Genomic DNA, 72,089 nt, shown 5'->3' on the forward strand with positions numbered 1-72,089 from the left:
GATCTACACAATGAGTTCCAAGATAGCCAAGGCTGCACAGAGAAACCATGTCTTGAAACAAATAAACAACATTAAAAGAGTATAAGGCATATTCCTTCCTTAGAAACCCACCCTCTCTTCTGTGAATTTCTCCAGTCTACTTTCAATCTAAAAAAGATTAAAAGAGGTTATTGGAACAACTAATGAAATCTGAGTATGGACTACAGATGTAGAATGTGATTAATATTTTTTGACTTAAAGGAGCTTTTAGGAACTCCACAGGTAAAAGCACTGGCTGCAGCTGGGAATGGTGGTGCACCCCTGTAATCTGAGTGCTCAGGGAGAGGCAGGTAGATCTCTGTGAGTTCGAGACCAGCCTGGTCTACTTAGCTAGTCTAGGACAGCCAAGGCTATACAAGAGAAATCCTGTCTTGAGGAAAAAAAAAAAAAGGCACTAGCTGCTCTTCCGGGGGACCCTGGATAATTCACACCACCTACATGGCTCGAACTCTAACTCCAGTTCCAGGGGCTCCAATGATCTCTTCTGGCATCCAGGGGCACCAGCCACACATGTGGTACATAGACATACACGCAGACAAATTGACACCCATACACAGAAGATAAAAATACGTCTAAAAAAATTATAAAACAGCTTTCATTCCAAGAATCTACCCACAATCCTATTTCCAAGGAAATGTACTGATAACATACACCTGAAAAGAAAAACCAGAAGAACTAAAGGACCTTAAAAAACAGATTCCCAATGGTGTAAACATTCAAAGAAATAATCACTACTAACCTTCAAGGAAAAGCAAGAAGATTTGGGCTATCACCAATTTTCCAGAAAGGCTCCAAGTGTCTAACTACTGAACTTAAAACTTTTTCAATACCAAAGGATAGAATTACTTAATAAAATAAAATAGACTTAAGATAGAAAGCCCTGTCAAGAATAGTGGCCCAAGTATATATAAATCACTTGAGAGGCAGAGAGAAACAGGAGGATAACTCCGTGACCAAGGCCAGCTGGTCTATATAATAATGCCAAGCTACATAGGGCTACATAGAAAGAAAAACAAAAACCAAAAACAAAAATCCACATACTGTTTATTGAGTTTTAATGATACTAATAGCTTTATTTAACAAACACTGAGTGACTACTATATGCAAAGCATGATGCTAGGTGCCATGAAAGATACAAAGGTGAAAAAAAGACAAAGACCCTGCCCCCAAGGAGCATATAATCTAATGAGGAAGACAGACATATAAACACATAATTACAATACAAGGCAGTAAACAAGAGTAGGCAAGTGCTGAGTATGGCCTGAGTGTAATATTCGCCTCAAAGCTCCAACTTAAAACACTAGTGAAGTGTTGGCTGCTTTCAAAATCCCATCTCAGGATTAACATAGTAGCTGTTTCAATGGTCCTACCCAAGCAGCCGCAGTCAAAAGAGTAGGAGGGGCTGCTTGAAAGCACTGTCATACCCACATACATTGGCAGACACAAGTATGTAGGAACAGTTAAAAAGAACTGTGTGTGTGTGTGTGTGTGTATACACATATATATATATTCACATAAATGTGTACACACACGTGTATGTATATATATATATATATACACACACACACACACACACATCTGTCCTTTGGTTAATGGCTATAGCTACTGTTTTAAACAATATACTTTTATATAAAAAGGAATTTGTATAATCCCAAAAAATCAATTTAAGGATTAGGATTAATTTAAGAAAAAGTCCTGCCATAGGCAATTTTATTTACTAATTAAGTCTTTAAATATCTATAAAGCTCTGGAGCAATTAAACAGTTAGACATCTAAGTATTGCTGAGTAAAATCCTCTTATGTAAGTTCAGCCTTCGAAGGAAATGGTCACATACCTGATACAACACTATTCTAACAGCAATAAGAAGGCCTTGAAGAGATTTAAGGAAAATAATCTTTAATGCTTCAATGCAAATGGAATACACGCTGATTAAACACAATTCAGTGTTCTTTGAAAATATCTCGGTGACAGCGTTTGATACCAGTTAAGGTCAGAAAAACAGAAGTGAGGAAATTTTTGTATCATCTTTCATTGGTTTCATGTCCCATTGCCTATAACTATACAACCCAATCTTTTATTTTAAACTGTTATTTGTTAGTTTGATGAGATGCAACTTATAAATTCTGATTTGCTTTAGCTCAGAGGCAGGCTAGGAACAGCTGCTGACCACTTCCTCTTGATAATACTGTCTGAAATAACTGGCAAAACAGAAGCACATTTCCTGGCTGCTTTCCTACTTCCTGAATTAAATAATCCACTGCTTAGCCTGTTTCCTTCAGTGTGTCACTGTGGTCCTGGATTCTTTGCTGCTTTCTCTCAAGGAAACGAGCCCGTGCATCTGATATGGATTTGTCATCATTTCTTCTTTGCATTTTCTTTAGAACTTCTTTTGCTATTCCATCTGAAAATAGTACAAAAATATACTTTATTTTCTTTTCTTTTTGTTTTTTGTTGTTGTTGGTTTTTTTGAGACAGGGTTGTCTATGTAGCCTTGGCCATCCTAGACTCACTTTGTAGACCAGGCTGACCTCGAACTCACAGCAATTCACCTGCCTCTACCACTCTCAGTGCTAGGATTACAGGCGTGCACCACCGCGTCCAGCTCATACACCTTATTTTCAACATTAAGAAAAAAGGGCTGAGGAGATGGCTCAGTAGCATGCACTTGTAAGATCAGAGGTGGAGACAGAAAAATACCTAGGTGCCCCAGAGCCAGCTAGCCTGAAACTCATAACAGCAGAGATCCTGTCTCAGCACGTACCAATAACTGAGGTTGTCCTCTGACTTGCACATGCATGTGCTTACACATGAACACACACATCACATACATACAAATATTTTTTTAAAGAACAAAAGATCAACAGGGAAATTAAATGTCTAGTCAAAGTCTAGTTGAAAGAGCACACAGGTAGTAGGGATGATGAACTCAGTGGTACAATGTATATACTTTACTACAATACAAAAAATACCGGCACTTGCTGACAACCTGAATTTGATCACCAGGACCCATGTAAAAGGAGAAAGCTAACTCCCACAAGTTGTCTCCTGCCCAAACTTATACACAACACACACACATAAAAAAATGTAATTGAACAACAGTAACAAAAAGGTCCATGAAGGCTAACCAGTCAGAAAAACTAGCCCTAATTCAAGCATACAAGGCAGTGTTATAACATTGCACTAAAACACCTAGTAGTTACCATTTTTGAAAACCTTTTGATGGGCCAGGCATGGTAGTACCAATGCTTGGAGTCAGCAGTAGGTACACCTCTGAGCTCAGGGCCACCGGGTCTGCACAGCAACTGTCCAGTCAGACAGAATGACATGGTGAAACTGTCTCAACAACAAACCCTTCTGTGACATCTTGGGCAACGTTTTCCACCCCTTTTTTCCCTGGGATGTTAAATAAATATAATATGATTCATCATTCTGCCTCAAGAAGTTTTATTGACAAGCTTTTAGTGTATGTGAGCTAATTTTGTTTTATGTTGTGTTCATTACCCTAACTATTTATATCTTCCATCTATAGTCCTAACAGTTCAGAAAACCTGCTAGAAAAATGCAATTTCTAAGATAATAAGTTACAAAATTTGGTAAAACAAAGATAATAAGTAAAACCTGGAAAAACAAAAAAAACAAAACAGTGAGCTGGGCAGTGATGGCTCACTTCTTTTGTCCCAGTACTTCAAAGACAGAGGTAGGCAAATCTCTGAGTTCAAGGCCAGTCTGGGTTAGAGAATGAGTTCTAGGACAGCCAGGCTACACAGAGTATGAACAAGTAGAACAATGATTTTCTCACCTTTTAGCTGTTTCACATTTTCCTTATTTGTCCATGTTTTTCTTGCATCTTCTCTCATTTCACGTCTAGCCACACTGCTCAAATCATGTGCATTGAGTTCATGCAACTTGGGTAGTAAGTCTCTCACCCATTCATAACGGATTGGGCACACAATTCTTGCATAGACTTTGGTGGTAACTAATACTTCATGAAAAATAATCCATTCAAGTTTGGTTTCCTGTTCATGAAGCTATATAAAAAAATATGGATGATAACTATTAATAATTAGCCCCATTCTACATTAGAGCAAGAAAATAATGATAGCCAAAGCCTACACAGAAAGACCTTATCTCCAATAACAAGAAAATGATCCAAAACCCTCTGAATTCCTACTTTCTTCCATAAAACAGGAGTTTTTATATGCCTGCCAATATCCTTAAGCTCTACATATATAAATAGGTAGATATTTCAAAGTGAAAACTAGAAGACACTAGTATGTTAGTACTATATTCTTTTAAATGCCTACCTTTTATTAAAAATAAGATCTATTAAGGCTGTCAAGATGGCTCAATTGTCCAGAGTTCAGTCCCAGGACCCACATGGTAGAAGGAGAAAAGTGACTCTTGCAAGTTATTCTCTGGCCTCTACATTTGTACGCCTCACCGCACTTCCTCAAAATGTAACTTTTTTTTTTTTTTTTTTTTTTTGAAAAAAAAAGGCTGAGGATGTAAAGTGCCTGCCTCACATGTGTAAGGTCTCATGACTGCAAGGGAAAACAAAACAAAAATCAAACCCACAAAGGCATTTGTTACAAGGCAAGGTGGTGTAAGTCTTTAATCTCACCACTTGGGAATGAGGTTAAGAGGCACTTGAGTATAGCCTGAGCAACACAGAGAGACCCTATAAAAAAAAAAAAAAAAAAAAACAGACAAACCAACAAAAGTACTTACTGCTGAAGAAGGGTGAATATGAACTGGACTTCCCCGCCCATCCATTGTGCAAAACGTTCTGCCAACAGATCTATAAACAACAATAACAAAAAAGACAAATGATAAAGATCAAAAGAGTAAAATTGATTCCTTTTTTAATACTAAAATAAAAGTTTACCTGGGGAAGAGGAATCACTGTAAATAACAATAATGTCACAAGAGCTGGTTTAAAGGAGCCATATAAACACTTGCCATCCTCAAATTCTACTTCTCCTAATGAATATAGAATAAAAACATCTTTTTCATTACTATTCTTTTGTTTTGTTTTTTTCATTTTCAAGACAGGGTTTTTTTCTCTGTGTAGTCCTGGCTGTCCTGGACTTGCTTTGTAGACCAGGCTGGCCTTGAACTCACAGTGATCCACCTGCCTGCGACTCCCTGAGTTCTGGGATTAAAGGCGTGTGCCACTGCGCCCCATCTTTTCATTACTATTAAAAAAAAAAAAAAAAAAAAGCTGTTATTACAGAAGAGATTTAACCAACCAACCGATGGGTTTACACTTTATACATTTATATATAGATAATGGTGAGGGTGCATGCATGCCTTGCCATATGTGGAGGCCAGAGGACAGCTCTGGAGTCAAGTCTATCTTTACTTCAGTTCTAGCGTTCAGACTGAAATCATAAGGTTTTCAGAGCCAACACCTTTACCCATGGAGCCATTTTACCAACCCTGTAATTTTATTTTTATGCTTAAGTAACTTAAGCCCATCTCCCATTTCTTCAGTTATTTTTTATGTGTGTGCATGCAAATAGGGAGGACAGAGGTCACTGTAGGGTATCTTCCTCAATAGCTGTCCACTTTATTTTTTAAGACAAGGGCCTACGTTCTGAGCCTGAATCTCATTCTAAAATAAACTAAATTTACAGGAAATTCTAAAGTAAAGGACAAAAACAAAGTAACAGAAACAATTTTTAGTAGAAGCACTGGCAACTGAAAATAAGTTGCCAACCTGATAATCCACCCATTATTACAAAATACTGGCCATGCTCCTTCCTAGCTATTATATAACCACCAAACCAGAAAATTAACACTGATGCATTATTAACGTCAAATCCTGAGACCCCACTGAAGTATCAGCAATGTCCTAATAATATCTTTTAAAGCAAAAAGACCCAGTTTAGAATCAGAACCACCTTTACTTTCTATGTCCTTCATGCTGGAACACTTGCTCAGCCTCTTTTGACTTTCATAGCAGTGTTACTGTTCCCAGTCTCTCTCAGATGACAGAGCAAGAATACCAGGCATAAGCCCCATGCTTGCCTACCAACCTTGAGTATTTCCAACTCCCTTCATCATTATCCTTACAGTATTTACTCAGGTAATCTATTCTTCAGTTAAATAACAAATTCCCCATTACCAATGTTGCTATTTTCCTTATGATATTCTTACCTCTCCCCATCTTAACTGAGTCCTGATACTCCATAACCAAACTAACCTTTCCCAGGGATGCCATTCTATCTTGTTTGGCTCTTACACTCTACCTGAGGCTACCAAAAAACAAACAAAAAAACAACACAGCTTTAAATGCTGATATATCTGCCTAGCATGTACTCTCTTCCTACTCTACCTGGTCCCCAGTACCCCAATTTGAACCACAATAGTTCTCTATACAGATGACATTATGAAAAGATTTCTTAAAATCACCATCATAGAATGTATAGCATATCTTCACTCTTTAAATAGTTTAGCTCTGTAGTTAGATGCAGTAGTGTCTATGTACTCTCTCAAGCGTGTTATGCTTACCTTCGAGCAACATTTTTGAAGTAGCCCGCACAAAGACATCTTCGTAGTACTTCATGTTTAGGGCCTTCAAAAGTCTCTCTTGGAAAGTCACTTTGCTATAGAAAGAGTACATTTAGTGATAACACTCACACGAAAATTTGATCTCATCTTTTTTCAAAGTTCTTGTTTCTAAAAACTTATGGATAATATAAGAACTATTAGATTTAGTACTGTACCCAAAATAGTTAAAAGACACACAGAATATATAAAATAATTTACAGAATGATATGTATCAAGCAACAGAGGACAATGACTCAAGAGACAGGAAATTATTACCAATAAAAGCTCCACTCTAGTCTTGAGAAAGTTATACTATGGCATAAGAAAAAATAAAAATAAAAAAATCCAAATGGAACCCAGAGAACTCACTAAGGAAACAGAGCCAAGAGTGAAAAGATCAAGGTAGCAGGATATGCAGAAAAGAGTAAGTTCAAGAAAGATGTTCAAAACAACACGAGATCTGCAAAAAATAAGTATCTGCCCAAATAAATAACCTTACAGAAAAATACCACTGCTTGGTGCTATAAATACCTTCTAAATACTGGTTTTACATAGTGTACCTAGAAGGGGCTTACCTTTAACCCCAGCACATGGGAGCCAGAGGCAGGCAGATCTCTGAGTTTGGAATGGTCCTGAGGTATATACTGAGTTCCAGGCCAGCCAGTGCTACGTAGTCAGACCCTGACACCACCCATTCAAAAAAAAAAAAAAAAAAAAAAAGCACATAGAAGAGCATGAAACTTTGGGAAGTGTATATTATCATTTTAAAATATTTATTTTAAGTTAGGTAAAGTTTTTGTTTGTTTTTCGAGACAGGATTTCTCTGTGTAACAAGAGCCCTGGCTGTCCTGGAGTAACTTTGTAGACCAGGCTGGCCTTGAACCCACCAAGATCCACCTGCCTCTGCCTCCTGAGTGCTGCTACTTACGGCTTGTGCCACCACACCTGGTGACATTATTTTAAGTTATGTAAATGTGAATGTATATGAGCCTATTCAGGTGAGTACTGGAGGGAGGCCAGAGGCATCAAATTCCTGGAAGTTGGAATTACAGGAAGTTTTGAATCACCTGACTGGGAACTGAACTCATCCTCTGCAAGAGCAGTATGTGATCTGACCACTGTGCAATATTATCCTTTCTTCTTTCTTTTCTTTGAGGACAGGGTCTCCTCATTGAACTCCGGGTAGCCTGCAAACTGCTCATATAGCCTAGGCTCTCCTCAGCTAACAGAGAAGCACCCACCTATCTCTGCCTCAAGGGTGCTGAGATTAAAGGTATGCACCAGCCCAGCCCTACTGTCTTGATTGTAGTAATGATTTAACAGATATATGCAGATATCAAAACTCAGCCAACTGTACACTTTTTGTTAAGTGTTTTTAAATATATTTTACATTTACTTGGTGAATGGGCAGGTGAACAGCTCATGGCAAAGCCTATGTGCGGAAGTCAGAGGGAAACTCTGGGGAGTTGGTTCTTTCCCTCCCAACAGGTGAGTTCCTGAGATCAGACTTGGGTCATTAGATTCGGTGGCTTGCACCCTTACCTGCTGACATGTGACATCTCTTTATTGCTATGAGGATTCACATCAGAGAGACGATTATAAAGTGTAGCATGCAGAGGGAACATGGCAGAACACAAAGAGTGGTACAAATGTAAAAGTGCTTCACTGAGAATTCAATACAACACAGGCAGGCCTAAAATGCTAGCCACGAAAACAAACAAAAACTTCAGCAATCACCTGCTTAAGTTTCCTGATCAGCTCCCGAAGTTGAGCCTCCACTCGAAATGCAGACAATAAGCACCGCCAGTGGATCCAGTGCTTTTGGCACCATGAAGCTGGAGCTCCACTACAACACAAAAAACAATGCTATTCTGAACATACCTTCTATACATGAAAGACAAAAAAAAAAAAAAAAAAACAACCTTATTTCCTTCACAAACAATGGGAAAAAGTCACGTGTGGAGACTCGGCATTAGAGTGCTTGCAACCTCAACACTTGGGAGATAAAAGGCAGAATTCAAGGTCATCTTCTACTATACAGCAAATCTGCTGCTGGAGAGACCATCTCAAAAGAGCAACCAATTAACCAATCAACCAGCTAGCCAACCAAACAACAAAAAAGAAAACCAGGAAGCAAAACAAGAGATCTGGACAAGTACTAAAAAAGCATTTTAGAAAATTTGATAAAAAAATTAACATCGGGGGCTAGTGATAACTCATCACTTAACACTTAAGAGTATTTGTTGTTCTTCAGAGAACCTGGGTTCAGTACCCAGCATCCACGTGGAGCCTCACAATCATTAGTAACTCCAGTACCAGGGGAGCCAATGCTTTCTTTTGATTCCGTGGGCACCACACATGCTGGTGGGACACATACATACATGCTGGCAAAACACTCATATGCTCAAAATAAATCTTTTTAAAAAAATAAAATTTGACAAAAACTTATTATCAGGTACTCTGATTAAATTAAAAAATTGTAAATAGGTTTCTTTTTACAAATATGAATTAACAAATAGCTAACCATCATTTAATCTAAGTATCTACACAAAAACGAAATTCTGAAAAAATCATTTTCAGGAAAGATTTGAGGAGAGAGAAGAACCAGTACTGAACCTTAATGTCTAAGGTCAGACGAAATAAGTATGTAATAGAGCTGCACAGCAAAGTGACATTTTCCAGTACAAAGGACCAACTCACTTACCTTGATTTGCACTGTTCAAAAATGACAGCTAAAGTTGCAAAGTCATTAAATCCTCCAGCTTTTGCTGCCAATTCTCGATGTCTCTGTTCTGCCTCCTTCTGGTATTCTGGATCAACTAAAAGGCAAATCAGGAGACAGTTTAGTTCCACAATAAATCAAGTCCCTACATTCACTTTGCTTTCTCTTTCACCATGTTCAACAAAATCTGCCTCACTCTTTGGGGTAGACTAAATTAGCTCTAGGAATTCAGTTTCTCCCTAGGCTCATCAACCGCTGTTCCCGCCACTACCCGCACCTTGTTGTCTGCAAGATAGAATATTTCTCTAGCTCAGGCTAACCTGGAATTTGGAATGTAGCCCAACGTGGCCTTACAATTCTCTTGCCTCACCTTCCAAGTGCTGAGATCACAGAACTGTGCCACCACACACAGCTATTTTTCTTCTTTTAAAGAAATACTAGAAATTTACTTCTCAACATTACTTCTCTCAATTCAATGGTTTAAACTGAATCTTTAAAATAGTATCTGGAATTTACTTTTTTCTTTGGAATTTACTCTTCTGAAAAACAATCATTATATATTGTCAGAGCAGATCATAATTAAAACAGATATAAGGTAAAAGTTCCATGTCCACAGTTTGTCACATGAACACAGTCTTCAAGGCTAATCACTATTTCAGATGGTCCCCAACTTAGAACTTTCTAATGGTGTAAAAATAATAAGACTTTGCATTCAGTTGAGGCTGAAGCTCCAGTGTCCTATTTTCGTCTTTTCCCAACATTCAGCACAACAGTTCCTCCCGATGCTAGAAGCATAAGGAGCCTCTGCTCCCAGTCAGCCATGTAATCATGAGGATAAATAAGGTAAAAAACCAGATACTTTCATAGTACCCCATGCAGCTTTGTGCAGTAGGTTAGTGACTTATGATGTTTGCAGTTATGGATTAATGTAATCAGGATATACCCCATCATAAGTCAAGGAACATCTGTATCAAGTTTGTGCTCTTCCAAGTATTTTCGTTTTCTCCTTCCACCACGTGGGTCCCAGGGATCAAAACAGCTGTTAAAGGTCAGCAGGAAGGCTCAACAGAAAAAGTGCTTGCCTCACAAGCCTGATGACCTGAGTTCAATCCCCACAATCCATGTAAAGGTAGAAGGAATCTTCTGACTTCCACATGCAATGTCATGGCAAACTTTCTGCATATATACACATAGGCAAAAAGTGATCAACCACTGCCTAAATGCATAAAGAACATACACAACTAGCCATTATACAAGGAACTCATAATGGGTAATTAAACAATACCTCCAACATTAAGCTTCCCTATTACAAATGTTCCCTAATTTTATAATAATGCATAACAAATATACAGAAAAAAAAAACATAAGCTGTAAGTACATGGTGTAACAATGTACTCAAACAGATCAATAATTACCATCACTAGAGAAGCCTCATCACCTTCTAATACTATCCACTTCCCACAGCAGGGTAACTATATCCTGACTTCTAACTCCAAAGAGAGATCTTTCCTGTTTTGAACCCTTAAAGACACATTTTTGCCAGGTGGTGGTGGCACACACCTTTAATCCCAGCACCCGATAGGCAGAAGCAAGCAGATCTCTGAGTTTGTGGACAGCCTGGTCTACAGAGTAAGTTCCAGGACAGCTAGGGCTGCACAGAGAAACCCTGTCTTGGGGGAAAAAAACAAAACAAGTTTTAACATTTATTTATTTTGTTTGTGTGAGCATGCCACAGTCTGCAATATGGAGGTTACAAGACAACTTGCAAGAATCAATTTTCTCTTTCCACAATATGGGTTCCAATAATGAAATTCAAGTTGCCCATCTTAGTGGTAGGCACCATTACCTATTGGCCCATCTCAATAGCCTTGTTTCTAACCTTTATATGAATGGAATCACACAGTATGTACTTGATACTTTTAGTTACTTTTGTTCAATATTGTTTTTTGTTTTGTTTTATTTTGAGACAGGGTTTCTCTGTGTAGCCTTGGCTGTCCTGGACTGGCTTTGCAGACCAGGCTGGCCTCGAACCCACAATGATCTGCCTGCCTCTTCCCTACTGAATGCTGGAATTACAGGAATGTGGCAGTGTGCCCAGCTTTTCAACATTATGTTTGTGAGATCTATCTTTTATTTACTTTGATCCTATTTCTTCTGAATTCATTTCAATAATGAAATGCTCTCTGCCCAAATTCCATATCCAACACTTTATCAGATTAATCTTTATTCTATCTGGATCCCCTAGTGTATGAAGACATAGAGAACCTTAAAAGTATGGCCTAATTTTTCTGTTCACTGTAGGCAAACCTACAAATCCTTCAACTAGCCTCCTATAATCATTAACACATGGCTCATCCTCTCCCAGAGATATCACCTTTATTGTCCAAGTTCAAAGCGCTAGTCTTGTCTATATAGTAAGTTTTAGAGCAACATCAACCATGTCTCAAAAAACAAGCTAACAAGAAGTGCTGAGAAGAAAGACAGCTCAGTGGTAAAGTGCTTGCCATGCATGATTACCTAAGTTTGATCCCTAAGACACATATAATAAAAATAATAAATAAATAGATAGATAGATAGATAGATAGATAGATAGATAGATAGATAGATAGATAGATAAATAAAAGAAAAGAAAGCAAGCTAAAGAAAAAGAAAAGCCAAATGTGGTAGAGTCTACCTGCAGTGGCAGCACCAGGGAGGCAGAGACAGGTGGAGCTTTGAGGTGAACTCTAGTCAGCCTCCTTTACTTGGCAACTGTAGGCCAGTGAGATTTTATTTTATTTTATTTTATTTTATTTTTGAGACAAAGTCTTTCTACACAGCCCCATCCTATAACTCACAGAGATCTACCTGCCTCTGCCTCCCTCAGTGCTGGGATTAAAAGCATGCACTACCATACCCCACCCAGGGAGAAATCTTATCTCAAAAAGAAAGATAATGCTTGAAGAATGTTGAAAAATGGCACCTGAAGCTGTCCTTTGGCTTCCACACCCAAACACACCTGCACATATGCAAACATACAGATACAAAATCAGAGTCAAAGGAAGAGCAAAAGCAAAGGCCAGGTGTGCTGACACATACCTGTAATTCCAGACTTGGGAGGAAAAGGCAGGTAAATCTTTGTGAGTGCAAGGACAGCCTGGTCTACATAGCAAGTTTCAGGCCAGCAAGGGATATACAGAGACCCTGTAGATTAATCTCTTGATTAAGCTTCTAAATAAACACATTTTAAAAATCCATTATTTTCCAGGCATAAGAGTTCATGCCTTTAATCCCAGCACTGGAGAGGCAAGTCCCAGGCCAGTGGGGACCACTCAATGAGAGACCTGGTTCAAAAACAAAAACCTCATATTGCTCTGCAATAGCAAATGTGGAGGTAGGCATGTACAAGCTAGTTCAAGCTGCTCTCTCAAACAGTGTTTACTCTGAGGTAAAACTTAGCTGTTTTGTTTTTGAGATCACTATGCAGAGCAGGCTAACCTCAAACTCAGAGATGGCCCTGCCTCTGCGTCCTTACAGCTGGGATTAAAGACACTACACCCATCTTGTTTCTTAATCAGAAAGTTGTTCAATAGCACAATTTTTCTCCAGGTATTTTCTTTTTTTATCTAAGCTAAATAAAAATATAGAAAAGGATCAAATAAGAATTTATTCATTAGAGTACCTCAAAAATTTTACTTCTAAACATCACTAACCAAGGATAACACACATGTTCATGGACAAATAATACATAATTGATTGCATGTGCTTGTAATGGAAACTGTTCAACAGAAGACCAAAATACAGATACATAAACAATACAGATGAATTTCACATGGAATATGTTCATCAAAAGCCAAATACATGCCCAAAACTGTATAGTGAATATTTCTATTTAAAATTTCAGAAGTGGCAAAACTAACATTAAAAAAAAAAACAACAAAAAAAACTTCAGAAAAGGAACCAACTTGTAGTAGAGAGGACAACTAACATATGATTGAAAACAATGGCCAGGCAACTTTCTTCCCTCCCCACTGTTTATTTGAGACTGGGTTTCTCTGTGTGGCCCTGGCTGTCCTGGAACTTACTCTGCAGACCAGGCTGTCCACTCAGAGATCTGATGGCAGTGCTGGAATTAAAGGTGAGCATCACCACCCTCTGACTTGACCAGGCAACTTTCCAGAGCAGCAGTTCTCAACCTCCCTAACGCTGTGACCCCTTAATACAGTTCCTCATGTTAGAGTGACCCCAATCATAAAATTATTTTCATTACTACTTCATAACTAATTTTGCTGTTAAGAATCATAATGTAAATATCTGATATGCAGGATATCTGATGTTTGACCCCTGTGAAAGGATCCTTTGAACTCCAGAGGGGCTGTGTCCCACAGGTTGAAAAGCAATGTTCTATTAGTGATTAAAAAAAAAAAAACACTCTTTATCACCAAACATGGTGGCACACACTTAATTCCAGTGCTTGAGAGGCAAAAAGCATGAGTACCTCTGAGTTCAAGGCCAGCCTGGTCTACACAGTAAGAGCTCCAAGGACAACAAGGACTATGCAGAGACACACCATCAAAAAAGAAATTCTATATATTTTTAAAACTTTTTACCACCCCACCCAGCAAAATGCCAGGTGCTGGTGGCATAGGCCTTTAATCCCAGGACTCAGGAGGGAGAAGCTGGTAGATCTTGAGATCTGGATTTAGAGGACAGCCTACACTACTTGAGTTCTAAGACAGCCTGAGCTACAAGAGAAAACCTGTCTGGGGGAGGTGTTTTTTACATGTTGGGGAGTGGGGCACAAATATGCCACCCTGAATATGGAAGTCAGTGGATAATGTGTTGGTAGAGATTCTCTCCTTCTACCCTGTAGGTCACAGAAATCAACTCAGATGGTCAGTTGTGGTGACAAGTGCTCATGACAGGACTAAGTCACATCACCAGCCCAAAACATTCTATATCTTGATAGAGGTGCATGTTATATGGTGTATCCATTTCACAAAATTTGCTGAATTATACTAATATGTATGTATTTCACGATATTCAAATTACACCTTTAAAATGTAAATGAAGGGTTTCAAGATCACCTGATCATGTCACCCCACATGATTCTTTTTCTAGCCTTAACTACTGGAGTTAGGTTAGAGTTAGACCCAATTCCTTGGGTTTTTGTTGTTGTAATTGCTTTTGTTTTGTTTTGGTTTTATGGGTGTTGTTTTGTTTTTCCCTTTTGTTTTTTTGAGACAAGGTAACAAGGTTTCATCTCTCTCTCCCCCCCCCCTCTCTCTCTCACACACACAGCTGGTCATAAATTGATTATATAACCCAGGATGGCCACAAACTCCCAGAGCTGCTCTTGTGTTACATTATAAAATGCTGGGCCTACAGGCATACATCACTACAACTGGCTCTCTGGTTTTATAAATGAAAATATGGGAGTCTGAGAAAGGTAGAGTCACAGTCAGATACATGGGAAAAGGACAGTCAGAACACTCAACTCCTGACTTCCATTTCATACTCTCCAGTAATTTTTGAAGTATCTTTAGCTTTGATACTCCCTAATGAAAACCAACCAACATTACTTATTGTACATACTATTTTGGAAAAAAAAAAAAAAAAGACTGCAACTGGGCACATTATGAGAATCTAAATTTTGTTAACATTTTTTATTACATTTTATTTATCTTGTGTTTGTACATGCTCATTTGACAAGGCATGTATGTGATAGTCAAAGAACAACTTATGTTAATTCTCTCCTTCCATTATGTTCTGAATTCTGAGGAACTCAGGACATCAGAACTAAAGAGATGGAGCAACAGATAAGAGAACTACCTTTTCTTCTCATCAGCCACTTGGCAGTTCACAGCTGTCTGTAACTCCTGTCCCAGGGGATCCAACCCCTTTTCCGGTCTCAGTAGGTACCAGGTAAGTACATGGTACACAGATATATATGCAGGCAAAACATCCATACACATTAAAAAAAAAAAATCTAAAAAAACAAAATGTGAAAACCTAAGGACACCAGACTTTGCAGCAAGTGCATCTACTCACTGAGTCGACTTTCAGGCCCAAGAATCAAAATTTTGATGGTTAAAATTGAGGTCTATTTAAGTTAGACAACAATCTGACTCAATAACACAGGACATTTTTTTGTTTTGGTTTTTGGTTTTTGGTTTCTTGAGACAGGGTTTCCCTGTGTAGCCTTGGCTGTCCTGGACTCACTTTGTAACCCAAGCTGGCCTCAAACTCACAGCCATCCACCTGCCTCTGCTTCCCTGAGTGCTGAGATTATAGGCATGTGCCACCACACCCAGCTACAACAACAGAGTGCTTTTGTAGAAAAATATGTCCATTATTATAATCATGGCAGCGACAAAGTAGTCTGGACCCAGCACTCATAACCCATGAAGGAAGACCAGTGAGGTACACAGTCTGTTACTGCTCCAGCTGTTGCCAAGGCATGGTGACTACTCTGAGGCTCCCTGTGGAAAAAGTTATTTCTCTAGATGAAAACAGAGCCAACAAGTCTTAAACTGTCTCATATTGACACATCAAGAAAACAAGAAAAGGAAAATAGATAAGGACACGGAAATCTTAAAAAAATCAAGGGCTGAAGTGTTCTTTTCATTCTAAGAAAACAAGTTAATATATTACTACTTTACCACAAAAGAACAAAGGTTCACCTTATTATCTAGCTTTATCCTAAAGGGGAATTAACTTTCAACTAGGAATGTTATATCCCCCCCATGCCAAACAACCAAGTTAAAGGATAACAAACTATAAAACTACTTCTCCTTTGTTTCCTGTGCCACAACTATGATAAGCCCCCAAAAGGACTCTGGAAATTACTGGACACCAAAGTACTCAGCCAGACTTCATGTACGCGGTTAGAATCTCCACACTGCGAGACAGCAATTCTTCCTAACTCGCTTTACTAGATCACACATTCCCACCAAGTCATTTTATAGGTTTCAACTGACTCTGCAGTTCATGTAAGAGGAAAAGACCAAAAAAAGCCAGGACAATGCTAAAGGGGAAGAACAAAGCCAGAGATTACCTTATCTAACTTCTTAAGAAGGCTCATACAAGGATAGTCAACTGATCTATGACAAAGGGAACAAAGGCATTTCAATAAAGAAACTACAATACTTTGAACAAATGATGTTGAATGTACACCCAACTACTATATAATATTAAAAGAAAATCTAGATGATGATGACTTCATTGATATAACACCAAAAGCAAGATCCACGAAAGAAAACAGTAATATTGGGCTTCATTAAAATCAAAACCTTCTCATGACAATCTCAGTTTGATTTCTAGGACCCACATGGTAGAACAAGAGAACCAACTCCTCCAAGTTGCTTTGACTTCTACACATGCACTGTAGTGTGTGTGTCAAGAACACATATGCATGTGGGTGCACGTGCGCGCGCGCACACACACACACACACACACACACACACAAATAAATAAAGTAATACAAAGAAAACCTTTAAAAATAAATAAGATAAAGCTCTTACCAGGTCTGATGAAGACATTTTCCACAGATAACATTGCTGCTATTGGAAGCAACAGATCTTCACAATCAAGAGAGGCAGCCCTGATCACTGCACATGTCAGATGTGGGGGCAGTGGGAACTCCACCATGGATAAACCCAATCTTGTCACATGACCACTCCTTAACAGAAAGAGAAAGTGTTATGCCTTTCTACTGTGGGACAATACAAATCTAACATTCACCATTCAGAATAAAGAAGATATAATTTAATTACTTCAGCTCATCTCTAAAATTCAATTCAAAAAATAAAACATTGTCCCTGGAAAGAACAACAAAAAGGCCAGGCAGTGGTGTCACATGCCTTTGAGCCCAGCACTCAGGAGGCAGAGGCAGGCAGATCTCGGAGTTGGAGGCCAGCCTGGTCTACAGAGCAAGTTCCAGGACACCCAGGGCTACACAGAAAAACCCTGCCTTTAAAAGAAGAAAACAAAAAAATAAATAAAATTTTAAAACTTAAAAAAATTAAAAAACCCAAAAAGGTAAATCCTCTATTGTCAGAAGTCTTACTCCCCCCTTTCTTGTTGCATTTTTATTTATTTAATTAGTGAATGTTCACACACAGGAAACAGCACATGGGCAGGCTGGATCAGACAACAACTTAAAGGGAAATGGTTCTCCTCTTCTACCCAGTGGGTCCCAGTATCAAACTCAGGTTGTCAGATTTGGCAGCAGGCAGCTTTTGCCAGTTGAGCCATCTCACCAGCCCAGAATAACATCCAAAACAACTACTCAATGAGATAGAAGAATGTAGTATAAAAGCTATAAACATTCAACAGAGCACAAAGATGTCCTTGAAAAATGAAGGAGTAACAATTATCAAACCTTCCCTAACACAATCATGATAACAAAGCTCTGGTATTCTTAGCATTTTTATATAGTAGAATAATGCTTGGCATTGAAATCTAATTCAAAATCACTTGTTAACTAAAATCGCATTAAACAAAAGTAAGGAGACAGCTTTAGTTTTTCTTAAGAAAAAAAAAAGTTTCATTCTCCTTGTTTACTGAACTTTTTGGTTGTGTGGGTTTTTGTTTTGTTTTGTTTTGTTTTGTTTGGCAGAGCCTCTCAGACTGACTTCAAACTTCATACTTGCAGCTTCAGCCACCCAAGTCCTGAGATTACAAATTACAGGCATGCACTGCCATAGCTAGGGTCAAAAACATGTCTTGATAATAAGATGTTTAAGAACTGCGGTAAATGAAGACCAAGAACAGATTTTACTTTTATGTAAAAAAAATTCATTCACATTGAAATAAATTGCTTTCTACTGCTAAAGAAAGATTTAGTCTTTCTTAAAAAATAAATCGACAAGCCAGGAGCAAAAGCTCACACCTATAATTATAATACTTGAGAAGCCGAGGCAGGAGGATTATAAATTCAAGGCAGCATGGACTGCATAGTGACTTCCAGGCCAGCCAGAGCTACATAGCTACAAACAAACCAAAAGACTAGCAATATATTTGAATTATATTTTTTACCTGTCAATAGCATCACACTGATAAAGCTGTTTAAGTGCTTCCAAAATAAGTCTCTCATTAGGTGGATCCAAATATGGAAACCTAGGTATTTAAATGAAATAAGAGAAAGTCAGAATTATTCAGAGCAGGATTTTATTTTATTTTTGTTTTTTTTTGAAACAGGGTTTCTCTGTGTGGCCTTGGCTGGCCTAGAACTCACTCTGTAGACTAGGCTGGCCTTGAATTCACAGATCCACCTGCCTCTACATCCCTAAGTGCTGGGATTACAGGTGTTCGCCACCATGACCAGCTCATAACACAATTTTAAATACCTTTGATAGAAACTTCCTTAAAGAGTTTCATTTCTCTCTCTCTCTCTTGTTCATTTTTGTTTTGTTTTTTGAGACAGGGTCTCTTTCTACATAGCCCTGGCTGTCTTGGAACTCAATATGTACACCAGTCTGGCCTCAAACTCTCAGTCTGCCTCTGCCTCCCAAGTGCTGGATTAAAGTTGTACACCACCAAACCCAGCCCCAACTCCATTTTAAAAGTTTTCCTCTCCTTGAAAACATTCTATTACTATGCAGCATTCAAAACGAGAAAATTTTGCTTTTTCTGAATCACATTCCTCTCATTCAAAACATACTTCGTTTTAGTCTCCAGGAACATGCCCATCTATTCTCTTTATCTTAATCCTGACTCATACTTTGTAGCCAACTACACTCTCTTCTCTTCTGAAGGCTAAACTCTTTTTACTTAATTTTTACAAAACAGAGAGGTCAGTGAGTAAGGGTGTTTGCTCTCAAGCCTGGCAATATGATCTACTGTCATTCTGCAAATTCCTTCTCCAAGACTGCATGGTGGAAGAAGAGAACTGACTGTTGTCTTCTGACATCCACAGGTGCACAAACAATCTAAATAAAGAGAAAAAGCAACTGAAAGTAGATACAAATTTCAAATGACTTAGTAGTAACTGAGGGCTGGCCTTGGCGTCACAGAGACCGGCCTGCTATGCCTCTCAAGAGAAATCAGGTATGCAGCCACCATGCCTGGCTCCCCAATCACCTTATTCTTACTTACAAGGGAAACGGCTCAGAGGATAAAGGGCTAACACACCAGGCTTACTCCTGATTTGTTTCTTCTTTTTCTCTTTCTCCTCCCAGCAGTCTTTATACCTCAGCTCTCCTAGTGCTAGGATTACAGGCATGTGCTGGGACAGTGTAAACCTGTGACCCTACAACTTGGGAGACGGAGGCATAAGGAGCATGCATGAGTTCAAGGCTAGCCTCAGTTACATAGCAAGTTCAAGGTCATCCTGGAAAAGACATGAGACCCTATCTCAATAAACAGCAATAGGCTCTGGAGAGATGGAATAGGCATTAAGAGCACTTGCTGTTCTTGCAGGTGACCTAGGTTTGGTTCCCAGTAGCTACACTGTAGCTCACAACCATCTGTAACTTCAATTGCAGAGGATCTAACATCTCTTCCTAACCTCCATCGACAACAACACGCAAGTGGTGCACGGATTTATATGCAGACAAAATTCCATATACATAAAATAAAAATTAATTACAAAATTAAGGCAAAAGAATAACAACAGTGCAGCCAAGTAATTTAAAATGAACTAATGCCTATTCACTCCTGTTTTCTAATGTATCTTAATTCTTGCTTATTTGTTCCCTGTGGTTCTTTGAGAATAATGCTAAGAATTAATCCAAGCTTACTGGGCAGTTGCTTGCAGAGTCTTCTTTTCCTAAATAAGAATATATCCCAGTATATATAATAGACCACCAGCCTCAGTGGAAAAGAATGTGCTTAGTCCTGACCAGACTTGATGTGCTAGGGCCAGCTGGTATGGGGTAAGGGAGGGCTCACCTTTTCTGAGAGGGGGGAGGGTAGGACTAGGAGGAGAGGAGGGAGAGGGTTGTGATCAGGATATAACAAATAAATAAATTAATGAAAAAATATATCACAACATTGTTTTTAAATCTAGATTTACCTGTTTGGTCACTTGGTTTTTTTCAATGGCTTGTTACTTCTTTCTTATTGATATAATTTATGAATACAGTTAAATTTTACATGTTTTCCTCTATGTTCTCAATTAGAGAATCTCTAGTCTTGAGCCAGACATGGTGGTGCACACCTATTATTATAGTTCAGTACCTGGAAGTCACAGTCAGGTAGATCACTTTGAGTTCAAGACCAACCTGGTCTACATTCCAGGCCAGCCAGGAATATACAATGAGTCCTTGTCTTGGGGGGGGGAGAGGGGGGACCCCTCTAGTCTTACATGAAACCATCTACATAGGCTTCCTAAATGGGCTTGGTAGCACTTCCTATAATCACAGCACTCAAGATGCAAGAGCAAGAGGGTTGCTGAATCCAGTCTAGACTACATAGTGAGTTCTAGAACGGGCAAGGCTACATAATGAGGCCCTGATTCAAACAAACAAACAAAAAAGATGTGCACCATTAAATCTGGCTCCAAAAAATACTTTCTAATTAGAATTACAGTCATATGCCTTACATTCAAAATTAACAGTGGATAAGTCAGGCATAGTGGGTGGCACACACCTTCATCCCAGCACTCAGGAGGGAGAGGCAGGCAGTGAAGTGAAGTGATGCAATCTTTGAAATAAAAATTTCAAAAAACTTAAAGGCAAATAGTTTAACAATGTTAAACTGGATTCCTCAATCTTAAATTACAACAGTTTGAGCCTGATACAAATGTTCTGAAATTTGAAAGTTGTAAGGGTCATATAACATTGTGAATCTACTAACTACAATTTTAATTATATACTTTTAAATGGCTAAAATGCTATATTTTATTTTAGGTGAATTAACAGTTTTAGTTTAGTTGAAAAGCAACCAACATGAGAACCAGCCCTGGAAATAGTTTAGTCTCAAGTCCCAGGAACACATCAGTCAAACAATGCAAAACAATTTCTGAGAAATAACCTGGCTTCTTTCACTCTAGCCTATTTCTTTCGGGGTTGCTTACATACCTTATGACGTCATGTATGGCAAGGCACTTTAATGTCAAAACTACAGACGTCAAACTAGTTCTCTTAATCTCCGGGATCACATGATCAGGCATACACTGGTTCCAGAAATCTTTACTATAAATCCGAAAGCATTTTCCTGAGGCAGTCCTGCCAGCTCGGCCACTGCGCTGTAACGCTTCACTTCTATAAAAGACAACAAGAACAGTTCCCAAAATGTTTTGTAGGTTTGCCAAAAAACTTACCTCCAACATTCAAAACAAGTAGAAAATATTCTAACCAGCTAACTGTCATTCAATTGAAAAGCTTGATAAAAAGACTTACTTTGAAATAGGAACCACCTCCAGGATGTCCAACCCTAATCTGGGGTTGTGATTTAATTGTTTCACAAAGCCTCCATCCACCACATATCTAAAAGAATGAAAGCAAGTTAAATGCCTAGAAAATACTACACACAAATAAAAGGCTTTTAAAAGGTGTTATCTGAATATTAAAAAAAAAAAAAAAAGGTGCACCTGATCCCATCTATTGTCAAAGATGTTGCAGAAATATTGGTAGATATGACACATTTTCTAATTCCTGGTGGAGGTGGCAAAAATATTCTCCTCTGTTGGTCTAAAATATACACAGAGAAAAAAAACGCAAGTTTAAAACAAGCTCTTGTTACTGGGATACAAAGTAAATAAATTGTAAAAATAATAATAATAATAGTAATAAAAGTGAAAAAAATTCAAACTCTTGGTCAAGCTTTAAAAGAACTCATTTCTTTTCATTACAAGCTATATTTTCACCACATCCTCCTTTCTATCTATCCCCTCTCTCCTTCCTTTCTTTCTCTCTCTCTCTCTCTCTCTTTCCTGGGTATTGCTGGCTGTCCTGCTGTCCTGAAACTCTCTCTATAGACCAGGCTGGCCTCGAACTCAGATATCTGCTTACCTCTGCCTCTGAGGGCTGTATGTGCCATTATACCCAGCTCTTCACCTCTTAATCTGGAATATAAACTGTAATAACAAAAACTAAAGCTATTTCTTCCTGTTTCTCTTTTAAAAAATTTTAAATCCAGGCTGGAGAGATGTCTCAGCAGTTAAGAGAACTTAGAACTCTTTCAGTGAACCCAAGTTTGAATCCCAGCACCCATATCAGTTCCCAGAGTCCACATGAGATAGCTCCATAACAGCCTGTGACTCCAGCTCAAACACCTGACACCCTCCTCTGGAACCTCATGGACCTGCATTCACATGTGTACATACCCACACAGACATACATATATTTACACATAATTATAAAGACACCTCCTACAGTGAGGGAATAAGTGGTTGCTAGGCACAAACCAGGCCAAAAAGCTAGTTCACATACTCTTGGAAGGGATTACATAAGCAACCATACACATTTCACAGATGAGAATTTTAGATGTCTCAACTGGAAAGACATTTTAAGATACTTATTTAATAGACACTATCATGGCTAATGCAGAAAAAAAAAAGTGAACAGAAAATATCCACCTTAATACGGAATTTCACTGCTATAAATGTAATACTTAGAGGGTGTCAGAAGGATCCCAAGCTCAAGGCCAGCCAAGGAAACGTAGTAAGATCCAGCCTCACAATATCTACTCATTAATTTTATGTATTCATTAAACTCAGCTAAGGGTCACTGTTGAAATTCTTTTCTATAAGCTGCAACCACTCAAGTGAAACATTTATGTCACCCAACCATGACAACTATGCAAATAAATAAAGTTACAAAAGTGTCTTCAATACCCACAGTAACAACAATTAAGAAAGAAGTTCGGTGTGCATTAACCAGATTAAAAAGCTGAAAGAATCCATGGGCTGCAGAGACGGCACAGACTGTACTTGCAGAGGATCCTATGGGTCCCAAACACCCATAAATGGCAGCTTATTGCTGCCTGTCATTCCTGGTCTACGTGGACACAATGCCTCTGCAGGCATCTACAGTCATATGCACACACCCACATAAACACACAAATACATCACCAAAAATAATAAAAAATAAACCTTTAAGGAAAATCCTGAAAGGGGGCCAGGGGAAGAGATCCCAGGCATCTGGCACTCTCCTTCTTCTTCATCTAATCTCCCTAGCATTGCATCAATTTCACCTAAATACCACTTTGCACTCCTACAAGCTACTAAAGTAATAATTATTATGTTCATAATGGATCAGCTATAGCTTACCCATGATAGTTCTCAAAAGAAAAATTAAAACAACCCAAAACTTCCAATGGTAGCTATGTCCACCCTCAGCCATACAACTCCATCACACAGACATATGAATCAACACAGAAAATCGCATATACTCAGAAATGAAGCTGAACATAGTTTGCAGTAACAGTGGAACCAAAAGTATGCTTCTGAAAAGGATGTTTACCACTGGATCTGGATGGCAAATTAAATCAGGGAAAATGAATTAGCAGACCACAGAACAATTCAATACACACACACGGATCCCAACTCTAGCAATGGTTAAAGAAAGAAACAAATGAGTTGGTAAAAGAACACCTATACAGGTAGCCTTTTACTTGAGTTGGAAGATCTAGAACGATAAATGCACATGCCAGAAAGCTGATTTACAAGACCCACAAGGTTTAAGCTCAGAAGCAAGAGACAATTAGAAAAGACTCGAGTCAGTCACAGATGTCGGGCCTGGTGGTGCATGCCTGTAATCCCAGCACTCTGGGAGGCAGAAGCAGGCAGATCTCTGTGAATTTGAGGCTAACTTGGTCTACAAAGCGAATACAGGACAGCCAAGGCAAAAAAGAAAAAAGAAAAAGAAAAGAAACCCTGCCTTGAAACAAAACAAAACAAAAAAGAAAGTGGCAAGTAAGTCTGAGACCTCTCCAAAACAAAGACTGTTGAGAAAACAGTAACTTAGTAAAACCTCAGGAAACATTCTCCAGCACTCAGGGAGGCAGAGGCAGGAGGATCTCTGGGAGTTCAAGGCCAGTCTGGACTACAAAGTGAGACCAGGACAGCCAAGAGTACACAGAGAAACCCTGTCTCAAAAAAACAAAGAGTCTCGTTTCAGTGAGGGAAACAAAGCTGGGGAAGAAGGGCTAGCAACAGCCTCAGAAAAAGAGTAGTCACCGGAATCAGATATACATCACCACACTTGGCTTTTCACCATGGGTTCTGAGTTTATTAGCTACAGAAAAACTATGAAAGACCAGAAAACAATGAGAACCTTAAAAATTGCCTGTAAGCCTGGCTGTGGTGGTACACACTTTTAATCCCAGCACTCAGGAGGCACAGGTGGGTGGACATCTGAGTCCAAGACCAGCTGATCTAAAATGCCTTTAAGATGTAAAAATGGAGATCATTACTTAATCTATTACCAAGTGCCTACTAGCACAAAAGATTTCCAAAATAGTATCTGGTCTGTGGTTGACAGCTAATGTAATCAAACTACAACAGCCTCTAGTTAATCTCTCTTTAGTTATTATTAATTAAAAATAATGTTATTGGGATGGGAGGAGGAAGGGAACCATAGGGAGGATACAAAGTGAATAAAGTGTAATTAATAAAGAATTTAAAAAAAAAAAATCTCATTCAACAATACTCTAGCCAAATACCAAAATAAAAGTGTTGGTATCCTCTTTGAACATACACACACAACCCAACTACGTGATACTTCTTGGAAGCAGGCTACTTAATAGGGAAAGAAAGTCCACTCTGTCTAATATAAGACTTAATCTGGATACATAAGATTTCTATAAATTTTAGAGAAGTGGCAAACTAAGTACTGAGAGACAATAGTCCTCACTTCAGTTATTATTAATTAAAAATACTGTTATTGGGATGGGAGGAGGGAGGGAACCATAGGGGGGGATACAAAGTGAATAAAGTGTAATTAATAAAAAAAATTTAAAAAAATACTTTTATTACTATTGTTTACGTATATGAGTATTTTGCCTGTATGTATGTCTGGTCACTTCAGGAGGCCAGAAACAGGCTTTGATCCTCTAGCTATATATTATATATGGTCATGAGCCACCATGTGTTGCTAGGAATTGAACCAGGGTCCTCTGCAAAAGTAGTCAGTGCTCTTAACCACTGAGCTGTCTCTCTACAACATCCCTTTTGTTTTGTAAATCAAACCTAACTCATTTCAAAGAATCCCCACAAGTAATTTTGTTCTGTTCAGAGAGCACATAATCCACTCTTAAATACTAGGAAGGAGATGCAAGGTTCTGAAAGTTACCATGAAAGAACCTTAAACAGAATCTGTTTTCTTGAGGGATGATGGCTCTTGTAACACTTTACTCCATGATTTGGGTGAAGACTTGGGAGTTAGCCAAGTATGGTGGTGCACACCTGCAATCCCAATGCTGCAGGAGGCAGAGGCAAGCACTTCTCTGGGAGTTTAAGGCCAGCCTGGTCTATAAAGCGAGTCTAGGGCAGCCCAGGCTACACAGAGTAATCCTGTCTCAAAAGAACAAAACCAACCAACAAACAAAAAAAGACTTGGTAGTTACAAAACTAAGATCAGTTTGTGAAATGTTTTGATCCAAACACTGAAGATCTATCCATTTTTCTGTATATACACACAATAATTCAATGAAAGCATTGTAAAAGGGGGCTGGAGAAATGGCTCAAAGAGCCGTAAAGAGCTCATGCTGCTATTTAAGGGACCAGAGTTTGGTTCCCAGCACCCACATCAAGCAACTCACAGCTGCCTGTATCTACGGTGCTAAGGTATGCAATGCCCTCTGCTGGATGGCTGGCCCCAGAAGCTTGCACACATATTCACAATGATACACACAGGAACATATAAATAAAAAAATTAAAACATTTTTTAAGTCTTTAAAAGCCAGTCATATTTTCTTTCCTAGTAAGGAATTACCTGTTGTCATAGAGCCATAACACGGCAGTATCAACAAGCCATCTAGTGTGGTGTCTTGTACATCATAATCGTAATCGACAGACTCTGCCATCTGAAAAAGCAGCTCACAACTCTTCTCTATTTCAAACTGGCCTGAAAGGAGAAGTTGGAAAACTCTTGAATTTGAACTGTAAATTTTAAAGATTTTGAAGGCTAGCTTAAATGCTGTTTAAGGTTATTCTAAGTTGTTTTTTTTTTTAATGTAAAGAGTGTGCAGGATATGCCCAACCTCAACAACAAAATTTAAGCAGAAGTATATTACTGATTTCTAAAGGAACAAAAGTGTTTATCAGCTTCAAGTCTTTCATGTTGTTAATACCGAGTTTCAGGAGGACTAAATTACTCACACACAAAGGAAACTAGTACAGGAAATACTAAATTCAGGTACTTGAATTTAGCTTCCAAAAGGCAAAGAGATAGGATTTTTGTTTATTTTGGTTTGTTTATTTTTTCAAGACAGGGTTTCTCTGTGTAGCCTTGGCTGTCCTGGAACTCACTCTGTAGACCAGGCTGGCCTCAAACTCACAGAGATCCGCCTGCTTCTGCCTCCAGAGCGCTGGGATTACAGGCATGAGCCACCAAAGAGATAGTTTTAAATGTCTCACCTCAGATATTAGTACAAGACACAGTAGGACATCAGCACTGTAACAACTTGTCTCTGCTGGGATGCAGCCAGTTAAAAAGTTACAATGCTCTTGAATTTAACTGCTGTTTGTGATGCCCCCAAAGTTGCTCCAAGCCTGTATGCAATGCACGTGCTATCTCACTTCTTCAAGAAATGACAGTTGTGATGTCATTTCAATTATAGAATTAATTACTTAGAATCAGGATTACTTAGCCAAGTTAGACCTCCGTGTACAGTAGGCAAAACACAAAACAAAACAAACAAAAACTCCACTTTCCAGAGTTAATTCCTTTCTGTGAAAGGGCAATGTAGTTCACGTGTATTTAGGGAGATCCCGACATTCTGCGTCCCTGTTTTCTAACAGAGAATCATAAAAAGAAAAGGCAACAACTGGGAAGAGTCCACACATCCTAGGAGAAGTACAGTCTACTCTGGAGCTCTATTTGCTGCATACAAAAGGAAGATATTAACCAGGCACAGCAGTGTGTTCCTGCTCTCTAGGAACAGCCTGTGCAATTTATCAAGAAAGACTTTGTCTCAAAAACCACAAAATCATTTTATTTACTTATTTATTGATTGATGTATTGAGGGATTTGAATTGTTTTTCTCGTTTTTAAACAGGTGCTTATCATATAGCCCGGACTAATCTTGAACTATGTAGTCCTGTCTATACTTTAACTTGCAGTAATCCTCCTGACTCAAGTCTCCACAGTCCCAAGGTTAGCAGCATCCACCTAACTTACAAATAACAGAGATTATTAAACCTAGTAGGGAAAGCTCACCAGTCAGAAAAACTAAGATGTCTCCAGCCATTTCATTCAAATGAATATCCATGGTCACTTTCACAATCTAAAGCAAGAAAACAAAAAAACAAAACAAAACAAAACAAAACACAATAATGATGTGCTGCTATAAAATACTCATTCCTCCACTTCCATATCCCCTTGCTCCAAATAAAAATTCAATCAAAGCTCCCAAAAAGTCCTGCTAAAATACAACAAATAAGGCAGCCAGGTGGCTCAGTGGGTAAAGTGCTTGCCACACAAGCTTCATGACCTGAGTTTAATCTCTAGAGCCTACATAAATGTAGATGGAGCCAACAAACTCTACAGAGCTGTCATCTGACCTCCACATGCATGCCTTGACATATGTGAACACCACCCCCACCCCGCCTCCAACACAACATACACACAATAACAAATGAAATCTGTAAAAACAACAAGACAAATTACAAACCACCCAGGTAAATGAAATCTCACACACAAAAGACAAAAGAAGATTGCCAAGCAATACCGCTTGAATATATGCAGTGTTTTCTCTGTCTCGGGGGCCAATCAAATTGCAGAATTTCTCTCGGACTGGATAGAGCCTTCCAGGAATATCAAATATGGGGCAATTTCCAAAGAACGCTGAAAGCTTGGCTAGCTCCATAGTTGCTGACATCACCACCACCTTTAAATGTTCTTTCCTGTTAGGAGACTTATCCTGAAACAGCTTCTTCAGTAAACCAAATAAGATATCCTGGAAGGAAAAACTAGTAAGCCACAAATGCTAGCATTTTATTATTTTATTTATTTGTTCTTTCTACCTATTAATCTATCTATGTATCTATTTTTGAAGCCTGGTCTCAGTGTAGATCTGGTTGGCTTAGAACTCACAAAGTAAACCAAGCTGGCCTTCAACTCACAGAGCTATGCCTGTCTCTGCCTCCTGAGTACTGGAAACATTTATTTTTGAGACAGAGTTTCAAGTAGCCTAGGGCTGACCTGAACTTCTAGTCAAGGACCTGAACTTCTAATCCTCCTGCTTCCACTTTAAGGTGATAGAATTAAAAGGGTGTACCACCATGCCCATTTTTACATGATGTTCAGTACCAAGCCCTGGGCTTTGTACATGCTAGGCAGGCATTCTACCAACATCCCTAGGCCAGCTAATTTATTTATTTTTATTTCATTCTTTTCTTTGTTGTGAAAAGGTCTCACTATGTAACATGGGCTGGTCTAGAACTCCTCTGTAGAAGCTGGCCTCAACTCTTAGAGATCCGCCTACCTCTGCCTCCTGAGTACTAGGGTTAAAGGCACGCACCAATATGCCAAACCTGACCTATTTAAAATAGACTGCTATCATAATCTAAGAAATTCTAGTTCAACAGATTAAAATGTCAGAGGGGCAATTTTTCATACAGTAAAAAAGCTACCCCAAACAAATGAACTTCTCATTAATTAAAAAAATAAAATACTCACTGTAGTTAAAGTTCTTTCATGGGCTTCATCCAAAATAATGACACTGAATTTGCTGAGATTTGGATCTCCCAGAATATGTTTGAGTAAACATCCATCCGTCATGTATTTGATTGCCGTGTCCTAATGTGTGAAAGCAGAGAACATCAACTTGTAGCATCACAGAACTTCCTATCATTCAATTAATTCTTCACCCCCAAACAAACATACAGATAAAACCACCAAGATCTATGCAAAAGAGAATATAAAACTGTCTAACAAGGATGACTGGTTAACTATAAAACATGTCCCCTATACAGACAGGAGTGTGCTAAGATAAAACAACAAATCACCAATAAAGACATACAAAGAGATGTGTGGAATGAGGCAAGTTAAGTACTTACAAACAAGATGTGTGTGTGTCAGTGGCAGAGCTTGCATTAACTAGCATGCACAGACAGGTCCTTTGTTATGATCCCCAGCATGCAAACAAACTAAAATAAAAGACTTTGCTGACTTTGTTACTAAGTTGCCAAGTTTTGCACTGACTTGAAGAACAGGGAGACACAACACTGGATATGCTGGCTAACTGTTAGCAACTTGACCTGAACTACCCTCACTTGGGAAAGGGAACCTCAACTGAGGAACTGTCTCCAAAGACTGGCCACTGGGCATGCCCCTGTGGGCAACTTTCTTGATTAACAACTGATGTGGGTAGTACCCTCCTGGAACAAATGGCCATAGGTAGTGTATGAGAAAGCAAACAGGAAACCATGGAAAGCAAGCCAGTCAAGAGCATTCCATGGCTTTTGCTTTGTTCCCGCATCTAGGTTCCTGCCTTGGTTTCCTTTACTGATGATCTGTAACCTATAAGCCAAATAAACTCTTTCCTCCACAAGCTAGTTTTGGTGTTTACCACAGTAATGAAAACCAAACTAATACACTGGAAAGACCCTGAAAACAGCTAAGTGTGATAAGAAAGACAAGGCAAAACTACTGTATCATTCCACTTAGATATTTCAATAGGCATCTTGATAGAGATTGGAGCTACAGGGACTGAATACAGTTTCTGTTGGAGATTTTTTAAAGTTCTGAAAGTAGCAACAACAATGTAAACTACACAACAATGTAAACTATTAAAATGTTTATGTCATTTTATTACTACAACAAAAAAAGGTTAAATAGGAATGCAACCAACAGTGGGTTGAAGAAATGGACCACTGGGTAAGAGCACTTGCTGCTCTTGCAGTGGGCCTTGGTTTGGTTCCCTGCACCCACATGGCAATTCACAACCAATTAACTCCAATCCTAGGAAATCCAGTGCCCTTTTCTGGCATTCTCAGGTACCAGGCATGCATGTGGTACACAGACACACATGCAGACAGAAACACCCACATATAAATCTTATATAATACATAAGATTTTTTTTAAAAAGATTTTTATTTATTATGTATAGTGTTTTGCTTACATGTACTCCTGCTCACCAGAAGAGGGCACAAGATCTCACCATAGATGGCTGTGAGACACCATGCGGTTGCTGGGAATTGAACTCAGGACTTTTGGTAGAACAGCCAGTGCTCTTAACCTCTGAGCCATCTCTCCAGCCTCAATTTTTTTTTTTTTCAGTAATAAAAAGTTTTTAAAATGTACTTACTGTGTATGTATTTGTTCACATACACAAACATTGACCATGTGTGCCTGTGGGATCATCTGGAACTGCAATTACATAGATGGTTGTGAGCCATTATGTGGATGCTGGAAATTGAACCGAGATCCTTTGCAAGAGTAACAAGTACTGTTAACTACTGAGCCATCTCTCCAGCCCCAAGTAATAAATAATTTTTTTAAAAATTTTGACCAATGTCAAGAAACCTATGATTTAAAAAAAAAAAAAAAGCACCTTAAGGAAAATAACTATAACTATCATTTGATAATAGATAAACTAGTTGAGGACAGAGAAAACAGAGTAATCAGGTACCTGATACATAAAGCCTTAACAATATGCAACAAAAATTAATTCTAGGGGTCATGGTTGTGAATTGCTGTGTGGGTGCAGGGAATCAAACCAGGGCGCTCCACAAGAACTAGTGGTCAATTCTTCAACCTCAGTGTTGGTTACATTCATATTTAAAATTTATTTTGTTGTAGTAATAAAACGTACATAATAAAACTTTACCATTTTAACCATGTTAGGTGTACAATTTAAAGAGAAACCTTAGCAGTTAAGAACACCTGCTGCTTTTTTTCTCCCAGAGGACCAGGATTCAGTTCCCAGCACCCACATGGCAGCTTACAACCATCTGCATTCTAGTTCCAGGGCATCTGACATCCTCTTCTGGACTCCTCAGGAACCAAGCTTGGTGCACATACACACAGGCAGGCAAAACACATTCACGAAAAGTGAAACAAGCAAAACTATTCTCTGTGGATTCTAGGGACTGAACTCAGGCCCTCATGTCTGCAAGGCAGGTACATCACCACCTGAGCTATCTCCCCAGGCAATATCCTGTTCCCTCAGAATCCTTTAAGATTTATCTATTTTTTTTTTCTTTTTATGAAGGAGGTAGCCTACTTGGGGAGTTCCAGGCCAGTGAGAGATCTTATCTCAAAACCAAAAAAACAAACAACAAAACACACACATGGCATTTGAGGAACAAGCTGTCCTCTGGCTTCGATACGTATGTACATACACAAGATCAGAGAAAGACACATGTGAGGGCTATAGGTGTAAGTTTACAGTAATTTAAATGTATACCAATAAAAATTCTGTACCTTGGAGCTGCAGTCGTCAAAACGAACTTGGTATCCTACTTTAGATCCCAAAGTACATTTCATTTCTTCAGCAACCCTCTGAGCAACTGAAATGGCAGCTACTTTTCGTGGCTGAGTCACACCAATCATACCATGTTGTGAAAACCCTATCAAAACCAGTAACAGAAACACACAAAGTTTAATTAGCAACTTTCTTCCTACTGAACTAAAATTAAAATTGTCCCTGATCAATCAATACAAATGGTAAAAATGTTTCTAAAAGAAAAACCTACAAATCAGCAACACATCACAGTAATTTGCATAAAAAAATCTTACTATTAATTTAAAAATTAAATGCACATTCATGAATCAGAAAGACAGCACAGCAGGTAAACAGGCTTACCTGATGACCCGACATTGGCAGCAGAGAACTGACTCCCTAACGTTATCCTTTGATCTCTACATGCACTGTGTCACATAGGTGCCTGTACACACATATGTAGACAGTGCATAAAAGGAAAGTAATTCAGAAAAAATACACACCCACAGCATTCTAAATGTACATGTTAATCAGGTTTAAGGGTTGTTGTTCTTCCCCTCGCCTCCAGAGACAGGGTCTCTCTGTGTAGCCTTGGCTGCCCTGGACTCACTTTTTAGACCAGGCTGACCTCACAGCAATCCACCTGCTTCTGCCTCCCTGAGTGCTGAGATTACAGGTGTGCACCACCACAGCTGGCTTCACTTCTTTCTTAACAGAAAGTAAAATAACGATATGCCATAACAGATAATGTCAGATTAGGCCTAATACATCAGATTAGGCTCATATAAGGGTCAGGCATGGTGAATGCTAACAAAAACAGTATAAGGAGGCCACTTTAAAAAAGAAAAATTAAAAACTCTGCCAGGTGGTAGTAGCACATACCTTTACCCAAGAACTCAGGAGGCAGAAGCAATGCAGATCACTGAGTTTGGGACCAGCCTGGTTTACAGAGCAAGTTCTAGGACAGCCAAGGCTACACAAAGAAATCCTGTCTCAAAAAGTAAAAAAATAAAATAAAAATAAAAATTAAGGTATGTTTTTATTTACATATATTATATATATACCTCTGTATTTGAATGTGCACATTCAGGTCCCTAGGACTCCAGAAGAGGGTGCCAGATTCCCCAGAGATAAGAGTTACAGGTTGTTATGAACTACCAATGTGGGTTCCGGGACAAAAATTTGGTCCTCTAAAAAAGCAGCAACAGCTTTCATCTGCTGAGCCATCTCTCTAGACCTCCAAAATTAACTTTTAATATGAATCAGACCCAAAATAATTTTGCTCTTTTCCAATCTTACGACAGAGAATATTCATAGAATTTCTCATACTGGCAAGACAAACTTTATTGATAATTTGTAAGCTTGATCCTGGTAGAATCTGAGAATATTTACCTGATAAAGATCTGGAGGAATAATAAATAAAATGTAAGCAACAGACATCAACTATCCTTTCCCCTTCACAACTGTTTCAGTTCTCACTGGTTAACAAAATAACCTTATTCTAAAAAGAAAACTAGCATCTACCTGCCATCCTTTTTTTTCCCTACCATATAACCATAGCTGGCCTGGAATACACTATGTAAATCATGTTAGCCTCAAACCTCGGAGATGCCCCTGCCTCTGCCTACCAAGTGCTGGGATTAAGTGTGCCCACCTGCCAGGTGGTGGTAGCTCATGCCTTTAATTCCAGCACTCATGAGGCAAAGGCAGTCAGATCTCTGTTAGTTCAAGGCCAGCCAGGTCTACAGAGTGAGTCCAGAAGAGCCAAGGCTACTCACAGAGAGACCCTGTCTCAAAAAACCAAAACCAAACAAACAAAAAAGTGTGTACTACCACGATCAGCCTTCTTCCATTATTATAATAATTAAAATGAAAACTATGTCACCCCAACAATTCCTGAGCCTGAAATAAAGTCATAAAGCAAAGGAGACATAAGGTGGATGAGGAAATGGGAAAGTGACCCAAAAATGGGCATTTACGCACTATAGCAGCTTTATTATAACTTAAAGAAGTTCTGTTTTGGTTTGATTTTGGCTTTTTGAGACACGGTTTCTCTGTGTAGCCGTGGCTATCCTGGAACTCACAGAGACCCGCCTGCCTCTGCCTCCCCAAGTGCTGGGATGACAGGAGTGCTGAGATGACAGGCCTGTGCCACCACGCCCCGCTTGTTTTGTTTCTTTAGTGCTTCCAGTTTTAACAAAAATAAAATTACCTGCTTCATAAAGGTATTTAGGGAGTTGAGTTGTTTTACCACTTCCTGTATTTCCAGTAACAATGAGGAACGAATTGTCCCTCACAGCTTGAATGAGCTTTTTTCTTTGTTTCTGAATAGGAAAAGTTGGAGTTGTTCCTCCCTCCTGTGATGTACATCCTTTCTCTTCTGTAACAACACAAAAACAATTGTGCGATTAAAAGACCTGTGAAGATCTCTCTGACCAAGTCTCAGAACGGAAAGAAGAAAGCCAAGGAACCAATACTGGAACAATCAATCTATGACTTTTTAATTAATTCACCTATGCACAAATCACATGTGAAAGTTTATAAACTCAGAATAACTTTTTGGTAAAAATCAAACAACTTCAACACTGTTCATGTACTTGACGTACTTGACCAAGTCAGTCCAGCACAAGGCAACGTATATGTATGCATACCTAGCCAGAAGCACAAAACTAAATTTTATTAAATAGACCAAAACCCTGAACACAGAGGAAAAACTCTCAGAAGAGTAAGAAGCCACCTGCATTTGCTTCTGATTCACGGTTCAAGTTAGGTCCCTGTTCAGAGTGACTGATATCCCAGAAGGCCAAGTGGTGGGTAACCATGGAAACTGGCTCCTGGAAACGGGCTCCCTTCATACCGTACCCAAAGGCAGGCTGGCTGCCCGACGAAGGGGAGGGGGATGAACGGGTAGAGAACAAAGGCTTTATGAGGCTGTAGAACGGCAGAACGCGTTTGGGCGTTTGGGTTCACTTTCTTGCCCCCCGGCGAGATTTTCACCCAACTTGGGTTTGGGACCGCCCCCCTCTATGCCAAAGTGCTCACTGAACGCAAAGTTTGCCTTCGGGCTCAAGAGACCAAGAGAACGCCTAAGTCTCCTCCCCATCTCCTCTGCCACCCACAGATGTACTTTTCGCCCCGCCAAGAACTCCCGCCGGCTGCCCCGGCGTCCCGCACCTCTGTCAGCGACGCGCACAGCTGACGACCGCTCCTCCTGGAGCTCTCTCGGCCGCTCTCCCTCCTCCTGCCGCCTTGGCCCCCTGCCCGCGACGGCGGGAAACCGGGACATAGACCTGGTCCGAAGAAGAAGCGAGCACGTCCACCGAGCTGAGGAGATGGGAGGGGAAAGGCGAGGGCGCGCCCTGATGACGTAGGGGTGTTTACTTCCGCGCGTGCGACTGGCAGCTAGGGGTTGGGGAGCGGCTCGATGACGTGGCGGCGGCTGTTTGGACGCGCACGGACACGCGCTCCTGGGGGTCCCCCGAAGCTCCGCCCCACGGGCTCCCGCCCACCGCCACGTGCCGTTGCCAGCCGCGAAGCCACACGTGAACACCTGAGGGCCAGTTCATGTTGGTTCTTCTAGTGTGAAACAAGAAGACGACACCTCCTTAGGCACCACAGCATCATCACGGCCTTGCCCATCTCCATACACACCAGTTGAAATGACCCTTTCCCACGAGCTGCAGCCATCCTACATTGTGACCTTGGGCAACTCCCTACCCTATCTCCCTGGCGTAATCACTGAATTGCCAGCCAACTTTGAAATGCCGTTTCACGTCCTTCATGGAGCCCCTTATTTACATTTATTTGCATAATTTCCATACCCTCCAAGTAGCTGGGAAGGCCCACAAAAGCCAGACTTGAAGAACACTATTCATGATACATCCAGCAGGTAGCAGCAGTCGTTTGAGGTGTGCAGTCGGGATTTGTTGAGGATAGGTGAATGAAATAAACTGTTTTAGAAATAAACTGGCTTTTAATGGAAGTGTATTCCTGCTGACAGTTGTACAGATACACCGTGTCTGCAGTGGCGTGATTTTTTTTTTTTTTTTTTGAAGGTACATTGGGGACTTGGTGGATAGGTCAGTGGTAAAGTACTTACTGTCTACTATATATGAGGCCCTGGGGTTCAATACCCAGTACCACACACAAACATTATCAAAGCTGAGTGTGGTGGCTTGCACCCACGGCTCCAGCACTTGGGAGGCTGAGGCAGGAGAATTACTGTGAGTTCCAGGCCACCACTGGGGAACAGAATAAGACCCTGTCTTAAGGGAGGAGGTGAATAAAGGGGAGAGGGGAAAAGAAGGGAAGAGAAGAGGAAGAGAGAAGAAAAGAAGGAAGGGAGAACAGATACTCCTGGACCAGTCTTTCAGTCATAATACCTGCTGATTCTCTAAGTAGAGTCAGTTGTAACAAAATGTGAAGAAACCTGCTTTTTACACTTAAAAAAGAAAAATATCACAATGTAGCCCAGGCTAAACTAAGAACCCATTATCTTCGTGCCTCAGCACTCAAGTGCTGTGATTGCAGGCATAAATTATCATATCCATTCGATTCTGGCACTTATCAATAGTTCCTGGAGATTAATCAAAATTTACAGGAAGGCAACACAAAACTACTATTCACCTATCAACCCAAGGCCCTTCCTCTTGGACCAAGCTGAAAAAGATGTAAGCTGTTATTAGAATCCAAGACTTAGCTTTAAAATGTACATGTGTCAACTCCTTTTCAGCGGAACTGATTGACAACTCCTCAAATGCAAGTTTATCAGATTTTGAAAGATAGGAAATCAGGTGTATCCTTCTAATGGCCAGGATACCTATGACAATAGTCCTGGGAATAAGAGAACATTTTAGGTTTCTCCAAAACCTTAAAACCATCTCTGAACCTTCCAATTTCTATTAGGAATTCAAACTATCATGTCAGAAGAGAACAAAATATATAACTGTAGTTAGGCCATCAAGACATTGGTGACCTCTGTATCTGTGTAATGGACCAGCTATTTCACAAAGTCACTCTCCAAGAAAATAAGCAGAATCATTTCATATCAATAAGGATTATATTTAGTAAGCAATTTGTAGTTAAATGTTTAAGAAAGATATATATGGGACAACATCTCACTATATATCACTTTATAGCCCTGGATTGCTTGGAACTCAATACATAGATCAGGTTAGCCTTGAACTTGCAGAGGTTTACCTTCCCCGGGGTGGTGGGATTAAAGGTTACTACTCTCTGGTTTTCACACTTGAGAAAGAAACTTAAGAAACTTCTTCTTGGTGACACACACAAAAAAAGAGAGAGATAAGAAAGCTGGGATTCAAAATTATACTAACAATATAATATTAGAGTGAGAAATGAAATTATATAAATAAGGCAATTCTTCCAAAGGTTGTAACTCTTAGAATTGACCCCATTCTTTGAGAACCACTTCGTAAAATATCCAGAATAAAATTGGAAGCTAAGAATGAAGGAAAATAAAACCAAAAAGCCCAAATGGTAGCACTGTTACTTCCACAGCCAAGGTCAAGCAAAATATGTTATCATTTATGACCAAGGTCTATCTAGTGGAAACATTGTTTCTAGACCATGCACTCATAAATTGCTGAAGCAAACAAAACACAAACACAGAGCGAAATATGGAAAATGTGTGCACTGATTTTTGGATTGGAGATCAGCATCCCCAACAATATTGAATCTATGTTTAGTTACCTCTGAATTAGGAGAAAAATCCAAAGAAGCATTATTTAAAGAATAAGAAGTGTGGATTGCTGCTGTTGCTCCAATGAGCAGATTTTCAAAATGTTCTTGATTCCAAAAAATCTACTTCTGAGCACTGAGGGCTCAAGTATAAACACTAACAAAAATGCAACAACATGATTACATCGTCTTTGGGAAAGAAAGGGAAGTACAGGATCCCTGTTATGATGGTTAAAAAGGTCCAATTATTATCCACTAGATTGCATAGTGGGCTTGTGCACACACACACACCACCCACATACACATCATACATTCAACACATAATAATAATAAAATATCTTTTTTAGAAAAAGCAATACGTGAAGCAAAAATATCATATATGTTATTTATGTAATAACACGCAGAGTTACAAACATTAGACAAACGATGATGTCTAGAGACCCGATAACAAAACATGACGGCTCATATAAAAAAAGAACAATATTATCTAAGTACATGCATTGTGGGGGGAAGAGGGTTGAGAAAGGTTTTCTCTGTGTAGCCTTGGCTGTCCTAGAACTTACTATGTAGATCAGGCTGGCCTTGAACTCAGAGATCTGCCTGCCTCTGCCTCCTGAGTGCTGGGATTGAAGACATGTGTCAACACCGCCCTGCAATGATTTTTTTTTAATTCACTAATTTGATTAAAATAAGAATTGTTGCAGCCAGGCGCAGTGGTGCACGCCTGTGATCTCAGCACTTTGGGAGGCAGAGGCAGATGGATCTCTGTGAGTTCAAGGCTAGCCTGGTCTACAAATCGAGTCCAAGACAGCCAAGGCTACACAAAGAAACCCTGTCTTGAATGTCCCGAAAAAAAAAGTTTTGGTCATGTAAAGAAAAGCAGACAGACTCTGTCCTGTACAAAGAGAGAGAATTACAGCACAAGCTAAAAAATGCACTTAATGGGTTTGTCGATCACTGGTTTGAATGAAGTTCAATGAAAGGAAGAGAGAAAATAGATGATGAAAGATGCCGCTGATACAGTGTAGATGTGGTGATTAGGAAGTTGCTTGCACAGGGCATAATGACACATGCCCTTATCCCAGCTCTTGGAGGGAGAACCAGGAGGATCTCTTTGTCTAGACTTCAAGTTCCAAGCCAACCAGGGCTACATAGTGAGACCCTGACTTAAAAAGGAAATATCTTGGTCAGTGAAATTACTTAGGGTAATAACTGAACATATTTAAGAGCATTAAAACATAGGCACTGAAGAAGTTCACATTTTAAGAATTGTTTAGTTTGGCATTATAAGTTTACATATGTGGCAAGTTTCAATATTTAAATATCAATCTGACTCTGTATTTTCCTTCCCTTTTTGATCTGGCTGGTAAAGTGAGGGGCTTTCTTCCCAGCTCTCACCAAGGCACAAATGAAGATCCAAGGATATTTCTGAGCAAAGGACCAAACTAGAGCTTTCCAAGCTTGCTTACTTCTCTCTGATAGAAGCAATGGGGCTCTGGGGGGCTTGGAAGAAAGCAGAGAGAAGGGGTGCTTATGTGTCTCCCGGGAGCCCCAGATGCCACCAGAAGTACTTCTCCGGAGGGGAGGTCCCAGCACTGGGTCAGAGGTTCTGCCTCCCCCAGAACCGCCCATTTCCTGGCCAAGAAAGGTGGAACATGAACGAGATCTGTGCCAGAGGTCTCCAGTTTAGCCAGAGGCACAGGAGAAAAGATTCCTCCATAGTTAGGGGTCTGCTCAGTTGGCTGGGCTGCCAGCACCAGGCCAGTCGGCAGCAGGGAGCCTCAGCCTAGTGGGTGGCTTCATCATCGGGAACAACTAGCAACCGGCCTCTGCAGATGCCTCTCTGTGAACTTCGGAGGTGGCTACCAGGGTAACCTGAGGCAGTGATGGAAACACAAGCCTGTCCAGCAACGACGGGAGCATTGCCCCGGAGCAAACATGGCTAGCCAGGCAAACTCAAAGGTTCAGCGTTAAAACCGCAGGTCTCAGACGGTCATGGTGGAGGAATGGAGTGAAAGAGTTTATTTCATGAATCAGGGACATTATGAACTGTTGCAGAATATTTGATCCCGTTGTGACTTGTAAAACCCTAGTTTCTTGTTTGGTGTGGTTGAGCCCTATCACACACTAAGAACTTTCTGTTTGTTGTAAACAGATGATTTTAAGGTGGTTCGGCCATCCCTAGCACACACCTTTAATTCAAGAACTTTCTGTCCACAGGATTTAATAAAGTTAACCTTACGTCAAGAGGCAGAAGAAGAAACCAGCTGACATGAGGGACTTTGAGTTGAAAGGTGTTTAAAAGTATGTAGAGGTAGAAGGGGCATTAGCTTAGGCTTTAGCTCACTAGCTCTCTGGCTTTTTGAGTTGTTGTGGGCTTTAAGATAGCAAGCCTTTGACCTTGGGTTTTTTTTGTCCTTTTCTTCCTGGGCTGTCTGCTGAGCTAATGAGCCTATTGGGTTTTTTCCATCTGGACCTGAGCTGAGAAGGAAGGTCAGCTGGGTACTTTCTCTGCCTCTCTGAGCTAGAAGGTTTTCACCCCAGCATCTGGCTCCTGAGTCTTTACTGGTAAAATAGAACGGTTGGGATTTTCTTTTTTTTTTTTTAACCTTGGGCAGTGGGAGGGGTTTTGGGGTGAGCGTGTTTGAGTTGCTGGGGCTAGGAGTGCCTGGGATACTTCATTTATGTGGAGCAACACAGTCCTATCATAAGAAGGGGAACTCAGTACTTAATTATCCTATGGGCAGCAGAGGGTGGGGGAAGGACTCCAGGTATGGAAAAAAGGGTCATTGGCTGAAAGCTAAGTCAAGACATCTCATTAGCATGGGGAGAGTAGTTCCAGCAATCCCCAGGTGCACACTGAACAGGTCTCTAATCGGGAAAGAGTTGGGGCTGTAATCTCCCTGAGGGCTACGTGACATCTTTAGAGGATCTGGCCAGAGAGAAGGGAAACCAGCTGAGGAAGGGAGTTCATCATTTAGCACCTACCTTGTGGGGCTTTCTGGTAATGATGCCAGACTTCAACCTTAACAACAGGGTTCACCATGAAGGGAGGTGTTGACAGGACAAGGAACTCTCAAGGATGCTAGAAAAGGAATTTTTGTGTTAGAAAAGTGTGATCACCAGATATAGATCTCTTCTCATTTAAAAGTAGTGAAGGGGTCAGCAAGGTGGCCCAGCCCTATGTGGTCACTGTGGAGAGAATACATAGTATCAAGGTGACATTCTGAGAAACACAAAGGAGCTGAAATGATGGGGAAGTTTTTTGTAGCTTGGGACAAATGAACTAACTAAACTTTGGAAATTGAGAGGATGTCAGCAAACGCTAGAGAAAGCTTCAAGACAGAGCAAAATACAAAAGTATTACTAGACCAAAATACTATTAAGGATTTTTGAGAAAGATGAAAAATTAATATTCCATCCCTAGCGATGGTCTCTGTAAATCTTGCAGTTGCCTGAAGGTGGCAAGCTGGGTTTATTTGAGAAACATCAGCATCAATGTTATTTAAAAGAAAAATTAAACGGTGCTATTTCTCTAAAACTAAATAACTTTCAATTATGGATTACATATCAAAAAAAGAAGAAAAAATCCAAAACCTAAGTAATCGTTGTTTTAAATTATTTTTTTTAAAGATTACAAGGTCTAACTATGTAACTCAGCCTCATCTGGGACCTCTCTATAGACCATGATGGCCTGGAACTCACAGAGATCTGCCTGCCTCTGCCTCCTGCATGCTGGGATTAAAGGCTTGTGCTACCATGCCCTATACTGTCTAAATTTTATACATATTCAATATAGTCCCACTTTGTAATACAACTGCTTTTCATTTTATATTTTAATTTGTATTGTCCTTCTTGAATTTTTAATTGTAATATAATTTTTTCATAGGAGAAAAAAAGGGAGCTGACAAGTATAAGTCTTACCATTAAAATCTATGCTAAGTATTATTAAAAGTCTTGTATTGAAAGTCAGGTTTGTTAAGATATATTATTTATATCTTTATTTATTAAAGATATTGTCATCAGGGGGTCAGGGCTCAAGCCTTTAATCCCAGCACTTGGGAGGCAGAGGCAGGCAGATTTCTGAGTTCAAGGCCAGTCTAGTATACAGAGAGAGTTCTAGGACAGCCAGGGTGACACAAAAAATCTCTGTCTTGGGAAAAAAAAGATAAATTTTTCAAATATCATTTTAACAAGTAATTTTGTAAATTGTGTCATGTATCTATAGTTGCGTAACCAAGGTCATCAGTAAGATATAATACAGAAGCTGCTTAGATGACTCTGCAGGTAAAGACACCTGCCACCAAGCCTAATGACCTGGGTTCTATCCCTGGGACTGACAATAGAAGAAGAAAGCTGTCTCTCTCATGTGGTCCTATGACACCCACACCTTTGGTGGCCTGTGCACACCCACACACACATACACCTACACACAGTAAGCATACACATACACACACACACACACACACACACATACACATACACCTACACATAGTAAACATACACATACACACACACCTACAAACAATAAACATACAACTACACACATTAAACAAATTTAAAAAATTTAAAAACATAGCCAGGCACAGTGGTGTATGTCTTTAATCTCAGCCCTCAGGGAGGCAGAGGCAGGCAGATTGCTGTGAGTTCAAGGACAGCCTGGTCTACAAATCGAGTCCAGGACATCCAAGGCTACAAAGAGACACCCTATCTTAGGGGGGTGGGGGAGGCGGAGAAGAAAAGAAAAATAAAATGAAATATAAAATAGCTCAACACTTGATAGACATTTTAATTTTATTTTTAATTATGTGTGTGTGCCTGTGGGGGGGGGGGGCACATGCACAGGTGTCTGAGGAGGACAGAGTCTGATTTTAATAATGTCCCTTCAGAGGGCCCACTAAGGACCGCCAGGCCACAGGCATGACACTCATGTTTGACCCTGAGACTCTATATATAGTTTTGGAGGACCCTTCTTTCCTCAAAATCATCAGGTCACAAAACTTTCCAAACAACAGGATGTGATTTTGAACAAGAGCAGGGTGAAGAGGGCAGAAATGTCAACACTTCACACCCACTTAAAAGGAAATGCAGCCTTCAAAAGGAGCAAACCACTTACTTGAACTCAAAAGTACTGCTACCTTAAATTGAAGAGTTTGTTTTGTTTTTTTCTCTCATTATGGAGCAAGGTAGGAGCTGGCAAATAAAATGAGATCCATCTAAGAAAATAAAAAGCAGAAATTTCTTTGCATATTGGAATTATAATGTGGATATATATAATTATATATACACTATATATATCATGTGTGTGGGCCCAGATACAGAGTTAAGGCAACATATGAAAGGATCAGGAGTGTCCCATACGCAAATGGAAGTTTATAGAGAGCAAGGGGGAAACCCCGAGTTAGGAATAGGTGTTCCGTTTCCATTGGGCTTGTTAACTAGGTGAGCCAAAGGGAGCTTTTGATAGCTGGACTTCAGTACTTCCCTTGCTGGACCTCGGTAGTCAGCCTCAGGAAGGGGAAGCGGCCAAATACGAGAACAGATGTTGGTGGCTCACTTTAGGAATGTAATTTGATGGTTTTTAGTGAGGCAGAAGGAATGGGGAGCAGGGCAAAGCCAGAGCCGGGTTTGCCATGCGCGGACTAGCTAGAGTCCTTTCGCTGGGCGTGTGTTCTTGAACACATTGTGTGCATACATGTACAGCCTAGAGACCGCCTCTGGTATCTTTCCTCAGGCACTACCCACCTTTTGTTTGGAGACGAGTTTTCTTACTCTAGAACTCACCAAATAGGCTAGGCTGACAGGCCAATGAGTTGTAGGGATACATGCGTCTCCCCATCTCCAAGGCACCGCCACACGGGTTCTGAGGCACTCACTCCAGTTTTGCGAGCCCCTTTATCGAGTTAGCCTCTGCCAGACACATTTTTACCAGATTATTATTCCTGGTTTCCCCTCCTGATGTTAATAGTACTACTCTTCCTAATTTGCATCTATGACTTCCCCTTTGAAATTAACTATTGTCCCCCTTGTATTGACCCAGGAGACTCCAGGCACCTTATCTGCCGTGTATTCCGGAAACGGCTGATGGAAAGCGCATGCAAGAGTCAGTAAAGTCAAGAAAAGATTCATTTCTTTGTCATCACAAGAAAATGCCTACCCTGCCATTCTGTGTTCCCATCTGCTTCATCTCCCCGTCCCCTGGTTTAAATCGCACTTACAATTAGAACCATACAAAGCCACGGGCACTGTGCTCACTCCCGGCCATTCCCCTCAGGGAACGCAGAACATTTAATAAGCCTGTCCAGCATCTAATAACAAAGGAGAGACACATGGCAGATCACGATAATGATTTTGGGTCTTTATAGAAAGATGAAAGAAAAGCCTGACCTTGCATAATAATAATCACTTTGTTATTCAGAGAACTTAACTGGCATCTCATGAATTTTAATGTAACCATCCATTTTCCCACAACTTCTCCCCACAATGTTCTGTAAGCCTTATTCCCTTTTCTCTTACTCTCCTTCAAGAAGGTAATTATTCCCCCTAAGCTAGAAGACTGTAGGGTGTTGCCTTTCTGTTGGGTTACTCAGTAAACCGGTCTACATTGACATTAAATAACCTAGACCCATCACACTGTGCACCTACCGATTTTGTACTTGTTCTGCTTTACTGCCATTTTGCTTGATTTTTTTTAAAGCTTATTACAAAAATATCTGGAACATCCTGTGATCATAAACCTGTGCCTTTTTACAGAAATCACAATTAGTGGTGTTCGTGAAGGTACAAGAATTTGCTCAGACTTCACATCTCTCTCCCTCATTCTTTTGTGGGCATAATCATTTCCGAAATTCAGTTCTGCATTCTGTATAGACAGCATAATCTCAAAATTATGTAAAACTCAACTAAAATTTTGGCTACTTAAGAACATAAACTGATTCTTATTTATCTTTGTATTCAATGAAGCATCTTAGTGAAGAATTTCCAAACAAAATTTTCATAAGAACTTGCCTTATAGCCGGGCATGGTGATGCACGCCTGTAATCCTAGCACTCTAACAGGAGGATCTCTGTGAGTTTGAGGCCAGCCTGGTTTACAAAGTGAGTCCAGGACAGCCAAGGCTACACAGAGAAACCCTGTCTCGAAAACAAAACAAAACAAACCTCAGTTATGTTATGTAAACATGGTTTGGTTTTAATCCCAGGTGTGGGTTTAATCCCAGGTGTGGCTGATTCAGATGGTCCACAGTGGCAGACTGCCTCCTGCTGGCTCTGAGAGGAGCCCTTTGCCAACTGCAGATAGTTTAATTCTGAGGACCCTGAGAGCCCAGAGATTGTTGGGGGCTCTGAGAAAGAAGGCTGCTGCTTCCACATGCTACTCCTGGTTGTCTGATGAGAAGAAGTTGGAGACATCCTGAAACAAAGATTTGGACTTGCCCCAAGGAATCCAATGACCCTAAAGAGCAGGAAGTAGCCAAAGAGAACTACATCCTCCCTCTCCCCACTAACCTTCTTTATTTTCTACCTGGTGTTGAGGTGTTGGAAGTGATTGGGGTAGAGATAGGATAAAGAGTTCTAAAGAACCCCTTTAAAATAGAATCAAAGATACTCTCAATAGATCTCTGTGAGTTCAAGGCCAGTCTGGTCTACACAGTGAGTTCCAGGACAGCCAGGGCTTCATAGTGAAACCCTGCCTTAAAAAAATAAACAAATAAATGAAATAGTTATCTTTTTTAGAAAACAAATGAGTGGCTATGACAGGCTGCAGGTGGACAGAGGGGATTGACTCCAAAGAGACAGACAGGATTCCACAACATGGAACTACTTTCTTGATATGTTGATTGTGGTGGTGGGTATAGTATATATTTGTCAAAGAATTATACATTTAAAACTGGTGAGTTTTATTACATGTGAATTATTCCTCAATTAAGACAATGGGAGAAGATCCCATGATGATCGCAAGTGTTCCTAATAGAGAATAACTGGCAACCAGCGCCATGAACAACAGACTGGCCTGTTTGTTATATGAATGATAATACCAAGGAAAGTATGGGGCTAGAAAAGGATTAAAAATGATTTTGCATTCTAGAAGGCAGTACCTTCAACACTGGTTAGGTTGATTGATTTTAGAAACACAGCCATGGGCTTGAGAATGGCTCAGAATACTGGCTGTTCGTCCAAATGCCCTGAGTTCAATTCCCAGCAACCACATGGTGGCTCATCACCATCTATAGTGAGATCTGGTGCCCAGGCAGAATGCTGTATAAATAATAATTTTTTTAAATCTTAAAAAAAGAAAGAAAAGAAAAAAATCCACCAAGAAGAAGTTGAGGTTTGAAAAAAATAAGAGAGAAGTCCTTTTTTTCTTGCCTTGCTCTGTTTTTTATTCTCACTTCAAAACTGATAACAAAAAAAGAGCTGAGTTTGCACTGCTGGACGGATGCTTCTCCTTAGATTTCCACATAGATGCTTGTCTCATTGGGGTCTCTTCTTGGGCTTCCTTCACAAAGAAGGCCTTCTTGATCATGATTCCTTAGACAGGAGCTGTATGCCTCCTTTTAATTTTTGTTCAAATAATTGATAATCACCTCATATTATTTTATGTCATTTATTTAAACTCTTTTGGAGGAGAGGCGAGTAAGGAAGACGATAGCGAGCTGCTTGCCCAGCATTTGCTAAGCCCTTGGTGTTTAGTCCCTAGCAGTGAAGGAAGGGAGGAAAGGAAGGAAGGAAAGCTGGCAAGATGGTTCAGTGGGAAGAGCACTTCCCATATAAGCATCAGCTTGAATCCCTAGTACCCATAGAAAAGGTAGTCAGGACAACGTACCTGTGCCTGAAACTCCAGAACAGTAGGAGACATCTAAACTATAGCAGGTGTCTGGGACCAGAATTAGGTCTTTGAACCCTTTGTTAATGAATGAGTGAGTTTTCCACAATTCTCTTAGAGCTGGGAAAAGTGGGGCACAGGAAGGTCTCAGGAGCTTGTGCACACAAGAATAAACTTTAGAAGGAAGAGAAAGACAAAGAAAAGGAGAAAGGAGAAAAGACCACCCTTGGGGAAAGGCCCATATATCTTCACAGTATTGTCTTTTATTATTCAGTTTTCCAGTCTATAGCAAAGCACCTAACATAAACAACTTACAAAGGAAAAGGGTTATAGAGATCTTTCTTTTTTAAAGAAAAAAATAATTTTCACAGTCATCCATGATGCCACATGCCTTTAATCCCAGCACTTGGGAGGCAGAGGCAGTCAGATGTCTGTGAGTTTCAAGGCCAGCCTGGTCTGCACGGTGAGTTTCAGGACAACCAGGACTACACTGAGAGACCCTGTCTCAGAAAGACATTCATTGTCAACACTTGGGATTAGATCCAGTTCTTAACATGTAGTAGGCAAACTCTTTACTATCCGTCCTGAAAAAAAGTTAATTTGAATCAGGGCTTTGGCGCCATTGCTCTAGGCATATAGTAAAGCAACACATCCAAGTGAAATCACATGGCAGAGAGCAAAACAGAGAACAAAAGTGGGAATAAAGAGGTGGCTGGAGTCCCACAGTCTTCTTGAAGGGCGTCCTCTCAATGACTTAAAGACCCCTCAGGAGGCCCCACCTCTCAATGGTCCCACCAGTACGGAATAGCACCACCCTCAGGACCAAGTCTTTACTTAACACATGGACATCAGGAGACATGGAAACTATAGCAAGTGTCTAGGCCCAGGATTAGGTCTCTACACCCTTTGTCAATGAGTGAGTTTTCCATGGCTCTCTCCAGCTATAGTAACTCAGACTAGTCTTGAGGACCTTGCTTGAAATTGAGTTTTTACTGTATGTCTTAAATAAAAATAAAAAATAAAAACTTTGCCATATACTGACATTTAAATCACCGTGAGCTCAAAATTTTACCTATTGGGAGAAAGGTTCATGAAGAAGGGGTTTGGGACGTCTAAAGCAATGGCTCTCAGTGGTGTAATCCTTCTGAAACTGAGCTGTGACAACATATCCCTCTTTTCCAGGTTATAGACAGGGTCTCCTAGAAAATATAGCTGTGGTGGTTTGAATGAGACTGATTCCCATAGGCTCTTATGTTGCAACGCTTGCTCCACAGTGGGTGGAACTGTTTGGGAAAGGTCAGGAAGTGTGTCCCTGTCAGAGGATGTGTGTCACTCAGGGTGGGCTTTTGAAACCTCAGCGTGCACTAGAGGGCAATGCCTTAAACAGGAGAGCACTGAGTCAGGGGCATGGCTGTGTCCCCGTCGTCTTAGCTGCTTAGGAGGCCACAGCAAGAGGAGGCTTGAACCAGCAGAGGAAGACTCCATCTCTTAAGAGAGAGAGGGAGAGAGCCATGGGGTGGCACTCACCTTTAGTCCCAGCACTCAGGGAGGCAGAGGCAGGCAGATCTCTGGGAGTTTGAGGCCAGCCTGGTCTACAAAGCAAGTTCCAGGACAGCCAGGGCTACACAGAGAAATTTTGTCTTGAAAAAGCCAGTGCACCTGTAATTCCAGTACTGGGGAGGTGGAGGAAGGAGGGTCCCTGACCAGCTAGTCTATAATCCCCAGTGCTGGAGGGTCCGGGGAGGAGGGTCACTGGGGCTTTCTGGCCAGTCTGTCCAATTAGTGAGCTCACGGCTCAGTAAAAGGCTGTTTTAAAAAATTTAAGGTACAGAAGCAATTAGAGAAGACACCTGATGGTTAACTTCTAGCTACACAAAAAAAATAAAATGGGGAAAGGGGGTGGCCGTTGCTGTAAATAAAATGGTGTTGGGCTATATAATGTTTATTAGCCCTATAATTATTACGGTGGTACTATTCAACCCACTATCACAATTAAATAAGACCCAGACACCGGTTAGATTTTATAATTGCCTTATTTACCTTGGGCTGGGCAGATATTTCCATCTACCCTCTCTCAAAAAAACCTCACCATCCATCTTTTAGCCTCTATCCAATGCCATCCACCTTAAGCATTCCTATCTGGGCTACCTTCCATCCATAATCTTATAAATACTTGCTTTTATTTTTCACTTTGGCTTTTCCATGCCATTCTTGGAGTCGTTTTGAAAAGGTCAGACTAACTTTGTAACCTATATGTCTTCTAAAGCCTATAGTTTTGAGTTTTAGGTCCAGGTTAAGCTAAAGCCTCTTAGTACCTTTCCAGAGAACGGAGGAATGTGACTCAATCTGTGAGGACAGATATGAAAAAAATCGAGCAAGCAATGACCTTCACTCAGCAAAAAGAATGACCAGACCCTAGTGTTCGAGATAGTGTTTCTTAGCAACCAACCCAGATGGCCTCAATCCTTCTTCTGAGTAGCTCCTGACTTCCAGCCAAAACCCGCAGCCCTGATCGTCAAGGATGAGCTAACCACCCCCACCTTTAATTGCAGCTGCATCCACTCTTAGCAGGACTGGCCAAGCTTGAGCACTTAAGACTCAGCAATTAACTTACTTTATAGCTTCCTCATCCAATCCTAAATTGCCAAGACTGCAACTTCAAAATTCCCATGCTTTATCTTTTAAAAACCCAAGGCCTTTGTCTACCCATGCCACTCTTTGCTGACAGGCAGGGGTGACCCCATTGCGCAATGGTTAAAATAAACCTCTCTTGATTTTGCAACAATGAGATCTGGTCTCCTGAGTTCTCTTCATCCTTTTTGAAAATTAGGCTTGTGCTGGGCCTAACACTTTCTCCTGGCCCACATGGTTCCTTTTCCAAGCTAGCCCATCCTGATCTCCCAACCTCCTCCTCCCTTCCCATCTATCTTCCTGTCTGTCTTTCCTGTGATTCTCCTGTCCCAGAAAGCCCAGGAACCTCAGCCACACCTACCCCATTCTGCCCTGCCCAGGTTTTAGGCCTTTTAATCACCAAATCAGGTATACTGTCTTAGACAGGTTTACACAACAAGGATAGGTTTATCCGGGCAGTAACCAGATCTTGAGGGACAGTAATTAGCATCAAAACACAAAGCATCAGACCAACCCCCAACCAATATGTGTGTTCCATATACACAGATGTTTATAATGCACTTTTTTTTTCAAGACAGGGTTTCTCTGTGTAGCCTTTGCTGTTCTGGACTCACTTTGTAGACTGGGTTGGCCTCGAGCTCACAGAGATCTGACTGCCTTTGCTCCCCAGAGTGCTGGGATTACAGACATGCACCTCCATGCCTGGCTGTAATGCACTTTTTAAGGAGGTACACAGAGACACTGTAACAAGTTAATTTCTACAATGTATAATTAGCAATTTGTGCATTAATGTGACACAAAAGCCAAGACAAGTTACCTGATCCTTTTAATGTCCAGAATGGCTATCAAGTGATCAGATGCCCTCCTCTGGCCTTGGTGTGCACCTTCCCTGACCTTATACTTGTCACACCCACCCACACAGATGCACAGCCATCCACAACCCTCCACACACAAAAAAATTTTTTTAAAAAGAAAGAAAACACAAATAGTCGTTTGTAATTCCTTCCTATCTCCATGTTCTATTAGTGGTGTTTTTCTAAAGGAAAGCTTTTCAGGATTGCTGAGAAGGCTCACCAGGTGAAGACACTTGCTGCCCAAACTGGCAGACAGAGTTTCATCTCCAGGACCCTCACGCTGGAAACAAAAACACGACCACACAAAGCTGTTCTCTGACCTCCAATGCTTGCTCTCTCGTTCTCTCTCACTCTATCTTAATAAATAAAAAAATAAAATTTTCTTTGACTTTAGAAAGAGAAACTTTCCTTTGAAACTCCTTCATAGACAGAGACACCTGTTCCACATTGGAGAGACGAGGAAGGAACTAGGAGTGTGGAAGACAGAACCTGAACAGATGTGAGCAGAGAGGAATCATGGGAGGCCACTGCGTGCTTAAGGCAGGAAGCGTCAGAGAAAGAGAAGTGCTCCAGCAGGGACATTCAAACTTCCACGTGACATTAAGTAACTCTTCTGCCTCCCTTGAAAACGTGCATAAAAGAGCACACGCTAAATGTAGGCCCAGTGTTTGGGAGGCTGAATCAAAGGATCTCAAAGTTCAGGCTAGCCTGGACTATATAGTGGATTTCAAGCCTCTTGGCTTGAACGTGTCTCAACTTTCCACGTGACTTCTCCAAAAGCTAACACGCATTGTCCTAGTTTGCGTCTCTGTTGCTGCAATGAACACACAGCCAGAACAACTTGCGGGCTGGAGGGTTTGTTTGGCTTACACTCCCAGTTCACACCCTGTCACTGAGGAAGTCAGGGCAGGAACTGAAACAGTGACCACAGAGGAATGCTGCTTGGTGGCGTATGCTGCCTTGCTTGTTGCGTTAGCCACCTTTCTTGTACAAGACAAGACTGGGGAAGTACCACCCACACATGGCCGGGCCCTCCCTCCCTCCCTCCCTCCCTCCCACATCAGTCAACAACCAATACTATCAACGTGGCCACTGGCCAATCTGATGTAGGCAATCCCTCACTTGAGACTCCCTCTTCCTGCTCTAGTCTTGGCTGTGTCAGGTAGACAGGAAGATTTAACCAGGACGTTCGTCCCTGTTCTTTTTTTTTCCTTTTCTTTTATGCATCAGTATTCTTACTGAGAAAGTCATGTTGTTGGATGAGATAGTGTCTTTTTAGAGAGTCAGGCAGGGCTCAGGAGGCTCAGGACAGTCACAATATAGGTCTGAAGGAGACAGATAATAACAGATACTGGGCTTGTGTTTAGTCAAAAGGTCCCAAAGTCGTAAGTCTGAAAGGTGAAAAGGAAGAAAGGAAGGACTCCTCTCTTTCAAGTTTGTCTCACGGAGAGTGGAGATGGCCCTTTATTTGTGTGTAAGTTTTATATAGTTTGCTAATGTATGCACAATTACATTTTTTTTCCCCTGAGACAGGGTTTCTCTGTGTAGTCCTGGCTGTTCTGAAATTTGCTTTGTAGCCCAGGCTGGCCTCAAACTCAGACATCCTTCTGTCTCTGCGTCCCCGGTGCTGGGATTAAAGGCGTGTGCCGCCACCACCCGGCTCACTTACAACACAGTTTCACAACCTCCTGCAGTTTGCCAGGTGGCCTGCTAAGTTGTGTCTGGGGATGAGCACCAGGGAGTGTGGACCGTGTGTGTGTCCTCTTGGAACTTAAAGTCTATAAGTTATCATCTAGTGGGAGGATAGGGTCTCCCACACAAGTCACAAACAAATACAAGTGCAGCCAGGCATGGTGGCACACAGCTGAACTGCCATCCGCTCTGGAGGCTGATGAAGATCATTTGACGTCCAAAGTTTGATACCCAGTGTGGGCAATTTCCTGAAACCCCATCTCAGGAAGAAAAAGAAGAAGCAGGTGCTGGTAGGATGGCTCAGCAGGTAAAACTGATGACCTAGTTTGATCCCTAGGATCCGTATGGTGGAGAGAGAAACCTGACTCCTGCCAGTTGTCCACGTGTTCACTTCGCACCCCCCCCCCACACACACACACAAACAAAACACAATAATAATTTTTTAAAAGGCAAAGCTGGCCTTTTAAAGGTGGCATGCACCTTTAATCTTAGCACTCAGGAGGCAGAGGCAAATGAATCTACGTGCTTTCAAGACTACCGTGGTCAACAACAACAAAGCAGTGGGGTGTGGGAGAGAGAATGAAAGAATAAAAGGAGTAGGTCAGTGTGCTTGGTAGTTTTATGTCAACCTGACACAAGCTGTAGTCATCAGAGAGGCGGGACCCCCAACTGAGAAAATGCCTCCATAAGATCAGGCTGTAGACAAGCTTGCAGTGCATTTTCTTAATTAGTGATTGATTGGGGAGGGCCAAGCTCACTGTGGGTGCTACTCCTAGGCTGGTGGTCCTGGGTTTGGTAAGAAAGCTGAGCATCCATGAGGAGCAAGCCAGTGAGCAGCACTCCTCTATGGCCTCTGCATCAGCTCCTGCCTCTAGGTTCCTGCCCTGTTTGAGTTCCTGTCCTGACTTCCTTCATTGATGAACTGTCATGTGGAAGTATAAGGCAAATAAGACTTTCCCCCCAAGTTGGTTTGGCCATGGTGTTTTATCACAGCAACAGAAACCCCAGCTAAGACAGTGAGCTAGCATATGGCTTGATAGTAAAGTACTTGCATGTAAGACCCTGGGTTCTATTTCCAGCACCCCAAAACAAATATAAAAACCAATACACATTTAGTTTCTCTATACATGTTCTGTTTTGTTTGAGAAAGAACTATCCTATAGCCCAGGATGCTCTTAACTCCTGCCCAAACCCAGATTCAAGACCAGCCTTGGCAAAATAAGCAAGACTCTTATCTACAAAGGGGGGGGGGAGTGGAGGTTGGGTTTAATTTCTAGCACTAAAATAAAAAGTTGGTACATTATTGATTGTGTGTGTGTGTGTGTCTCAGTGGCAGAATTATTTAACAAAGTGAGGACCAGCAAGGCATGGTGGCAAACAGGTTGAATCTCAGCACTTGGGAGGCAGAGGCAGGTGGATCTCCATGAGTTTGAGGCCAGCCTGGTCTACAAAGGAAGTCCTGGACAGCTAAGGCTACACAGAGAAACCCTGTCTTGAGAAACAAAGACAAAAAACAAAAGAACCCAAAACAAACAAACAAAAAACAAAGTGAGGACCTGGAACTGGACCAGAACTGACCTACACACACAACACCAAAAATTAAAAAAAAAAAAAAAAAAGTGATTTTAAAACATTCTTAAAGAATTTTATTTCAGTAGCTATCTGGAAACCTGGTGCTATTTATTTACAAATTAAAAATACAAGCGACTCATTTACATATCTCCTAGAAACCAAAGTGTTCGTATGTTACACCTCAAGTAACTGGAATAATGCTGTGAGTTTGAGGATTTGGCTTTTGTTTTTAACTCTAAGCCACCTATCACTCCAAAAGGACAATTTTCTCAAGAATATTTCTTAAAGCTAGTGGATTTTATTCCATATTCTGCAGGGTAAAGAATTTTGACACGTTCCAGGATAGTCAGGGAAACAAAGAGAAACCCTGTCTTGGAAAACAAACAATAACAAAAGCCAGGTGTGGCAGGGCATACCTGTAATCCCAGCATCCGGGAAGCAGAGGCAGGTGGATGTCTGGGAGTTTGAGACCTGCCTGGTGTACAAAGCAAGTCCAGGAGAGCCAAGGCTATAGATCTCTGTGAGTTCAAGGCCAGCCTGGTCTACAGAGCTAGTTCCAGGACAGCCAAGTCTACACAGAGAAACCCTGTCTTGGAAAAACACTCCCCACCAGAAGAACCTTGACTCCTAGGAAAATGTTCCATGTAAGTGGGTGTTATTCACAAGGTGAGAGGTGGAAGAAGTGGGGGGTTGAAGAGCATCTTCTCTGATCAGTTTATCTGCCTTTTTTAAAAGATTTGTTTTTATTTTTGTAGATGTGTATCACTCCTCTCTCTCTCTCTCTCTCTCTCTCTCTGTGTGTGTGTGTGTGTGTGTGTGTGTGTGTGTGTGTGTGTGTGTGTGTACATGTTTGATGTGCCTGAGAGGCGGTAATCCCTTAGAACTGGAGTTACAACAGTTGTGATCTGCCTGACATAGGTGCTAGGAAACAGAATTGAAGGTTTATGCAGAAGCAGCCTCAGGTCCTCTGCAAAAGCAGCAAGCGCTTTTCACCTCTGAGTCATCCCTCTGGCCCCTGATCTTTTTCTTTTGCAAACTATGACTCTAGGAAATTCTGGGAAATTACCAGATGCATGGGTTGAAACTGAGGACCTGCCTAGCTCTCAGCATGTACACCCTCTCCCTTCCCAGACACTAGCCACTGAACCCTAAAACAAGTTTCAAGGGTTTCTGAAGCAGGCTGTCTAGAGCGCTGAAATAACCTAGACACAGATCCCTGAAGAAGGGAACAGCTCTTTCCAAAGATCGGTATGAATGCTTAGGCAGTAGAATCACTCTTTTTTTCCCCATGGAAAATAGTAGCCAGCAGAATTACATAAGCTGGGGCTGAGGGCTGGAGAGATGGCTCAGTGGTTAAGAACAATGTTCGTGCAGAGGACCCAGGTTCTACTCCCAGCACCCACATGGTAGCTCACAACCCTCTGTAACTCCAGTGCCAGAGGATCCGATGCCCTCTTCTGATCTCCATGGGGACCAGATATGCACAAAGAGCACATATTCACACAGGCAAAGACATCACACACTTTTTTTTTTTAATCTAGGTAAACAAATAAATAAACCAGGGCTGTGCTGTGGTCGTTTTGCTTCTGTGTGAAAAAAGCCTACTTGAAGATGAACCACTTACGGCAGAGAGGCTTAATTGGAGAATGTGCACAGTTAGAGCCTGATTGGCTCAAAGGCAGGCACCCTCCTTTCCATTCTCTTTGAGGTTAGCCCTAAACTGAGTTAACCCTAAACTGAGTGTCAATCAATTTTATATTAAATAATTCCCACCCTTTGCCTTCAAGGCCTACTTGATGCTTTGCATGAAGTGGGAAATACCAAAAACAGACCAAATAGTAAATGGGTTAGCAGCAGTGAGTTAATATTAAACCACAAAACTTATTTCTGTTTGTTCTGTTTTGAGACAGGGTTTCTCTGTGTAGCCCTGGCTGTCCTAGAGCTCATTATGGTAGACCAGGCTGGCCTCGAACTAACAGAGATCCTGCTGCCTCTGCCTCTCAAGTGCTGGGAATAAAGACATGTGCCACCACTGCCTAGCAACAATTTTGTGTTTAATTGAGAAGAGACAGACAGACAGACAGTCTGTGTGGAGGTCAGAGAACCACTTCCAGGAGCTGGCTTTCCTGTTCCACTTTGCTGAGGGAAGGTCTCTCTCTTATTTTTCTGCTGCTGTGCTCCAGGCTAGCTGGTTCTTGAACTTCTGGGCAATTTTCCTTTCTCTGCTTCCCATCTTGGAACAGGAATGCTGGGCTTTCAGATACTCACCTTACATCTGAATTTTTATGCATCTTCAAGAGCTTGAACTCTGCTCATCCGGTTCACGTGACTACTGCTCTTACTGGCTGAGCCTTTTCCCAGGCCCTCTCCTTCTATTTTTGTTCTTTCATTTCTTTCTAGGTTTCCCCCACTTTTTCATTTTTTGAAAACAGGGTCTCCAGTAGCCCAGGCTGGCTTTGAAATCGCTGTGTATTGGAGGCTCACTCTGACCCTCCTGCTTCAACCAGCTACTGGGATTACAAACACACACCACACCACACCTAGTTTCCTACTTCTCTTCTTGGCAGTCTCACTGTGTAACCCAGGCTAGCCTTGAATTCAAGACCCATCTGCCTCAGCCTTTTGAGTGCTGGGATGACAAGTGTGCATCACTAAATCCAGTCCCAAAACGCCAGACGGCAACACTCCATCTGTGAACTTCTTTTTCTGGTCTCTGTCCACGAGGGTGTTTGGGGAGAGTTTGAATGCGTGTTTCCAGGGGAAGGTGATCTTACACGCTGTGGAAGCAGGTTTCGCTCTGTTCCTGGGGATAGTGAAGTGGGTTCCTCTCACTAGGCACTTGAAAGCATCTCAAAATAAGATGCTTGACTGATGTCTAGCACATCTGGTTCTGCTACTGCGCTGTTCAAAGCCACTCACTTTTGATCCTCTGCAGTGTTTTTTTTTAACTCTTGTCCAGAAGCTTTGAAGGTCCTTTTGTGTCTGGTGTTGTGAAGTTCCTAAAACAAGGTGATTTGGATCTCCATTCTCATTTCCAAGTGCTTTTCACCCTGGAAATCGCCTGCCTGTGGTCCTGCTGGTTTCTTTTTTGTTTGTTTACATTATTCCTTTGTATTTTCCTTGGTGCAGTGGCTTGCTTTCTATTTCAGTGATAAAACACACTAGTAATTATAAATAAATATACTGATGTAGTGTGTGAAAGTCTACCTTCGACTACTAAGATAATTAATCTCTTTTTAAGTGTGGAGATTAATGGGTGTAATGCTATTTATTTTTAAGCCATTCAAGAAGTTTTTTGCTTTATTGCAATTTCCCTACTATGGTTAGATTATGTCCTCCAAATTCCATGTGTTGGAAAATTAATCCCTAAATTCATTCAGTAATGATATCTGAAAGAAGGAACTGTTGGCAAGGGGCTGCACCATGAAGCGTCAGCCCTCATCAATGAATTAGTCCATTTGTGAATTCATGGATTGGTTGGTTATTATAGCTTTGTTTTCAATTTTTAAAAATTATGTCTATTAACTTCCGTGCATATGCCATGGCGTAGATGCGGAGTCAGGACCACCTTAGGAGCCCATTCTGTCTACATGGGCTCTAGGGATTGAACTCAGGTGGCCTTCCCAGCTTGATAGAAAGTCCCTTTACCCACTGAGCCATCACCAGGCTCAGAAATAGCTTTTTAGTATGATTTTTTTTAACTTTTTGAGATTATAATACAATTAAATTATTTTCTCCTCTTTCATTTCCTCCCTTCAGTCCCTCTTTCTGTGTGTGTGTGTGTGTGTGTGTGTGTGTGTGTGTGTGTGTGTGTGTTTCTAAATGCTTAAATACAAAACTACTCAGTTTATATAACGTTACTTATATAAGTATGTTTTCAGGGCTGACCATTTGGTGCTGGATAACTGATTTGTGTGCTCTTTCCTGAGGGTGACTGTTTCTTCCTGATTCGGCATTCCTTACTTGCCTGTAGTTCTTTGTCTAGGGTTGAAGCCTCATGGCCTTTCCCCCACCCTCTTTAGCACGTCTATTGGTATCATCCGTGTTCAGATCATGTTTAGGCAGCTATGTTGGTGAGTTCATGGGTGTAGTTTCTTTGACATTTCCAGGATACGCAATTCCACAAGAAATCCCCTGTGTTTGGGGTCTTATTATCTCTCTGCTCTAACTTTTTCAATGAGACCCTGAGCCTTCGGTGCAGGAGTGGTTGCAGATAGCTCGGTGGGGCTTGGGCTCCATAGCTCTCCATTTGTGTAATAATCTCTATCTACAACAAAGAGAAATGTCCTTGGTGAGGGGTGAGACCGATACGCATCTGTGGGTATGAGAATAATTGTTTAGAATGTGGTTAGGGATTGTGCTGGTTTACTAAAGTAGTGGTTGCAGGCTCTCCTCCAAGATACCTGACTTCGCTAGCCCCAAGTAGTTGGCTATGTTTTCAGTACCAGACATGGTTCCCCTCTTGTTGAGTGGGTCTAAAGGCCAATTATAGAGCTGTTGGTTACTGCCACGGTATGTGCGCCACTATTACATCCTTATAGTTGTTGCGCCATGCTGGTCATCGTTGCAGTTCGTAGGCATCATAGCTGGGTTGCTTTACGTGCTTGTACGGCACCCTCTGCCCCCAGGAAAGCTAGTCCAGCTTTGGTCCTCTGTGTTCTGGTTTGAGGTGCGTTCTACCTCTAGGGCCAACCCAGGGCCAACCCAGGGCCAACCCAGGGCAGCAGCTTATAACATTTAAGGAGTCTTTTGGACAACCGTAACCAATATCACAGAAGAAGGCTTCTCAAGGCAGGCACTGGTGATTTTCTTAGTCTATGGCTCTTAGTGGGAATATGTGCATACAAACTTACATATATGATATGTATTGTTAGGTAGGTAGTTAATAGTATGATTCCTTATGACTTTTCCTACATCCTTACTGTGATTTTACCCTCCTTCCTCCTCCTTCTGTATTTCTCTCCTCTCCTTCACTCCTACCCTTTATTCCCCTCTCCATTGCAGCATGGCTATTTTATTTTATTTTATTTTATTTTATTTTATTTTATTTATTTTATTTTATTTTATTTTATTTATTTTATTTTATGTGTATGGATGTTTTGCTTACATATATGTCTGAGCATGCACTTGTGCAGTGCCTGTGGAGGCCAGACGAGGATGTCGGATGCCCAAATCTGGAATTGTGGACCGTTGTGGGCTGCCTTGTGGGTGATGGGAATCAAATGAAGGTGCTCCGAAAGAGCAGCCGGTATTCCTAACTGCTGGGCTGTCTCCCCAGACCCGGGAACAGGTCTGTTATTAGAGACTTGAACTCCTGGCCTCTCTCTGGCTTCTTTGTTCCCTGTCATTGCTATGATGTCCTTTGCCATGTTAGAACAGAACAAAAAGTCCTCCCAGGTGCCAAGCAAATGCTGGTGCCGCAAAACTTGGAGTTCTCAGCCTGCAGAACTGTGCGCTAGATAAGCTTCTGTTTCCTATAAATTACTCTGTCTTAGGCACTTGTTAAAAGTATCTACACAGTTCCAGGTCTGTTCTCTAGCACCGCGGAAGCTGGGATGGTGGCACATACCTGTGATGACAGCATTCAGGAGATGAAGACAGGAAAATCAGAAGTTCAAAGTTATTCTTGGCTTCTTATTGAGCTTGAGGCTAGGCCGGGATAAACCAGACCCTGGTTTTTAAATAATTAAATAAGGAACTGGGCACACCTGTAATTCCAGCTTTTGTGAGGCTGAGACCAATATTGTGAGCTCAAGGCCAGCCTCAGCTACATAGGGAGTTTTGAGGTCAGCCTGGGCAACATGAGACTGTTCTTAAAAACAACAAAAGAAATTATTTTATTTTATTGTATAGAATGAAGTGGGCGGTCCTGTGTTCTAGGCAATTCTTGCAACAATAGACAAACAAGTAAGACACTGTCCTACCCTGAGAGAGCATGTAGAAAAGGACTCAATTTGGAAGAGCATAGTTTAAGGTTAGTGTTGGTAATATTTAGTAGCACAAGGCAGAAGACGAAGTCTTTAATATTTTTTATTTTATCCTCCATAATTTTTGGTAGCTCTATTCAGTCATGTGCTTTATAAATTGTTCCCAATTTATAAAAAGAATGTCCTTTACCCTCACTGAATGAAAGAAATAATTGAAACTTTAATTTTCATTTTAAAAGCAATTATATCAGTTCTAGCCTAGGTTTGATGATGTGGTATTTATCAAACAGCTGCCTTTATTGTAGATGGAATGGCACTTTTAACAGAATCTATTCTTGGTGAATACTTTGATCTTCAAAAAGAAAAGCCAATTTGAGGTTGAATATTTATCTGATGAGTGTGATGGAGCCAAGATAATTTAGGACAATAGGAAAAAAATTAATATGTTTCTCACTTAGCTAATTCATGAAGCTGACAATGACTTCTATCCATGATAGCCAAACCAAAAATCGTAATGAATATCACATTCTTTTTTTAGTGGGAAAAAAAGCTGTAGATTTATTCAGAAGCCATATTTTATTTGAATAATTTACTAATTTTGAAGCAGAGTTAGAGTTTATTTAAATTATTGTAATTTAAAAAACTTATTTAGTTAGTTTTGTGTGTGTGCCAAGATGTAACTGTAGAGGTCAGAGGTCAACTTTCAGGAGTTGATCTTTTTCTACTATGTGGGTTCTGAGAGTCAAATCATGTCATCAGTCTTGGCAGCAAGTTTCTTTACCCACCCACCCCTGCCAGAGCCATCTCATTGGTTCATGTGGAGGCTAGGTTGATTTCAGCTATCTTCTCCAATCATTCTCCACCTTGTTTTTGAGACAGGGTCTCTCACTGGGCCCAGAGCTGGATCATTCAACTAGGCTGACTGGCCCGTGAGCTAAGTGCACGCCACCACAGCTGGCTTTTCATGTGGACCCTAAGGTTCCAAACTCAGGTAGGTACACATCCTCTCACAGCAAGCACTTTACTAATTGAGACAGTTCCCCAGCCCCTCTTTGTTTCTTTGTGTATTGTGACAGAGACTCACTATGGAGTCTTGGCTGGCCTGAAACTTGCTATCTAGACTAGATGACCTCAACCTAGAAATCTGTCTGCCCCTGCCTCCCAATGGCTGGGATTAAAGGTGTGTGTCACCATGCCCAGCTATTTGTTTATATTTGAGACAGGGTCTTATAGTGTTGGCCAAGACACTCTCCAACTCCCAATCCTTCCACCTCAACCTTCCAAGCCCTGGGATGACAGATGTGACCTTTGAATGACTACTGTTGGGGGTTGGTCTGATGCTTGTATTTTGATGCTAATTACTGGCCCTCAAAATCTGGTGACTGCCAGGATACATCTATCCTTGTTGTGTAAACCTGCCTGTAACATTATTCCTGTTGGTTGATTAAAAAGCCTAAAACTTGGATAGGGCAGAATGGGGTAGGTATGGCGAGGGCTCCTGGACTTTGGGAACAGGAGAATCATGGGAAACAAACAGACAGACAGGAAGAAAGGAGGAAGGAAGATGGCACGATGGGTTAATGTGGAAAAGGAACCACATGGGCCAGGAGGAAGAACTTCAAGGATGACGTGGATGGAGAAAACACACAGATGAAAAATACAAGCAGTATTTATAAGATTATGGATAGACGATAGCCCAGATAGGAATGGTTAAGGCGATGGCATTGGATGGGGGCTGGGGGATGGATGGGAAGGTTATTGAAATAGCGTAGGTGGAAATATCTGTCCAGCCCAAGGTAAATAAGGCAATTACAAAATCTAACAGGTGTCTATGTCTTATTAATTGTGATAACAGATTAAACAATACCACTGAGATAATCTTAGAGATAATAATAAAAATTATCTAGCCCGACACCACTTTTATTTATAACAACAGACTGCATTCAAAAGTTGAGTTAAAGTTATGGGGGTCACATTTGGAAATTAAAATTATCACTGTAGGGCCAATGAGATGGCTTATCAAATAAGGGCACTTGCTGCCAATCCTGGTACCCCGCATGGTGGATGGAGAGAACTGATTTCTACCAAGCTGTCCAACGACCTCTACAAAAGTGCTATGGCACACGTACCTACCCACCCGCATGCCCCACAGCCCACACACAAGCAAATATAATATTTTTTTAAATTTTTCTTTCTAAAAACCAGGTGTGGGTGTACATGCCTGTAATCCCTGAATTTAGGAGATTAAGGCAGAATGTTGCAAGTTAAAAACCGCATCGGCTACCTGGAGAAAACCTGTCTCAGAGGCATTGTTAGTATGCAGTCCCTTCGTAATTAGAATAACTTTGACTGACTAGAAATACTGGTGGTAAGACAGGAAGGGGTAATATTTCTTGGGTTCACAGTCTACAGACCTGACACTGTGGCACAGATGTTACACATTTCTCTCAATGCTCACAACAGGCCTTTGAGGTAGCTGCTACAATTATCACCAAGGGACAGATAAGAAACTAATGGGGGCAAAACTGGGCTCAGTCGAGCTTCTGAGCGGGCTCTCTTGGTCTAAGCATCACTAAAGGCGGAACAGAGAGAATTTCCAAACCATCTCTCACGTCCAAAGATATCTGTTAAGTCCCTTCGGTAACAAGAAATTTAAACTAATGTTGGCAACTCACACAGAAAAGAAGTTGCTAGAAGAATGTGGTGACCATACAAGATTCATGGGCAAGGTCAACAGGCAGGCTTGGGTGAAGCAGGGCAGAGCTGGAGGGTCAAGGGCTTACTTTGAAAAGCTTAGGGGGTGAGTGGTCTGCTCAGGAGCCCCTCCTCACTGGAATGCTTAGATTCCAGACATCTCCTGTTTGCCCCTGGGCTCTGGAAATGAGTTACTTACTGTGCGTGAATGTTTAATTGAATCAACTTTGCCCAGCCTGGGCCAGAGAAGAGCCAGGGGACCCTGAGAGCTGTCTCAGGCTATTGTGTCCAACAGAGTAGAGCTTCACACCACATGAGTGAGCAAGGCTTTGGGCTCGGAGACGGTTATTTTTGATGTTAAGGATTGAACTCTGGACCTCGCATATGCTAGGCAAGTGCTCTACTGTGGAGCTATTCTGTGGCTTAATGTGCACACATATATGAAATAGGAATGAGTTCAATCTCTCTCTTTCTGTGTTTTGTTTTTGTTTGTTCGTTTTTTGAAAAGGAGTCTCACTGTGTAACCCAGACTGAATTCCAACTCACCCTGAAAGATTGTCCTTTGACCCCTGTGTGCACGGCACACACTTATACTTGAACACCCACAAAGAAATGTAATAAAGATTAAAGTTTAATTTTTACCATATTTGTTTATTTACTTTTGCTGTTACCTGATGCAGGGCCTCGTGTGTTCCAACTGGCCCCAGGCTAGGTGAACTGACCACACATTATAAACGGAATCTGTTTTCAGGATTGTTTCCTATGGTGGGTGTCCAAGTAAAGCCACTGACCAGGTTGTGGAGCTCCAACTGCCCGTGGAGCTGTTCTGGGGCCTCCTTCAGGGGCAGTGGGAGGAGAAGCGGTCAAGTAGTTTCTGCCAAGCTGAGCAGACAGAGCCGTGCTCCGCCGTGACTGCCAGAAGCTAGAACCCTAAGAGGTTAGGGTTCAGCACAGGACTCACAAGGGGAAGAATGGGCTAAAAGGAGTAAGAGTGTGTGCAGGAGTAAAGAGAGGGACATGTGGAGGGTCAATGAGGGGAAAGTGATGAAGGAAGGGAGAGTAAGGAAAACTGAGAGGCACCATAGATACTTTTGATGCGTGACCCAAGGAAAAGGTTAAAGAGGCTGTTTGAAGCTGGCCCCCCTCTCACACACACAGTTTTTGGAGGCAGGTTTTCATGTACCCAATGCTGACCAAGCAGCTGAAGATGACCTTGAACTTCGAACCCTCCAGGCTTCCCCCCCTCCCCCCAGCCAGGTGCTGGGAATGAATGCAGCTATGCTCTATTACAAGCTCACTCTACGCAAGGCTGGGATGGAGCCCAGGGCTGGGAACATGCCGGGCAAGCACTTTACCAACTGTACTGTAATGCCAGGATCACGGGACCCACAGAGACCACCAGGAGACGACTCAATGCAAGAGCAAGAGAGCCTTATTACGAGAGCGATCAAACTCGGGACCCAAGTCTCACTGACGCAGCAGTAGAAAAGTGGGACCCTGAGCTATGAGTGAACAGGATTTTTAAAGGGAAAGTCTGTGAGCAGGGGGTTTCCATGGCAGCAAGCAGGGGGGCACAAGCCTTGATGATACAGGATTGGGTAAAAGTTAGAGGGGTGGGGTGTCCTTCTCTGAGGCACACAATCACAATGGCTAAGGCATATAATCACAATGGCTGTTTTTCTAAACCATATCTGAAACATTGGGGAGAATTTTCTCACCCGATTCCCAACCGATTCCCACTGATTATTGCCAGGGAGATTGTCTCTACTTTCTATGAAGCATTTATTCTGTATTAATTCCTGGAGGCTGTTGCTAGGAGAGTTAACTTTTTTTTTCTGCCAAGTGCATATTCTGTGATATTTCCTGGTACCTGAATTCAGCTCCCGGTCAAGATGGCTCTTTATTTCAAAATGGAGTTATACCCAGGCTAACTTAAACTCTTCAGTACCACGTCCCCAGCCATTTCTGAGAGGATAGAGAAGGAACCAGGCTGGCCTCGAATTCCCAGAGATCTGCCTACTTCTGCCTGCAGAGTGCTGGGATTAAAGGCCTGCACCACCGCACCCGGCTAAGAGTATATTCTTCACTACTGCTGCTTATAAGGTGTGACGATTCTCATAAAAGTAATCCATGAAGCTGCTGCTAGTGGTGGCTGCAATACACAACTTTAATCCCAGCACCAGGGAGGCAGAAGCAGGCAGATCTCTGAGTTCCAGGCCAGCCTGGTCTACAGAGCATACTCTAGGGCAGCCTGGTCTTCACAGAGAAACACCTTGGAAAACAAAACAAAGTCATCCATGTGCATTTTCAATGAACAAAGCATCATGGAAACCTCAGGCATCGCACAGGCGTCAGTTTGCGTGAGAAAGTGTTCGAGGAGAGGCAGATGAAGGCAATGAGGCAGCAAAGAGAATCAGGATGGAAACAACAGCTGGAGGCCTCATCCCGTTGAAGCTTCAGAAAACGAGGTCCAGGACTGTTGTTTTTGTGCTTGTCTAATGTCCTTTTCTGTGTCCGGGCTGATATGATTACAGTATAACCTTGTTACTGTCTTGTTTCCCCCAAGCTGCCAAGTGACCTTGTCTGATGGCGGTTGTTACTCTGTGAACTATTTATCTTTTGGTGAGGGAACACTGTGAGACTAGCTAGGAGCTGCCAGCTAGAAGGGTATCAAGGCCATTTATTTATTTTCTCTTCATTTGTGTGTGTTGTGTACGTTCATGTGTGTGAACACACGTGTCCGTGAAAGCCAGAGGTTGTTAAAGGCTGTTTTCCTCAGCTCTCTCCACCTTATTATTTTGTTGTTGTTTATTTTATTTGCTATTAGGCAGAATCTCATGCAAATCATACCGGCCTGGAACGCACAGTGTCGCTAAGGATGATCCTACTTTTCCCTCCTGAGAACTGGGATTACAGGGCTACACCAGGCCACCATTTTTTAGGAAGTGCTTGGGACTGAACCTGCAGCATGACGTATACTAGGCAAGCATTCTACCAACATCTTGAGTTCTAGCACCTTCATTTTCAAGATTTGATTAATTTTAATGCATGTGTCTCGGTATCTATGAACCATGTTTGTGCAGTGCACTTGAAGGCCAGACTAGGGAATCAGATCCCCAGGAACTGGAGTTCTGAGTGGCTGTGAGCTGCCGTGTGGGTGCTGGGAACAGGGCCCCGGTCCTCTGGAAGAGCAGCCAGCACCCTTACCCACTGAGCCGTCTCTCCAGCCCTGGCACATTGTTGCTGTCGTTGAGAGGGTCTCACTGTGTAGCCTTGCCTGACCAGGATTTCATCATGTAGACCAGGCTGCCCTCAAACTCGAGATAGGGTTACTGGTCATTGTATTTTCCAGATCTGCCTTGCAGAACAGGGGTCGAAAATGCATGCTGGTATGCCTGGCTGCTTTTACCCTTAAGTACTCACTGTTGCTGACCAGGCAATTTACCAAAAGAGCCGTCTCCCCACCCCCAGGGTCACTTTTCCCCTCTCCCTTTCCAGTCAGGTATTAACCTCAGCATTTCTACAAAACTCAGGTGACAAAGTATAACTAAATATGGAGAACGCCCCTGTTTCTGAACAGTTGCTGCTTCAGAAAGGCTCTTGGCCTGATGGCAACACCCTTTCCACAGTAGAGTCAGCTCTGGGAGGGAGCTGCTGCCGCCCAGTGGTTTCTAGGGTAACTACATCAGTGACTGCACAGAGCAAGTAGCTTTGTATAGGAAAAAAAAAACAAAACAAAACATTTCAGGCATACTGCCACGTGGCCCCATCAGCTCTGTGAAGGATGGGAAAGTTTGGATTACAAGATCTGTGGGCCTTTCAATAATTACATACAGCCTTGATAGCCGGAAAAGGTACACGTACGGTGTAAGTATTCATATTGCACTAAAGTGAATCACAAAATCCAGACACGCAGAATAATTAAACCAGATGAGGTGTGGCACGTTTGTAATCTCATCACAGGAATTCAAGGACAGCAGTGGCTACACAGAAAATTTGAGGCCAGTCTGAGCTACAATGACAAAAAAAAAAAAAACAAAAAAAAAAAAAAAAAAAAAAAAAAAAAAAAAAAAACATGGGGCTAGAGGGATTGCTAAGTGGCTAAGAACACTTGTTGCTCTTGAAGAGGACCTAGATTCAGTTCCCAGCACCCACACGGGTTCTAACTCCTCTTCCAGGGGATCTGATGCCCTCTTGGGCCTCCACAGGCACTGTATCTCGGCAGTGTACAGACATATATTCAGGGAAAACACCCATACACATAAAATAAAAATAATTAAATCTTTTCATTGTTTAAAAACAATCAAAACCCAGATGAGGCTATAAAAATAGTATCAAATGTTTTATTTTTTTTTCTTTTAACTTAAATTGGAGGAGGATACTGAAAAATTGGAATCTGTGCCAAGGATAGTAGCACAGCTGCTATGGGAAAAAAAGGAAGTGCCTCAACAATTAAGCATGCGGTACAGCGTTGATACAGCACTTCCGCTCACAAGTGCAGATTGACAACAACTGAGGTCAGGGACTTGTCTAGGACACCAAAAAGTGGAAACAGCCCAAGTGTCTACTGATATCGGAATGGGTGAACAAAATCTGTAAACACAAACAGACACTATTCAGCTCATGACAGGAAAGAGGGCCCATTCTCATCCATGCCGCCATGTGAAGCACTCTCATCCTGCAGAACAGTATGAGTCAGTCACAGTCACAGACATAGGGAGGGGAAAGGCAGTGGCCGAAGGAGAGCGGAGAGGAAGAATGGTCCCTGATTGCCAGGTATAGAAACCATGTTTTGTTTTATTCTGGTTCTGATGTGGAGACTGAACGGAGGGTCTTCTGCTTGCTAGGCAAGCCCTGTAGCATTGAGTCGAGCTCCCAGCCAGGAATTCTACGAGCGGTCTAGAGACTGATGGCTTTACAGAGTGAACACTAAAGGCCAGCCGTGGGCTCCCTATGGAAAGGGTTGATTTCAACCTCGTGGGCCTCCTGCTGTCCTTCCCAAACATTAGGATCACAGGAGTAAACCACCATGCCTGATCTCTACAGAACCCAGGGCCTTGTCAGCGTGAGGCAAGCATTTTAATCAACTACATCCTCAGCCTTTTTCTGTGTATTTTTGCCCTGATTTTAAAATATATATATATATGATGCTGGGTTCTACACAGAACCAGTTTTGTTAGATGGCCAACAGATGGGAGTAATACGCCTGAGTGTGAGTTTCAGAGATCAGAGAACCCATTAGCCCTGAGGTTTGGCCTGTTTGTCGAGACCGGGTCTTCCTAGTAGCCCATGCTGGCGTTTGCATTGTTGTTTTTTGGCTTTAGCCTCCTGAGTGCTGAAATTACAGGCCTGAGTCACCATGCTCAGCTGCCATTCTGTTTTCCCTCAAACATTCTGGATATTAAGGAAGATGACCCACAAGAGAAAAAGGAAAAATACCAATATTTTCTTTCAATTTTATAAATACAAAATAACTGCTTCTTTAGATAAATTTGCTTGGATCCAAATGGCCAATGACTCACACTAATGCTTTGCTAGACTACCTTTCTCTGTTTAATTTTATTTATTTATTTTGCTTTAGTTTTTTTCGAGACAGGGTTTCTCTATGTAGCCTTAGCTGTCTTGAACTGGCTTTGTAGACCAGGCTGGCTTCGAACTCTGCCTGTCTCTGCCTCCCTGAGTGCTGGGATAATAGGTGTGCACCACCGTGCCTGGCTCTTTTCTTTGTTTATTAATTTTATTTCTTTCTCTAAAGTGAATTAATGATCTTCCAAAACTTCATTTGGCCTATGTACAGTTCTCATTCAATTAAGATTTTCATGGGTGATGAATTGAAATTCAGGAATCCTGTGAGAACGCGGTGTATCTGTATAAACAAGATATGTCCTTACTAAAGGCTATGTGCTTTGCCTTGTTCTGAAGGCCTCATACTCCTCCCTTTACCTCTAAGTACTGGGATTACAGCTGTGTGCAAACATGCGTGTTCAAAGACCAGGCTCACAGAAATCCTCCTGCCTCTGCCTCTGCCTCCTGAGCGCTGGGCTTTAAGGCCATCACACCCAGCCTAAATACATTTTTAACTCAAGGTTTCGTTACTTTACCTTAATAATTATAGAATAATTATGTTTTTCTTGATAAATCTGTAAGCATTAAAGGCAATTAGGCTCAGCACTTGCGGAGGTGGGTTGAGGCAGGAGGATATAAAGTTTGAGGCCAGTCTAAGCTACTGTATATCTACCAAGTTCAAGGCCACTCTGAGTTACAAATCGAAACTGACCATGTGTGTGTATGTGTGTATGTGTGTGTGTGTAGAGAATGGGAGAGAGAGAGAGAGAGAGAGAGAGATCTGGCTCACGGTAAAGATCTGGCATAGATGTGGAAGGGCCTGGGTTTGATCCCTAGCAGCGTGACACCAAAAACCAATTAGAAAAGTTTTCAGTCATGAAGGTGTGAAGGGACACAGCAAAAGGGAAGCATGGATGAGTTTTCCGTGCACCCAGTGCTTCACAAAAAGGAAAGTGCTTCTAAGTACTTCATTATATTCAATTATTGCAGAGAGAGCCGGACTCCAACATCAGGACCCAACCAGATTAAAGATGAAATGGAAAATATTTTTTTAAAGTTTTCCTATTTTCAATAACAGATTTGATGAATGTGAGACAAAGAGTAAGAGTTTCTGAGCCGGGCAGGGTGGGTGAGGCTGAAATCCAAGCACTAGGGAGGAAGAGCAGGACAATCAGAACTTTGAGACCGGACTCTGCTCCCTAAGACCCTGTTGACCTAGAAATAAGTTGTATTTATAAAATATAGGTACCATGTGAGTCTATTTAGTGTGACATAGAAACAAATAATGTCATGTCTACAAATGATAAAGAAATAATAATAATAAATGAATATGATATTAAAATAATGAAAACCAAGGCCATTTAAAGAAACCTCTCCAAAACCCTCAGTCTCTTCCCATGGTATTTCAGGATCTGCATAATCTGGACCCTGCCTCCATCCTCCCCCACACCCCAGTTTGTGCTCAGATGGTGTCTTAGCATCCTAAATAGGTCAGTGCTTGCTCACACCTTGCTGCACAAAGAGCCAACTGCAGGGAGGTGAAATAGCCGCCCATATGACACCTCATCTGTCACCTCCCCGAAGCATGACAGCTCCCCAGGCCTGACAAACACCTCACCTTTGGCTTCTAGGGAACCTGTGCAAAAGCTTCACATCAACAAAAGAAAGAAAAGGAAATCAGATTCTAGAGCTTTAGAATTTCCGTGGGAGCAGGCCGGCCTGCCCAGAGGATGCCCTGTTTGGAAAAGCTTTCAAAGCCGCATCTTAGGCCACGGTCTTGAGCTGCCTGCCTCCCAATAGCGCGTGACCTGCCTCTGTTCATTATTCTTGGTCCCAACGCAGCACTCAGCTGAGGGAAGGAATCAGCCTGTGAGTGGAAATGGGAACACCACTGTTTGTTTCTCATTCAAAGGGTCCCAGCATCAGAGAGCGCCTTCCTGACCCCAGCATCCTGTTATTCCTGCTAAGCACACTTCACCTTTGTGAAGCTGCCCTTAAACTGTGTTTGTTCCTCCTCCTTGGTGACCTATTGCCAGCTCTCCGGATGCTGTGCCTGAACTAGGAATTAAGGCTGTTTTCTCTGTATGAAGTGAGGCTGTTAATAGCTCCTGCCGCATGAGTTATTTGTTCTTTGGGATGGGAGCGGGGGACAGGGAGTAAAAGAGAAACATTTGCTAAGCCGTTAGCACAATGTCTAATATTAGGAAGTGACAAGCAAAGGTGTTAAAAATACTGACAGGCCAGTCAGGCGCTTGCAGAGATGTTGGTAGCCCCGTGAAGGCGGGAGCACTAAAGGGGGGGATTTGCAGCGTGGGGCTTTGAGTCATCTCGAAGGGCACACATGCAGACTTAAGAGCCCATTCTCCTGCTGTGGCACTCCAGTGTTCTGCCCTTCCTGATTCAACCCGTCACCCCCTGTCACACGGGAAAGAGGAAAAAGAAAAGATGATGAAAGAGTCAGCATACCGATGCAAATTCTGTCCCTATGTGGAAAAGTTCATCCTTGAAGCTTCTCTCTAGATATTTCTCTCTTAGCATTTTATAAGGTGTAGGAGCTTCCCCCAAATTCTGAGTCCCAAAGAATTCGAACTTTAATCACCATCCTGGCTTCTCCTCCTGATGTCTGGTATCAATACGCCAGTACCAAAAAAAACAACAAAAAAAACGTAATCAGTTCTGCCCATCTACAAGCACAAAAGACTAGGGTCAGATATTCTGAGTGGAAGGAAGGAAGAAATGCAGAGTAGCAGAAGGCAGCATGTTGCCTAATCCGGAACAAAGGAGAAATATTAACTCAGAAGCCTTGGCCAAGCGCCAAGGCCGCTAACCCAGATGGCCTCTCAGCTCCCACCGCTCACCCCCCCAACCCTCTTCACTCAGCACATTTCCGCCCAATCTCCTTGAAAATGGTATCCTCACCTGTTTTAAACCCACACAAGCTCCTGAGGGCTTCCTGGTTAACCTTCAGAGGCAGCAGTGGGCCTTTCCAAGCCTTGGCATCTGTTCCATCCTCCTCAGGATAACTGAGAGGAAGATGGAGGTGTAGGGAGGCCTCTGTCCATTGTAGGTCCACAAAGGAGTGATGTTTGAGTTATAATGATGGAAGAAAGAAGGTATTATGCAAAAAGACACAAAGTTATTACATTTGGAGGTGGGGGTGGACAGGGAGATGGATAAGGAATTACTGTGTAGCCCAGGCTGCTCTGGAACTCTCTATGTAGCCCAAGCTAGCCATCCTCCTGCCTCAGTTTCTGGAGGGCTGTGATGACAGATGTGAGACATCAGATGTGGCTCTCAGAGTTATTTCAATTTAACATGAAAGGAGGCTAGTAGCGACACTGACCCAGATATGTAATGGCCCTTTTCCCAACCCCGAGATGCATTTTAATGCTTTTGCTTGGAAACGTAAGCCCCTGGGAACATTCCTTTTTTTTTTTTTTTTTTTTTTTTTGTGTGGTATTTAAAGTTGTGAGACTGAGCGAAATGTGAGACTGAAACATGACTATAGATGAGGAGTCACGACAAATCCCTTCCCAAGCAGATGACTTACTTATCTGGAACAGCCTGCCATGCTGCTGTGTGCTCTGCTTTGTGTGAACCGTTCCGGTCTGTAAACCACTAAATATCACACACCATTCTGAGTAAAGTGTCAAACATTATCTTATTGCTATCATCTGCTTTAAAAGACATTTCCCTTTTATATATTTATTTATTTATTTATACTTACTTTGTACTGAGGAAATTGTGCATATGTCACTCTCTGTGTGTGTGTGAGAGAGAGAGAGGACAAGTTTCAGGAGCTAGTTCTTTCCTTCTACTACATGGGTTCCAAGGATTGAACTCAAGTCCTCAGGCTCATCCCCTGAGGCGTCCCCTTTATGGACAAGGAAACCTGAGATTAAATCCTTGTCTAATGTTGAATAAGTCATCTAATCTTAGCTGGTCATAGGATGTCTCCCTATAATCTCAGTATACAAGAGACTGAAGCAGAAGAATTGAGAATTCAAGGCCAGCATAGGGAGTGTCTATCTCAGTTTTTATTATTATTATTATGATGATGATGATGATGTCATTATTTCCTATACCCAAATACAAAACAAGCTTTCTTTTTTCTTTTTCTTTTTTTCTTTTTCTTTTCGCTGTTTTTCGAGCCAGAGTTTCTCTGTGTAGCTTTGGCTGTCCTAGATTCACTTTGTAGACCAGGCTGGCCTTGAACTCACAGAGGTCTGCCTGCCTCTACCTCCCAAGCACCAGGATCAAAGGTTTACACCACCGTGCCTGGCTCTCACACACTTTTTGTCCATTCAAGACATTTGAGGAAGGGTGGTGACCTTTAATCCCAGGACTTGGGAGGCAGAGGCAAAGGAAGGCAGATCTCTGTGAGTTGAAGGCTAGCCTGGTCGACAGGGCAAGCTCCTGGACAGCTAAGGCTACACAGAGAGACCCTGTCTTGAAAAACAAGACAAACAAACAAAAAAAAGAAATATTTGATGACTCCTCATTGAACACTTGCCATGCACATGACATTGTTCTAGATTCTAGGATACAGATTGTTGTACAGCTTACATCAGAGTGAGAAGAGCCAGAAAAGAAGGATAGGCCAGTAGACAGCAGACAGGCTAACACACACTAAAAGCAGCCCATTGCCCACTCCAGGAACAGACTTCCTGCCCTCATTGTCTCTTCTCTGCTGTCAGCGCCTTTCGTGAGGCTGACCATTCCCTAAAGTAGTTTCTTCTTTGGTTCTAGAGAGAGAGGTCAGTGGATTAAGAGGGACCCAAGCC

General features: G+C 41.5%; 1 protein-coding gene across 1 annotated transcript; it reads right to left on the minus strand.

Moving 5' to 3' along the window:
- Positions 1-1,063: 1,063 nt before the first annotated feature.
- Dhx40 (DEAH-box helicase 40) lies at positions 1,064-35,193 on the minus strand. The gene is made up of 18 exons (XM_055620411.1): positions 35,022-35,193; positions 34,060-34,227; positions 31,829-31,974; positions 29,081-29,200; positions 28,131-28,358; positions 27,620-27,686; positions 26,174-26,305; positions 21,829-21,928; positions 21,638-21,724; positions 21,317-21,499; positions 18,333-18,413; positions 16,817-16,974; positions 9,297-9,411; positions 8,330-8,438; positions 6,554-6,648; positions 4,769-4,838; positions 3,840-4,068; positions 1,064-2,441 (listed from the first exon to the last, which is right to left on the minus strand). The coding sequence occupies exons 1-18, from the start codon at positions 35,131-35,133 to the stop codon at positions 2,302-2,304; spliced, it is 2,340 nt and encodes a 779-aa protein (XP_055476386.1). The 5' UTR covers positions 35,134-35,193; the 3' UTR covers positions 1,064-2,301.
- Positions 35,194-72,089: the final 36,896 nt, after the last annotated feature.

The sequence above is a fragment of the Psammomys obesus genome, unplaced genomic scaffold (genome assembly GCF_907164565.1).
Source record: "Psammomys obesus unplaced genomic scaffold, mPsaObe1.curated_primary_1811, whole genome shotgun sequence".
Taxonomy (NCBI): Eukaryota; Metazoa; Chordata; class Mammalia; order Rodentia; family Muridae; genus Psammomys; species Psammomys obesus.

Bases quoted from the DNA above. Each gene is read 5' to 3' on its own strand.
- Dhx40 (XM_055620411.1), bottom strand. From the start codon at position 35,133: ATGTCCCGGTTTCCCGCCGTCGCGGGCAGGGGGCCAAGGCGGCAGGAG. The intron at 6,649-8,329 runs GTGATTGCTGAA...CTCTTTCTATAG, and splicing joins TGATCAGGAAACTTAAGCAG to CAAAGTGACTTTCCAAGAGA. The intron at 4,839-6,553 runs GTAAGCATAACA...TGTTGTTTATAG, and splicing joins TTCAAAAATGTTGCTCGAAG to ATCTGTTGGCAGAACGTTTT.